Genomic DNA, 72,089 nt, shown 5'->3' on the forward strand with positions numbered 1-72,089 from the left:
CTTTGAATTCTACTAATGACCAAAGGAACTGCTGGGAGGTCCTTTGGAGCCTTGAGCTTCGACCTAAGATAAAAATGTTTTTCTGGAGGGCTTTACATAGTAGTCTTCCAGTGTCGGAAAAACTAGTTAGCGAAGGGCTTATTGTTGACAGTATATGCCCTGGCTGTGGTAAGGAGGTAAAGTCTATATCCCATGCTCTTTTGTACTGTGAAGAAACTAGACCAATTTGGTTTTACATCATCCATGAGTATGAGGCCTGATTCAGGGTCCATTCAATCTCTTGGTGATTATTTTGGTGTTTGGACTATAGGTTTGCAAGAGAGAAAGCTGAAGAAAAAAAAAACTATTCATATTTTGTAACTGTTTGCTGGTGCATTTGGTTAAGCAGAAATGAAATCCTTTTTGAAAATAAAATCGGTAATGGTCAAGATGTTCTCTCTCATGTTCATAGGATCTTGATGAATTCAAGAAACTTGGATTTGAAGAGCTCTTTCAATCAAAAATCAACTATTCGGCCCCACCAAGGGAGGGAACCTCATCCAACTAATTTTAATTAGCTTTGGTTTGATGGCAGTTTTTTGAAGAACAACTATGCTGGTTATGGTGTCTTTATCTCAAATGGAAGAAGCAATTTTTTAGCAGCTCAAGCCAAACCTGATTTTCCAAGACCTGCAATTTTCTTAGAAGCTTTATGCGGTTCTATTAGGCCTAAGACTAGCAAACAGTTTGGGACTTTGGTCTTTTATTGTTAACAGTGATAGCTCAATCCTTTTTGACATCCCTTCATTCTAGTTTCGAACACATATCTTCTGAAGTGTGGTTATTGGTTGATGATGTTCTGCAAGAAGTGAAATCCGTTGATTCAGTTGTGTGGAATTTAATTAATAGATCGGAAAACTTGGTGGCCCTCTTGGCTAGCATCAAGACTCCAAAAGGGGTTTGGATTGGTGATCCCCCAGTTTGCCTTGCTAATTTCCTGACTTTGAACTGGACTAGTGACAATCAAACTTCTTGTATAAACTTTGTTTCAGCCTTTTGCTCTAATGAATGATTATCCTTTTTACCAAAAAAATAAAAAAAAAAATCAAGGTTGGTTCTATCAACTTACCAAGCCCAATTAGGGCTGGTTCTCTAAGTTAGTTTGGATAGGGTAAACCCTTAGACCCTAAAACTAAGCCCAAATAGGAATTAATATCGATAATTTGAAATTGAGGCTACTTGAAAACCTATTTGAACTAGTATTACCAAAGTTGTTTTGAGGTCAGTTCCAATTAGGGTTGTTCATGGGTTGGGTTGGGTCAGTTGAAAGCTTTTTGACCAATCAAATTGACCTGATTGGTTTGGCATATAAGGAATTGAAACTGACTGACCACGAGGGGGAGCCAACCCAAACGTGAAGGGTTGGTTTGGGTCAGTTCCTTGGTTTGGCTAAGTTGGTTTGGGGATGACCATCCAGCGTTCAGCTTGATAAGAAAACAAAAACAACAAAGAGAAGAAATTAGGGCAATTGGCGGGATGACTCAAATAAAAGAGAACTATAACCATTTCTAGCAACTTTACTCTATGAAATACCTACCAAAATAACTAAATCACCTTCACACCCGAAGAGAGGAAAATGTTAGCAGTGGTAACACGCCTTCACAATGATGAGTTTCAAATAAAATAAGAAGAAAACGTTGTTGCTTCATTGGTTATGGTGGGCGAGAGTTGCAGAGGAGAGCCTAGAGAGGACTAAGGGAGAGGAAAACCTGAAGAGGTCATGAGTCATGACATCTAAGAGGAACAAGAGGAACAAGAGGTCCAATGTCCAAGAAAAGAGGCTGTGACTCTGTGAGAATTGGGGGATTTACCTTGGCAACCTTGCCGAGGTATCCCAAAGAAGCAAAGATTGTCAATCCCTCTCCCTCATTGTGTGTTTTTAGGCTTTAAAGTGTAAATGTGGAATAGTTTATATTATACTAAGTTGAAATCCCAAACAGTAAACAACTCTTCCTTAATCCCACTTTTCCATCTTTCCTTTATGTGTATAGTTTTCCAACCCCAACAATGCCAAGAGGTGGTTATGTAATAAGTATAGAGTTAGAATGACCCAAGGGTTTGTTGGCTTTCAAAAAGATGAAAACAAGTTGATCAAAGCTACTAAGTTTAATAACCTATATTAAACCAAAACCAATAAGTAATAACCTATATTAAACTAAAGATAATAATTATATAAGCATACATGTTTGGGTCGAGTAGATTTCGGTATTCAAATGTGAAAACCGCAATGGAACCAAACTCTCGGGTTGTTTTAGTTTAAGAACTGAAACCAATAGACACCTTTAAAAGAACGATCAAATCAGGTTGGGTTGGGCTGGTTTGATTGGTTTGGTTCTCCTTGTGAGCAACCTTAGGTCTACTTAATTTTGAGTAGAATTGACCCATTTTCTCACCCCTAATTAAAACTAAATGCAATGTCACAATTAGGGGTAGCAAAGTTGAGCTTTTCATGAGCTATTCGAGCTTGATTTGGTTTAAACTGAGCTTCGAGCCGAGCTCGATCCCAATTTATAGGCTTGTCTACTAATCGAGCTGAAGTCGAGCCTAATAAAGCTTAGCTCATGAGGCTCACAAGCTCAATCGAGCTTTTACATATATCTATACATACATACATATTTATAATATTTTTATATATAATAACTAATTATTATAATTATTAATTTTTAAATATGAAATAAAAAAATTATGTACAATTTTTTACCTTTATAAATCATTTGACTCATAATCGAACTCGAGCTTATGAGCTTTTGACTCGAACCGAACTCGAGCTCAAGTCTTTAATTTGAACCGAGCTCGAGCCTCATATTGTCTTGGCAAGTCGAGCTTAGCTCGGTTCAAATCCACCCCTAACCACAATTATGAACACCACCGAAATAAGCCGAATTGTACCTCTGTTGCACTTGCAAAGATACCAATGATATGTTTTTTTTTTCCTCTTTGCATCAAATCATCTCATGGCAATTACTACTAATATATAAGAACTAAGGGTCTATTTGGTTCATAGAAATAGACACTTGGAATCCGAATGACCCATTCCATTTCCAACTATTTGGTTGATCTGAACGGGATTCCCATTCCCATTCTAGGCAGAATGGGATTCCCCTAATGGGAGAATGGTCATTCCTCTCCCTAGGAATGTGATTCCCATTCCGCCTCTCTACTTTTTATTTATTTTTGACAAAAAAAAAAAAAAAACCCATTTCGATCCAAAGTCCCACTCGACCTCAAGTCTTCATCTCATAGGCCTTCCTCCATCTAAGTTAGCCGCTGCCAACCGCCATTTCCAATGAGATAAGACCAGCAGCTGCTTGGTCATCCTTCCCCCGCATCCCCTCTCTTCTTCCTTTCCCTCTTCTCCTCCCCTCTGTTGCCGGCCACCACTACTACTAAAGTACTAATACCGTTGATGGTAGGTATTAGCATATCCCTCTTCTTCTTCCCATCTCCTTTCTTTTTCCCTTCTTCTTTCTCCCCATCTTCTTCCAAATCTCTATCCAACCGAATAAACCTGGAATCCACCCTCTTTCTTTCCTTTTTCTTCTTCTTCTTCTAAATCTTTGTCGTCGTCACTACGAATAGGAGCAGAACTGGAAAATTTGGTTGATTCCAATTGAATCAAATAGCAATAATCAAAATTTAATTCAATTTCTATTTGATCCAAATAGGTAGGGGTGAGCAAAAAAAATCAGAAAATCAAACCAAAAAATTGGTTAATCGAACCGATCAATTCGGTTTTGATTAACCTTGTACAAAAAACAACAGTTAACCGAACCGACCGATATATATTATATATATTATATTTATATTTATATTTATATATATTTTTTAAACTGAATAACCCGGGTCTGTCCGCCTAGCTCTTGTGCCCCAGGTTAGCCTACTGGCGCCTTTTCAATTTTCATACAAATAGTAATATATATATTATTTTTAAATCGAATAAAAGAGTTGGCAAAGACTTTAGCCTTTCTTTTAAAATTTGAACCTTTCATTGAATGTTCAGCTGAGACTTTCATTGAAAATCGAACTTTTCATTGAAAACACAGCAACACCGATGGTCGCCACCTCACTGGCAAGCAAGGACTGATCTCTGTATTTCTCTTTTCTCTCTCACCTCTTCTCTCTGCGTCTCTGACAAACTCTCAAGCTCTCACTTTAGGCTCTCTGCGTCTCTGATAAGCGGTAACACTGGCACCAACCAGTCCGGCATCGACAACAACCACTGATGGTTTTAGTTTTTATTTTTTATTTTTTTTGAAGACATAAAAAAACCGAAAAACTGAATTCAGCCGATTGCATTGGTTTGGCTTCGGTTTACATATTTAAAAAACCCAACATATTGGTTTGGTTTGAAAAAATATCCCATGATTCGATTAACTGAACCGTGAGCACCCGAATCCAATTCCAATACCAAACAGACCCTTTTTGGTAGTATTTTGGAAAATTTTAATACCGATAGATAATAACTAAAATACTACCAATGACTGAGTTGTAGTTTGTTTTTCTTGTTTTTTTTTTAGTTTTTTCTTTTTAATTTTATTTTACTTTTGAGTTTGGTTAGTGTGTTTGGAGTTTTTGGTCTTTGTCCGTGTTGTCTGCCTGTACTGGTTGGTTTTCTTAGCCTTTTATAATATTATCATCTTTTCTACCAAAAAAAACCAAAATGTACCAAGGGCATCGAATCATTTCTATTATTTTAACTTTAAGGTGAACAAGTATTTTGGAAATTTTGTAGTGAATCTGAGTTCTAAAGATGTATAATTTATTCATGTCATACCAATGTCATGTGTCATATTTTGGTTTTGGTGGCTGGACATATGGTTTTACCTAATTGGAGAAGCTTTATTGGGGATAAATACACTAAACTGGCATTTCCGCACTTGATGACACTGAAACGAGATCTAGTAATCTACTTGCTTAACAAACTTTTCAGAGGTTGAAATTCATTTGTGTGTTAGAATATAAATTATACCATTAAAATGTGATAATAAGTTTGATTTGGTAAGAGTTCATACGTCAAATGTGTTTTTTAAATATGTTTAAGATGGTTCATAATAACTACAATGCCATTTTTTTTTTAAATCGCAAAGGCTTTCAAAAACATAAAAGCATATCTGTTGTTCTCATATGTCGGATCAATAATTAAGAAGAGTTTTTTTTTTTTGGCTTTTCAGATATCCAACTTCAGTTTTATCAAATGCTACCTACGAAGCACATGCTGATTTGATTGCATTTTACACACCAGTGATGTATCACACGCTTGATGTATCCAACTTTGTTGGAGACTTAAGCTGCATTTGGCATTCTTATTTTAAGACTTACCTCTTTTGCAGTTAAAATGCTCCTATGAAGACTGAGTTTTTAACTACAAAAAGGAGATAAATCCTTAAAATGTCTCTATACAGGATGCAACCTTAGATCCTTGTTAGAAAGGCATAAACCTTAGACCCTTTTTAGAACAACATAAACCTAAGAATCAATGACCATTGAATGGGAGAATTGTATCTAGATTGTTTTTTTTTAATGGATATATAAATATACAATTTAATACATTATGCGCCTGTTTTACGAAATGCATACCTTAACAAGGAATGTTATCGCACTTTTTTATGTTTCTCAAAATTAATTGAATACTGAATCTGCATTATTTAGCTATTTTATGAGATTTATTTCCTAAGTGCCCATACACATCTTAATTCTTCCACTTTTTCCTTAACGTTCTTCAAGCACATCCTAGTTGTTGACACTTCACATAAGCCATTAAATTACGTTTTGTTGCGTCTTCATACCTTTTTTAGTCATTTTTGAGCCTTACACTTAGTAATATTGATTTTGGTGGAATTTGCATTTCTCTGCAATATCTATGCATATTCTAATCATTCCATCATACATATCCTAAAATTGCCATTCCATTATCTTAGCCATACTGGTAACTTGAACCTTACTCTTAATTGAGAACACACACAAAATGGGATACAACTCGCAAGAACTATCATGAAAGATCAAATTAAAAAGACAATGAAGAAACTCTCAACGATCATACCTACAGATTTCTAAATATATTCTGATGACTTGATAAAGAATTGCCATATGCTCCTTTCATGTCTCCTCGTTTTGTATTTGTGTCAATATCCTGTTGAATAGCCACTTTTTCCTATTTGGATATACATCATAAAAAATTGTTTCTATGCGCATATGATTTTGGGATAGATTCCCTACAGACGCCTCAACATATCGTGGTGATTTCTACTGTTCTCCTAGCAATCAAACCTCCACTTCTTGACATACTGTGATAGTTCAATTAAAAGCTACCATCTGCTCCTTTACTTGTCATCTTTTGTGTTTGTGTTAATATTGTGCCGAACAGCTACCGGTCAAAAACTGTTCTTTGTACGTAGAATTTTTGTGTTAATTCCTCTTGGGTGCCTCCTCATGTCACCCTGCAAAATATCCTCTCCCTGAACTAATTAACATGGTCAGGTGTGCTGTTAGAAGATGAGAACTGGTATAACTAAGGCAATTATGAGTGGTTGTCTAACAAGGCAGTGGCATCAAAGGAACCTACTATCCCCTCACTCAGAAGGCGCATGGCTGCAGCCTCTGAGAACTTCCTTGCAAAGAGGAAGCAGGAGACATATGCAGAATTGGTACGGCACCACTCTGTCCGGTACTCAGTTTCATAGTACACATGGTTGATATCCTGCACACATGAATGAATTGTTAGTAATGAGTATCTCCAGATTAATAAATCTATAAATAAAAAAAAGGAACACAGTGATAGTCAAAGTCAAGTCAAAAAGCCTTATGCTAACTATATGGGGTCGTCTGAAAGAAAACAGTGACACACAATGAGAGAAAGAATTATAACACACAAGGCCTGTGTAATAAACATTAAGAAAAAATATATAGCAGAGGAACACTGTGAGACAAGGATGGATCCTATAGTTCTCTGAAGAAAGAGCAACGCATTTCCATCAAGGTTGTTCCAAGTTTAAGGAACTGTTTTTGGACCCTTGCAAAAGGGGGTTGAAATAGGGAAGTGGCATTTCTTGACAAGTCATGCAGAGTGATTAGACAGCATCTAAATTGCAATCTACCATGCTACTAATTATCTTCTTTTTTTATGCTAGAGGATCAAGTAGTTTTTCATGTGCCGAAATGATCAAATAAGAAAAAAAAAAGGAAAAAGAAAGGAAAATAAGAAAGAAGAGCCTAACAAGTCTGTATTGGGAATTAAGGAAAGAAAGCATGCCAGAAATTTCTGATTCATTCATTCACATACATGATGTGGTTTCAATGGACCATTCAATAAGATCTCATCTCTATATGTCTAAATGAAAAATGATGCATATGGGAGTGATCACATATCATGACAAATGTGCCTAGTGATGCATCATATGGCCCATATGTCAAGGTATAGAGTCAATTAGCTGGAATGATGCAAGATCATTACCTTGATTATTTTGATTTGTTCACGACCTGCATTTGCATAATTGAATGTGATAGGATGCCAACCCTTCCTTTCCATTTTTGATGTAGATTGGTTCCACAAGGTGTAGGTCAAGGTTCTTTGTTCAACTTCACCTTCAAGGTTGCTCATCTGAAAGGACCATATAAATCAATACAATTATGAATCTCTGTTGGAATAAGTAAACTACAATTCATGGACAGTAATGATGATGATATGGGCTGTTGCTTGGTATAGTGGTAAAATCTTAACAATGGCAAGTGGGAGAAGATGGGTCCAAAGCAGATAGCAGACATGCAAGAAAATGCATAAGATTTGGTCCATATCCAGTTCACCCCTCCTAAAATTCTATATACCCAGGACCAACATTGGGTAATGGCCTTTTTTAATGATAACATAATGAGTAATGACAACAAGAAGAGCAACAACAATAACAATACAGAATGAGAACAACATGATAAACAAAAACAATAGTAGTAACATATTTACTTACTGCAAGTAATGTCTGCACATAGTGTTCGTCAGGGATACAGTTGTGCTGTTTCTGAAGCTTCTGCATTTGATATTGAGATGGAAATCAGAACAAAGGGGAAGAATTGACATCAAGGACGATAAATCTAGATTGCTAGAAAACAGAATATATCTCCAGAAGTACTGTGCATTTTTTTTTAACTCGAACTGTGCAAAATCTGAATCTACTCCATTAGCCATGACATTAAAGAGTGCTCACATCACAAAAAAAAAAAAGAAAAAAAAAAAGAAAAAGAAAAGAAAAAACAGAACAGGAGGCCCTCCTCTGCTTGTTAGAAACACTGAAACATCTAAGGAGGTAGGACCTTCCATTTAATAAGGTGCCACAGGTGATTTTGGATAAAAGATGTTCACAGGATGGTCACAAACACCATATTTCCATCTTTTTCTGCCAATTACCCTATTCTCTGTGACAGTTAAAAGAAAAATGAAGTACTTTCTTTAACTAGGATCATCCAACATGTCAAATTTTTAGTTTTCTTTTAGCTATTGAATAGAAGGATTCAATTACATATACACCTTTTGGCATCATTTCCAAAGTCAACTAGGCCTCCATTGTAGAGACATTATAAAGTTTTTTAAACCAAGATCGGCAATACAGACAGGATTTGAGCAACAGATACTAGATAATAAAAAATATACAGACCCATGATGAAATTTCTTGTTTTTGACTTCATAAGAAATGACAAAATTTCAATGTCATAGTTATCCTATGGTTTTTGTTACTAACTGTCCTATGAGTTTCAATAGGTTTACAAGTCCTTTATTCAAAATGTTAGACTAAAACAAGAGATAAAAAAATATTGCAGCAACACTGATCACCAAAGATCAAATCAGATGTGCAGATTTTTAGTTTCTCCCTCCAAAACTATTCAACTAGGCCTCTATTTCAGCACCCATTCTCCACTCACATTTACATGAAAGAATTTATCTTTATCATCAGTTTTTTCCCCCTCCAAGTATCTCTACAAAATTCGTAACAATCCCATGCTTTACCAACTCTTTAGTCTCCCTAAAACCCTTAGCCCTACAAACTCTAGAGAGCAGTTGGCCGCACTTACCATTATCTTAATTTCAACCTAAAACTTTCTCAACTTTAGCCAGGGTATTGCAACTTTAGGCCCTAAAACCTAAAGAAAGGAAAAACCGTTTGAATTTGTTGAGAATGTTTAGGCAAGGGTGTTTTTAGTCTTTTGCTCATCTTTTTGTATTCTCTTTGTATTTGGGTGCCCAAGTAGGGTTTCCTTGTAATTTCTTGTATTAAAATATAAAGAGTTTTTGAGGGTGAACACTAGAACACACACACACACACACCTCTCAACACATTCTTCTTCTTCTTCTACTCTCTTCTCTTTTCTTTTCTTTATTCTACAAATCCTAGTTTTACAACTTGGTATCAGAGCAGGTAAAGGCACTTGGTAATACCTTTCTTGCTGATCCTCTCCCATGAGGTGATCTGTTGACATCAGACTGCCATCGGATGACATCAGCAGTCCGTACAGGTGTCGGCAGCAGTTAATGAATCCTACATGGTTTGATTCGCCCTGATTTTAGAAGACTTTTGGTATGAATCTTGTTCCTATTCGAAGCCTCTGTGATTTTTAGTGGTTTTTTCAAGGAAAAAAATGCAGAAATTCCAGATCTGATGTTGAACCTTATACACCATGTTTAATTATTTCTTCTGCTAATACCTAAACCATTTAAGTTGTTTTACACTTTGGGAGTGACGGGAAGTGGTCCTGTAATTTTCTAAGCCCTGTACAACTTTTGGGAGATTTTATTCTCCCTCTATTTTGCCGTCAACCTAATTTTTTGGCCTCTTTTTGTCTCTTAACCGCGTGGTGACCTAGTCTCTTGGGTCTTTAGCTTTGGTTAAGTATAGGGGGTCTTTTTGGTTGACATGAAAGTATTTTGATAGAATATGGAATCATCTAAGGATGTACAGATAGTTTCCAGTGTGCTCTCGGGAAATGTAGACATTTCTAGTTGTATGATAACTACTATTAAACTTGATGGAACCAACTTTTTAGAGTGGTCCCAATTTGCTAAACTTACCATCACTGAGAGAGGTAAACTGGGATTCATCACAGAAAAGGAGGTGAAGCCAAACCTTGAATATCCGAAATTTGCATAGTGGGAACAGGATAACTATGTCACGGTTGATTTGCTCAATGCAACCTCATATTGCTCGGAACTACATGTTTCTTCCAATGACCAGGATATTTGGGATAGAGTTGTTGCCACCTAGTCCAAGTTAACAGTACTGCTAGAGTATACCAACTTTGGAGGGAAGCTTGCAATATGCGTCATGGGGAGAAATCTGTTGTTAATGTACTTTTCTTCTCTACAGTCTATCTAGGAAGAAATGGATCACTTGAAAGTTTTCGTGTGGAAGGACCCTGAAGATGGTGAACAATATTGAAAGTACATTGAGGAGAATGGAGTCTTTGAATTCTTGGCTGGCTTGAATCCAAAGTTTGATTTTACTTGCTTCTGCTTACTCCCTTGTACAAGGGGAAGAGAGTAGGACTTCCATGATGCAACCTCCTGTGATTGATCACTCTGCCTTCATGTCATCACAGTCCAAGCAAAATACTAGTAAGCACCCTGTTACTAAGAAGGTTGAGGATGTTGTTTGTGGTTATTGCAAAAAGCCAAGGCATACTAAGGAAAGGTGTTGGAAGTTCAATCCTCATTTAAAATCGGAAAAATATAAAATCGGGAAGAAGGGCAATGCTCACTTAGCTACAATTGGTAATGATGCTCAACCTTTTGATGTTCTTAACTCCTTTGATGTAATGGACAGACTCAGGAATATACTGTTGCAGTTGGAAAATGGTGGAAAATCCTCCTCATCTGGTTCTGGACCTAGTAATCCATCTAGTTCATATGTTAAGACAAGTACTGCACTTGCTTGTTTCACATCTTTTAGCCCATGGATTGTAGATTCTGGGGCCAGTGCCCATATGATTGGTAAGCCTTCACATTTTACCTCATATAAGTTAACCTTAGGGAAGGGCAAGGTTATTGTTGTTGATGGATCTTAGACCCCTATTTTGGGTTAGGATGAAGCCAAACTCACTCAACCTTTTTTCTTGGGTTTGTTCTTCAAGTGCCCTAATTACATAAAAATTTGTTGTCTGTTAGTTCTCTTACAAAATCCCATAATTGCTCAGTAGCCTTTTTTCCTACCCATTGTGTTTTTCAGGACCTGAGCATGGGGAAGATGATTGGAAGTGGGCATGAAGTTGATGGAGTCTACCTCTTTGATGGACTTTCAGAGCATGGATTATCAAGCCAGACTGAGTTTTGTTCAAATGAGAAAATGAGTCTTGTGAAATTATGGCATTGTCACTTTGGTCATATGTCTTTTAACTCTGTAAAACTTTTGCTTCCAAACTTATTTGACTTAGTGCCAAAGTTGAACCTTGAATGTAAAGTTTGTCATCTACCCAAACAATGTAAAACCACAAATTTTGCGAGTAGTAAAAGAAGTAATGGTGTTTTCCATTTGATCCATATTGATGTTTGGGGCCCATATGCTATCCCTTGCATGGGTGGGTATAACACTTCATCCTCTTCATTGATGACTACAGTTGGTATACATGGCTCTACTTAATGAAAAGTTGAGATGAAGTTTCTATGATTGTTAAAAACTTTATAAATATGGTAGAGACTTTAAACATCAATTACTAGATTTCTTGAAGATCGGGGCATTATTCACCAAAGTTCATGTAGTCATACTCCATAACAAAATGGGGTGGCTAAAAGGAAGAACAGGCATGTGGTTGTAGTTGCTCGAGGTTTACTGTTTCAAACTCATGTTCCCACCCATTTCTGGGGTGATGCTGTTTAGATAGCCGTGTATCTCATTAATGGACTTCCATCAAGGGTCCTTAACCTTTAGTCTCATCATCAACTTCTCTTCCCTGATGAACCTCCTTTTAATTTACCCCTTAAGATCTTTTGTTGTGTTTGTTTTGTTCATGACACAAGTCCTTCCCGACATAAGTTTGATCCTAAATCAGTTAAATGTGTATTCCTTGATTACTCTCCAGTCTAGAAAGGCTATAGATGCTTTGGTGCTCTCTCTGGCAAGAGATATGTCTCTAAGGATGTTACCTTTTTGGAGTCCTCTTTTTTCCAATCATCTCGTCCTTTTCTTCAAGGGGAGAATGCAAGTGAAGATCAAACTCCCTTTTGCTTTCCTGTCTCTATCTCTGTTCCTCCTCCTTCCTCTCTTTGTAATGATGGTATTCCTTCCCCCCCTCCTCCTGTGTATCGGCCTCGGTCCTGGCAACAGATTTTCACCAAGTGCAGTAAAAAGGGTGGCTCTTGAAGCAGAATGCCCATCACAATCTAATCTCCTGGGCTCAAGTAATCTTGAACCTCCTGATAATTCTACTACTGATCCTGACCTTGATCTTCCTATTGCCATTCAAAAAGGGAGGAGGACATGTAGCAAGTATCCTATTACTAACAATGTGTCTTATGATGCTCTTTCACCTTCCTATTGTGCCTATATTTCTGCCATCTCTTTTGTTTCCATCCCTCACAGTGCTACGGAGGCAATGCAGTCCCCTCACTAGAAGGAAGCTATGAACCAAGAAATGGAGGCCCTAATAAAGAATCAGACTTGGGAGGTTGCTCCTTGTCCTAAGGATAAGATTCCTGTTGGGTGTAAGTAGATTTACATTGTTAAGCACAAGGCAGATAGCTCAATTGAGAGGTACAAAGCTCGGCTTGTAGCCAAAGGATACACTCAAACTTATGGCATTGATTATTTGGAAACCTTTGCTCCAATTGCCAAAATGAACTCTATTTGTGTGATAATGTTTCTTGCTGTCCATTACTCTTGGCCTTTATATCAAATGAATGTAAAGAATGCCTTCCTTAATGGGGGCTTACAAGAAGCAATGTATATGGACTTACCACTTGGGGTTAGCTTTCCTAATAGTGAACGAAAAGTTTACTGCTTGAAGAAGTCCTTGTATGGGCTCAAGCAGTCCCCTAAAGCCTAGTTTGACAATTTCAGAAATGTTATCTTAAAGATCAGGTTTTTTTCAATCGCATGTTGACCACACCTTATTCATTAGGAGAGTTGATGGTAGAGTAACAATATTGATAGTATATGTTGATGACATTGTCGTGACAAGCGACGATATCACAAGTATCTCTCCAATACTTTCTTGGCATTGAAGTGAAAAGATCCAAGAAGGGAATTTTTCTATCACAAAGGAAGTATGTACTTGACTTGCTTCATGAAGTTGGAAAATTAGGGTGTAGGCATGTGGAAACTACAATTAATCCCAACCACAAGTTGAGTTCTATTGAAGGAGAAGTTCTTTTAGACAGAAGGATATATCAGAGATTGGTGGACTGCCTTTTGTATCTCTATTTGACTAGACCTGACATATCCTATGTTGTTGGAATGGTTAGCCAATATATGCATGAACTTAGGACATCTCATATGTAAGCAATTAATAGAATTTTAGCCTATCTGAAAGGATGTCCTGGTAAAGGGATGTTGTATTCCAATCATGATCATCTAAAGATTGAGGCTTACACAGATGCTAATTGGGCAGGGTCCATTGATGATAAAAGATCTAATTTGGTTATTGTGCCTTAGTCGGAGGCAATGTGGTTTCATGGAGAAGTAAGATATAATTTGTAGTTGCTCATTCTAGTGCTAAGGCAAAATACAGGGCAATGACTCAATGGATTGTTTGAACTACTCTAGTTGAAGACCTTATTGACTGAGATGGGCATCCAAAAGGATATCTCAATGAGACTACTATATTATGACAATCAAGCAACCATAAATATTACCCACAATCCTGTTCAATATGATTGTACAAAGCATACACTTTATTAGAGAAAAGGTTGCTAGTGGAGAGATTTGTCTTCCTTTTGTAAGGTTGGAAGACCAACTAACTGATTGCCTCACTAAAGGTGTTTACCATCCAAAGTTTGCCAAGAACCTTGCCAAGCTAAGCATGATTAACATATATGCTTAGCTTGAGGGGGAGTGTTGAGAATATTTAGGCAAGGGTGTTTTTAGTCTTTTCCTCGTCTCTTTGTATTCTCTTTGTATTTGGGCGCCCAAGTAGGGGCTTCCTTATAAATTCTTGTTTCAAAATATAAAGAGTTTTTGAGGGTGTGAATAGTAGAGCACACACACACACACACCTCTCGACACATTCTTCTTCTTCTTCTTCTCTTCTCTTTTCTTTCTTCTACAAACCCTAGTTTTACAACTGAATTAATAGAGATACTAATATGGAAGGTGGACTATTAGCTAGTTCAATTGCAACAATAATTCCAACATATGGAATTTCTAAAACCAGTAGCACATTCTTCCGTCTCTTTGGATTTGAGGTTGCAATGTATTTCCAAAGGAATTTCTTCCTGCTGATTCTTTAAGGGAAGATGCCATGAGGAAGTGAGAGGAGAAATTGAATTCTTCTCTGGGGGAAAAGTAAAAGTAAAAATAATCATATTGGTTAGAGATCATGGGAGCCCTTTGTTGTTGGGTTCCCTTCTTGTTTCCTTGGGCATTGTGTGCCTCTTTTCTTCCATAGGTATAGGATGTGGAGAACATGGAGACTCCTTATGAGCTTCAAACTAACTTGCCAAATTCAACATCTCTGAATTGTTTAAGGAAGCTCACTAAACGACCCTACAAGCAAACCTGTTATATGATGCTCCACATGTATTGGAATAATGTAATAAAGATAATAAGACTAAATGCTTTGAAAGAAAAGGTAGGGAAACCTGTACAAGGTTTGTATAGGTTTCCCTACATTTCCCTATTCTTTCAAACCAAACACAGCCTAATTAACTGCAAATTTTACATGACTCACTGTTCATGCACATTCACTATACTTCTAGAATGTGAACTAAATGGTGAAATCAGCCAGATATGATGTATAAAAATGTACTTCAGAAATCAGTAAATGTTAAAAAAACAAATTTATATTGGCAATAGCAGAAGCCATTTCAATGATTATTGTAATGTTAGAATATATATAAAAAGGAACAGACACTTCCTTTTCTTGGAATAAATAAGGAATGTCACTCACAATATTCTGCTTCCCCTTGTTGGGATCGATGGGTGGTCGGCGCTGCAGGTGAAAAGCACCAATACAAATTACTAAATATTTTCAAGAGAATGAACATGAAAGCAACTTAAAGTTATTGTGAATAAAACTTGAATATAAAAAATTGCATTTTCTTTGTTAAGATGCAGCCATACAGTAACTGTGGAAAATAATGATCCACATTTTACATACAACTATATTTGTATGGTAGTAGATAGAAAACGAAATTGCAGCCTTCAATAAATTGAAACTAGTTGAAAATATAGATGAAATTCCTCAGTGCATACCTTGCAAAATTTCTTGAAAACTGAGAAGATATTTTTGTCATCTGCAACCACCTCTGCATGCCCCCGAATTAATGTAATCCACTAAAATAGCCAGACCAGTTCAAGTTGGTGTTTAGATTTCAAAATAACTAATTGAAAAGAAAAAAAGCACAATTATATCTTGATCCAAGAAAGATATTTTTATGCATGTTAAAAAGCTAAGTGGGAGTTCTGTTACAAGACAGGAAGGATTTCAAAGCAGTTTTCTCTATGCAGTAGAAAATAACTTTTCTGCCTGTCTCACTATAAAGCCTTTATAATACTAAGGCATCTTAAAGAATCTTTATACATGGATGTTTTGTTTCTCCCAACACAACAAAAGAAGACAATACCAGTGGTCCTCATCCTTTCCTTGATGTGGATAGTTTGTCATTGCAATTGAGCATGGCACTAAAGTCGTTTATTAGTTTTACCAACCCAAAAAGCTGGAGGATGTCATTGTTTGGCAGGTGAGGTTCCATAAAAATTTGAATGACTGGGAGCTAGATGATTTATTTCTCTGCTACACATGGTTCATAACACTCAGGTGGAACCTACTTCTCTTGACAGAAGAATTTGAGTAGGTGACAAATCTGGAATTTTCACCCTGAAGTCCTTCCTCTATATGATCCAAAATTCCCTCCCTAATGACTTCCACTACAAGGCTATGTGGAAATCAGTGACCCCTTCTATGGTTTCCTTCTTTGCTTGGACTGCTACTTGGAAGAAATGCTTACTTTGGACAACCTAGCTAGAAGAGGCATGCTGCTGGGCTCCACTTGCATCTTTTGCAGCAATTAAGATGTAGATATATTTCTGTTGAGTCTTAGAGAAAGTCAGATTTATATATGGTATTCAGATGACGCCATCATGCCATTGTAACTTAATAAGTTGCAACTCTAATTGAACTACCCTTCAGAATAGCTTATCATATCATATATAAGTACAAAATATATATGCATATTATATACCATAGACTGAAGACCAAGCAGGGATTGAGTTGGATTGGATCAGTCCTAGCTCAGATTACCCAAAACCTTATGCCCAAATCTGACCTGACCTTGGGCAAAAACCCAAGGTTCCAGACCCTCTGAGGCCTAAAGAGACAAACCTGGCCTGTTTAATACTTGGGTTGGGCCTGCCCAAGTTGCATTCCAAGCAATAATGACCCATCAATGCATTTCTAATATAAAAACCACAATGATAAATTTACTCTATATATTTTCAAAGCCATTTTGCATTTATTACATATCTTAAATATGGAACTCATGACTCATGGAATGGCCAAGCAGACTAGATCAAGTTCAGTTCTATGGTCAATTCCAAGTCATGAGATTTCTAGCATCAAAATGATGATAAATTGGAAAATAAAGGAAGTAATATAAAAACCTGTGATCCTTTTCTCCATTTATCCTTTGGTATGGTAGGTGACATCTTTGGATTATACCGACTTTCTTTCTTATCAAGAAAGCTGCATACGGAAAGAACACAAGTTGTCATAGATAGGCTATACAAAACTCAGCCCTCTTTACAGTAAAACGAAGTAATCAAAAAAGGAAATTTTATTAACCAAATATGATCCTGCAATTCTGACTACCTGTCAACAAAACTCCTTGGAGAAGACATCACGTAGTGATATATGTAGCTAAAGTTGTACAAAGGAACACAGCTGCAGACAAAATTGAAAAATTAAATATACATACATGCAATTAAATAATGATGTCAAAACACAAAAATAGACAAAGATAACAGGTCGTTTAAAAAACAGACGTTAAAACAGGACATGCTTGGGTTAGTTAGTTGGGCATACAACCACTTACCACAGCTATGAATGAGTTCCACTATTAGGCCATGCTTGGCTTAAACTAAAATTTCAGAAGTTTTCAAGGCATTAGGCTTGAATCATGCCTTAAGGTGAGGAGAAATAAACAAATCACTGATTACATGGACACAGACATGAGAATTGGAATCCAATGCTTGTCTTGGAGTCCTACTTAGTAAGATGAAAACATGGACTTGGGGATACAACCAAAAAAAAGCATATGATATTAAAATAGTCCATATATTTGAATTCTAACATTTTATACATATAGAAAAAGGTTTAAAAGTAATTTTTTCACTTGGCAAAATTCTCTAGAAAAATGGAATTTATTATGTACATTAGCTGTTCATTTATGTCACAAATAAGAAAGGCGAAAAAAGAAATTGTTATGTATACCTCAAATGAGGCATAAGCTTCATGAAGAGGTGCATTTCATTTTCATACCTCATGTCTAAAGTATATATCTCATAAACATTTCATGTGGATTTAAGAAAAAAATGCTAAATTAATAGGATTTTAGGAAAAATGGGAGCAGATATTACTGAAACAAAGGTTTCTGAATGAGCTTTTTTTATGGGAAATGGTAAGGTTTCTGAATGAGCTTGTCTTTGCCATTTAATATTGTTCCATCTTAACATGCAAAGTGATTCAATATTACTTGAACCAAAGGCATCTTATATGTAATTTTTTTGCTTTTTGGGGAGTTAAGGGAGTTTATCTTCCCCCTCCCATTGTACCTCTCTCTCATTTTTCTTTAACGAAATGTTTCTGTTACTGATAAAAAAAAGGTGGAACCAGTTTAACATGACAGAAAGGTAAATCAAGATGGTATCAAGGGAACATAGTTGTCAAGGTAATTGCCAAGACATTTTTAAACAGTGCTCTTGGATACTTTTATATTCATAACTTTTTGAGATTATAATAATAAAATAGACATTGTTAAACTAAACTATTCAGTTTAGTTAAAATACTAGCTTCTTTTTATTATTTCTCATTTGTTAGAGTTCAATCAACATGTATACTGATTTGAACCCTCGAAGACTTCAAAACTTGAACTGATAAGCATGGAAGAACTCAAAATTTTATCCAATCAACACATATTGATTATTGTCATCATCATCATCATCACCTTCTTCTTCTTCCTCTTCCACCCTTTCATTTCTTTTCTTCTTTTCCTACAACAAAAATAGAGGCTCAGCCCTCTATTTTTTGAAATTTCTTTTTTTTTTCAGCTTTTTCATGAATATATTGATTTTCTATGTTTCAAATGAAGCTTATACATTTTTTTATGAAGATTATAAACAATTAATAGCGAAAGATGGTTGCTACTTGCTATGGAACCTAAGGAATTACCCTAAGATTCATGGTTTTTATTCAAAAAACTCATCACCTATGACATTATCCAACTAGACATAAATAATGGTGAAAGACAGGTTTCGTTCAAAAAATAATAAATAAATAAATAAACCATCACTGAGCCTCGCCTTGTCACCTTGAAAACTATACTTCTAGGCAATGTTTAAAACACAGAGGCATGACAGGAGGCATCTTCCTGGAGGCATGAGGTGTAGTTCAAAACATAAGAGGAGCAGGAGACATAAACCCCCTTATGGGGGAAGAAGAAGAAAGAGGATCTTTTTTTTTTTTTTTTTATGAAAGATGTCTTGTCTTAAGAATAATGAAAATGCCTAACACTAGATGAAAGGGAGAGTCTTGTCAAAGCGGAGGCAATCAAGCGAAGTGAGCCATTCCCGACCCAAACCTTCTTTCATTTATCTTTCCTCTCCTCCCCTCCCCTCCCCTTCCATTCCCTTTTCTCTTTTTTCTCCTCTTTCTTTCTTTTCCCTTTTTATGATCAGCAAGGAGGAACCAATTTATTAATGAGTGAGAAACAAGTTACATAAGTTACAAATTACAACAAACAGCTGGAAACAAGCCCAAAAAGATTACAGAACAGCCCAAAACAGCTGCTGCCTATGGACCCTGTAGAGATGTAGAGCAGTAATTATTAATGTGGTCCCCACTGCATGTTTGTTTTGTTTTATGTTATTTGTATTACTGTGTTTATGTTAGTTGTGTTGTTTATGTAAGCAGCAAGGGCATTAGTGGAACTACACTATGTTTTAAATTGCAAACATATAAATAGTTGAGTCATGAGTGGGGCGGCAACTCTAGCCTAACTACATTCTCTTCTCTTCTTCTATTCTCTGTTTTCTTTTTTTTCTTATTGAATTCACCTTAACAATCTCCTCCTCCCTGGTTAACACTTGTCCATTCACTTCTAACTTGGCAATTTGTTTTTTTTCACCTTCTACCACTGGCTGAAGAATGAAAGAACTTTGCATTACCATCCTCTTTCAGAAGCCATTTACACCTAGATTTTTGTCTCTAAGAAATTTCGTCCTTCCTTAGAACTTCCAGCTCACACTTCAACGTCCACCTTTCCTCCCTTTCCTCCCCCACTAAGAATCCCAAGTGTTTCCTTCTTATCAAACTCCTCTAACCTTGAGGTAATTCTTTCCTTAGACTCCTCCACTTTTCCAAATAGATCTTTCTTCCAAGCTTTTATCTTCCTCTTTAACCTCTTTATTTCTTTCTTTCCCTTCCCTTTCTTTGTTTTCCTTTCCTTTTCTTTTCTGCTCACGCCTTTTAAAACACTGCCTCTAAGGTTGACTGCCTTACTTTGACAATCAAGAAATACAAAGATAGCTTAACATGTGGAACAAAGAGTTCGCATGGTCACAACACTTTATTTTGACCCTCCAATAAAACACAACATGCTATCAACCAAATTATCCAATGAGTGCACCCTCTTGTTGCTACTCCAAATGACACACTGACAACCTGCTAACATATGGAAAAATGGAGATTGCTTCTAGGTTCTACTACCTTATTATAACAATTTAGAAATATCAAGGTAGGTTAACATGTTGAGTGATTAGTTCAAATGACCATGATACTTTCATGAAACTCTCCAATAAAACACAAACATGATATCAATCAAATGAAAAACCAGATCAACTAAACTTTCTTGCAACACTTCATAATCTTTTTTTATGAAGATTATAGATAATTAATAATGAAAGATGGTTACTCCTTGCTATAGAACCTAGGGAATTGCCCTAGGATTCATAGTTTTTATTCAAAAAAATCCCACTGCTTTACGCAATGCCAAGGTGCCTACTGACTAGGTGACAAGATGCCTCCCATCGCCTAGCCTTGCTCAGCACCTTGAAACTATGCAAAGGAAATTCTTTGGGAAGACTTGTAACCACTAAGATATCCTAGCGGGCTGTCATTCAGGAAAGTATCTTCAATATCAGCTCCTGGACTAACTAAAGGAATAGTTTCACAAGAAACCTCCTAATAAGGAAGGCGAGCAGAAGTGTTGAGTAAAATGGAGTTGTTTGGTTTCCGTACTGGAATCAAATCAACAAACTCAATTTTGACTATCAAGGTCCTCTGAGTTGATTTAATAGAAGCCACATTTAACCGCTGCCTAGCTCTGCTTAAAACCTCAAGCTTTCTTTGAAAGCCTCCATGTGGTAGCTACAAGAATAAATGACTATCCCAAACATCTTTCCCAGGTTCAGCAAATTTTTTTCAAGAAAAATCTTGTAGTCGCAGTGGAAAGCAAACTATATTAGAAATAAGTAACCAACCTATCTGAGAGGAGAACAAATCTCTGATTTGCTGGATCCTCAAGAGCTGCTCCAAGTAATAACTTCTCAGCTTCAATCATACTCGATTCTCCCCACATAACCTGCATGCAAATGAGTCAATTCAATCATAACAAAATAATGGCAAACAATTCAAAGGAAGGAAAAACTAAAAAGAAACGAAATGATATGAAACTAGGAACTAGCTGAAGGAATAAACCAAGTCAAATCCTTCCAAAATGCATTACCTTAATGCTCTTGCTCAACTGCCGACCGTAAAAGAAAGACGACTTCGTTGTTGATTCGTCAAACACAAAACCAGGCTCTGAATGAATATAAATTGAGAAATTTGCGGCATCTGCATTCTGTAAACTCCCAAACTCAATGAACATAATTCCTACATCGTTTTTCCTTTTTCCTAAAGAAGAAGAAAGCAATAAGAATTGAAAGAAAAGATACGGACCTCGAAGAAGCTCTCCCATAGAAAATCGAGGGGAAGATTTCTTCGTGCGAGAAACAAAAAAGCAACCTTGGAAGGGCCATCGAAGTGCTCATCCAAGCTACGAGATCTGCGAGAGGAAGCGATGGAAGATTGGAGCTTGGACTGAGAGTGGAGTCTGAGAAGAGCGAAAACGCAGAGCACGATGGATATTGAGATTACGAGCTTCGTCCCGAACCAGAAGACGTGGCGTAGAGTAGACGGAGGTCTCTTCTTCGTCATGGCTTCTTCTAGTTCCAGATCTCCCTCATGTGAAAGTAGTAAGGGAGAGGCGAAGAAGCCAACGAAGCATTTAAATGGCTGTTGCGTAAGGCTTTTGCATTCAGTGAAAGCGTAAAAACAGAGGCTTGAGAAGGGCCCTTTCGGAGAATTTAAAACATAAATAAACAAAAATAGAGCTTAATTAACATTATTCATTTAATTAATATTTTTTTATCACTAAACTGCAACTCATCGATGATCTATGATTGATGGATGGATGGTTAAGATTATCCAATGGATAGGGGAAGATCTGAAAGTGGTCCGCACCCCCACAGCATAACCGTTAAAACCGTTAGTGCTTTTGTTGTGTATTCAGTAGACGTTACGAAATTCCGTCCAGCATGGATAGATCGGTTGGAAGTTGGAACTTCGGGGTCGTTATGACGACGACAACGCTTAGCGTGTTTCCAACCTACCCCAATCACCTTCCCTTGCGGCCAGCGGCAGCGGGGCAGGCCAGTCTACCCCCCGCCGCCCCGCGTTTCCAAGTTCGAAATATTTTGGCTTTTGGGCTGTTGATTTGGTTGAGACCAGAGGATGGCGGTGTCTACCACCTTGGACCCATTCGTCCATTGGCCCCACTGAAGAAATTAAAAGGAAGGACTAAGGAGAGAGAGAGAGTTGGTAAGCAAGTGTTCGTTTGGAAGGGCTTTCTTGCGGCGGCCTCGGGCGTTACATGCTAGCAAGCTGTTAAGCCATGTTTCGTAAAAAAACTGAAAAAACCAAAAATAGGTTTATACAAGCCAAACAATTGACTTTCCTTGAAGCTACATTAGGTAACTTCTCCGAACTCCGAAGCCGCTCCAGTCAACGCAGTTCAATCAACACAGAAGCCCTCCAAATGGGAGCCCCAAATCTTCAATCCAGCTATTCTGTACAAAGTTAAAAAGATAGAGAAGCGTAAGTTACATTGACGTTTAGACTGTTGGCTGTGAAATAATCTATGCATAGGGGATAGCAGTGTGGGGCTGACCGGGCTGCACCCATTTGGTCCAATGTCAAAAAGGAAGAAGCCAGTATTGGTCCCCGAAACCATGATCTTGTATCGTTTTATAACCTTTCAATAAATGGGAAAGTGAGAGCTCTTTGTTCTCTTCCCAAAGGTTTACGATGTTGGCTTGGCAATGTCATTAACTGGAGTTCTTCATCAGATACGCTATAATAAATACCAGGAAGGCACCAGCAACAACCTGCAATCCAACAAACAGAACAAGGCCTTGTCAACTAATAAAAAACAAATTTGCCTGGTTCTCAACTTGCATTACTATTTTATGGGCCTTCAATTGGAATTCCATCTGCTGCATATAGGAACCCATATCCTCATGTAATGTACAAGCAATCGAGTGGAGCTACCCTGATATCAAACTAACATGGATCCCCACAGTGTACGGCAAAGAGGGACACTTCCCCTGCTTGGTGTCGATGTTATAACATCTTTATGTGCTAATTTCAGTAATTGAAAAACAAGCAACACCAGAAAACAGTTAGTGGTGGGGTCCAATTTGTGTATGTGTTGTTTGGGGATTGGGAAGCAGACATCATGGACAGTGCCAGTATGAAAATATACTTCTCTTCAGCCTAAATTTCACAATAATGACATTTATCCAAACCATCTTATGCAAATTTCCATGTTTAACAATGTCCTACTTGGAATGGATTAAGATTTGTGCCATCCATGCTTACAATAAACAACCCTGTCCAATCATGTCCACTCATGCTAAATGAGCCTAAAAATGTGAAGGTAACGTGAATTAATCATCAAACATAACCGTTGAGTTTGCTTTCAGAAAAAAAAAATAGAAAGAAAGAAAAACTCTAACCATTGAGTTAGCAACGTTCTGATCCAGTTAAAAAAAATCTATTCAAAATTAAATAAAAAAATTCATACAAATAGACATTCATTTACTTGAAAATAGAATTCATCTTCACTCAAATATGAATCTTTGTCACTGACCTGAAGTGGAGTATGACCAAGAGAATCATGTAGAGGCCTAGCATTATATAAAGGGTGTCCTGGAGGGAATTCACAAACCATTTGGTTCAGCAACTGCAAAGATCACCAAATACAATAAATTCAACAACAGAAAATACAAGTATCCCAAGCCATTCAAGGTCAATCAACATGATCACAGAGAAATTCATTGCACAGGATTTCTTTCAATGCCACATAATTATTTATTTATTTGATCACTAACATTCTAATGCTACTTATCTTTAAAAAAACAACAATTTGTAAATCTGATCTATGAAATAGACAACCACAACCAATGCTTGGTCAGGATAAAATCTAGAAAGATTTGGAAAAACTAAGGAGACTTGATTTCAGTTCCTCAATTGAAATGCTACTCAAAACTTTTGTACAAAACATGGTCTGCATCACAAAATCCTTTCCTAAAATGAAACAAGCAAAGGTTGAAATTTAATGTGTGAAATGCATGAAACAAAGTGCCAACTCCATATGGACAATAGTTGGGTTGAGTTGAATCGCATGAAACAAGTCCTTGTCTATAAACTGTAGCATTAATTACTGAGATTGTACTCCCAAACAATTCAATGCAAATTACCTGGACAAATAGTTTTAGCTTTAATGGTCCAATCCAATGACTGCACGTTAGATTCATGTACCTTGTGAAAATAGCAATAGTTTTGGAAACTTTTAATGCTACTAGTTCCAGAAAAAGTTCCAGCTCTAATAATGCCATTAACAACTTCTTACCTTATTCAGACACATTTAGCTAATACTTGAAATGGACAAACATGAAGAAGAAACTTGAAAGAATATGCTCATAAGTCATAAATTTTGAAATAAAGATATGTCTAGCTTACCTTTCACAATTTTCTAAAATATCCAATTTTCAAGAAGGTTGATAAGGCCATTAAGAGAAGAAAAGTAAATCCTTTGGGTTTTATTTGTACATTTTGCACTTGATATCACTCTTTAATGTCCCCTCTTCTGTGAGTCAGCCATCAAATTAGTAGATATTTGGACCCAGACAAACAAGGGAATCAACCTTGAGCTCAAAGATCCCCAGGATCTTTCTTTCGTCAATGATTCAACCTATATGACTTCTAAGAATCTCCCCTCAATGACTCTCTCAAAGCCCATAGGCCCCATACAAACAGAAAGTTGAGTCCTTAAAGCAGGGATAACAACACAACCTCACCAAATACTGATTAGGAGGAAATAATCTCCTTAATAGTTCCTTTCAAGTTTCAAGTTCACTTCATCTATTGAGCAGAATCCATTGATTTTCCTCAATATAAATATTATTGATCACTTTTCCAAATTTTCAGTGCATTTTGTTTGTGGGAACTAATGCTGAGATTTATCTTTTAAACTATGTAACCACTTTTCCTATTTGTTACATTCTTCAAATGTTCAGCACCAGTGGAACCATACCATCTCTCTTTGCTCTGGCTACTAATGTGAAGCAACAGTGCAGAGAAGTACCTCCTTTTAACATGTCTAGGCATTTTTCAACAATTTTTCTGATCATTAATGGTAATTTTTTTGAAAGCGAGGAGAATATATAGAGAAGCCCTACTCTCTAAGATACTTAGAGAGGTAGTCAAAACAATATCAATAGCCATTGTTGGCAGCATCAGCTAATCTAAGAATAAAGCAGATTACAAATGTTATCCTGGATCTGGCACTCCCCCCATTATAGACCCAGAAATTATATGAAAGCCACAATGAGAAGAGGGGGCTCCCAGAGTATGCTATTCACAACATATACAAAAAAAAGAGAGTAAATAAAAATGCCAGCCAGGGTTGTGACCAATAATTTGACCCCACTTATTACAAAAATGCTGAAAAGATAGCATGCTGAATTCCTTCTTAAGGGATGCCCATGAGATAAGTAGCCTTTCTGCTTTCCTTATCACTATCTCCACCTGTGAAGCTTTACAATTGAAGATTTGGTTGCTCCTTCCCCCATAAAACCCAGCAGATTACAAGAGGAGAGGAAGACAAAGAAGCTTCCCTTTCTTGCTGAAATTCCCTTCAGGCCAAGCTGAGAATAAAGCACAAATCCTTAAGAGACACCCAAGATTTGCCAAAGAGCTTGACAAAATGAGCCCGAGCTCTGAAAGAAAAAAGGGCAGTGAAGAAGTAAGTGCTATACTGATTGCTAGTCCTCCTCACAAGGTGGACATTGGTTCACCAGTATAATACCCCTTGCCCTTAAATTTTCAATGGTTTGGATTTTATTTAAGATTGCAGCCCAAGTTAAACACCACTTTGGTTGGCACCCCTAATTCTTTCTTGTTAAAGCCCAACCTGGCTAGTATATCTGTTCGTCATTAGCAGGACCTTAGTATCCAACTCAATGAGCAGTACAGACGGGAAAGAAAGTCAATAATATCCTGGTTTCACATCTTAAACACCATGTCCCTTCAACCAATAGAAACCAAATAATCATAACTTGATAATCTCCTTCAACAAAGCAAGCCAGTCCAGTCTCTCTTCTATGCAAATCTCAGTCCATAAATAAGAGCTGACAGTTCTGCCCTTAGGGACTGTTTGATAACAGCTGAAGTGGCTGAACTGAATCATTTATTGCTTTGTCATTTAGTAATTAAGTTTTTAAGTTGTGAGCTTCTTAATGGCTGAAGTGAAGTCGAGTTGATTACTGTACCCTCAAACATTTTATTATTTAAATATTTTTTTTTGAAAGGGATAAAGAATAAGAATGAAGTAGTTCCAAACATCCCTACAGATTAGGCTGGGAGATGTTTTGTTTCCCTTTTGTTTCACAAATTAGTCTTTTAATTATCCCCAAAATAACTATATCCTATTTATCCCTTTTTTTCCATGGAATAAACTCTGATACCTGGATACTTATACATGCCTGCTGTAGGCATAACGGTTTCAGATACAATACTGGATACTGCATGGATACTTCCAGACGTACTCTATAGCATTAACACTTTTGAAGTATGTTTTAACAAGTTATAGCATAAAAATTCTGTACATGTTAGAAATTTAATTAAGTCTGGCAAGAGTCAAGTCCTAGAAATGACATTTGGCTTCATAAATTAGATATAAAAGCATGATTTAAGCATATTAGATCGTGAATCCCTACCTATAACAGTATCCACAATCTAGGAAAGGAAGTATCATGTCACATTTTACGTATCTGTTTATCTTAGTATCCATATCTAGGCATCAGCCATACAATTAGCTGATGTATGAACTCAACTGAAAATGCTAATTACTTCCCTTTCCAAAATTCTTATTTCCCTCATGATGTTTTGATCAATGTTTTAAAACGCAGAGGCGTGACGCGAGGCGTTCCGCTACTTAAGAGGCGTGAGGTGTAGTTCAGAATGCACAAGGGGGGTTAGGAGGAGGATGAAGAGGAAGGGGGGATCTCATTTTTTCTTTATTTTTAATAAAAATCTTTTATATTAAGAAGAATAAAGATGCATAACATTAGTTCAAAGGGGGGGTCTTGTCGAAGCAGAGGCAAGCGAGCGAAGCGAGCTCGTTTCTTTTTCTTTCCCTTCCCTTTCTTTTCCTTTTCTTTCTTTTCCTTTTTTTGTCTTTTTATATCAGATGTGCATGAGGCACATGAGGCGTATGCCTCTAGCATGCCTCATGAAAAAAGCGCAAGAGGCGTACGCCTCAGAGGTGTCAGTGCCTCTGGCATACGCCTCAGGGCGTTTTGGGAGTGCCTCACCTGGAGGCGCGCCTCCAGGCGTACGCCTCCCACGCCTTTTAAAACACTGGTTTTGATATTGCCATGATACTAGGCTGTTTTTCATTAACCAGCTCACAACCACTCTTGAATGTCCATCAACCATCAAGTTTATGTAACTCACTTCTACAATTGGCTCCTATCAAATTTTCTTTTTTATTGGTTATAGTGAAAAAAATTTATTGATTGTGAGGAAAGAACTGTATTTATGAGTGGTTAAAGATCTGACTTGTTAGGCTAGAAGATGCTACCTAATTCTTATCTGTTTTAACAAATCACAGCTAAGTTGTAACCCCCAAATAAAATTGTTCTTTACTAACCCCTTGCCTAGACAGTGAATTGGCCACACCATTTGCTGCTCTGTGAGTCTATAGCCGTATCACTCCTATCTTCCTTGTGAGTTGTCTAGCTTGTCTCAAAGTGTGTCAATGCTGCCAGGTTCCTTGAGTCCCACTCTTATACTGTAATACTAAGGTCAATTTATGAAGGAAAAAAGACATACACGTTGTGTAGCCTAGCATTGTGGGCTTGGGCCTATTTATGTTATGTCATAACATTTACTTGTGTAACTTCCTTCTTCGGCTAAATGGTCCTGGGCCTACTTTGTTTTTATGTTTTCTTACTACCTACTAATCAGGGGCAGATTTGTCATTGTATCTCTTTCTTATTGCCCTAGTATAAAAGTTGTCTTGGAGGGCTGGAGAGAGGGGCTGCCCATTTCTTCTAAACCTCTTTGTCTTCTATTCTCTTCTTCTTCTTCTATAGAACTGAATATAGACAAGTACATACATGGTATCAGAGCATCGATACTATCATTGATTCAAAATCTTATATACTGTTCTTCTATTCTTTTTCGTTTTAGTTGTAGAAACTAGGGTTTCAAGAGAGAGGAGGAAGGGAAGAGAAGAGAAGAAGAAGAAGAAGGGGAAGAAGAGAGCAAGTGTCGAGAGGTGTGTGTTTTTTCACTGTTCACACCCTCAAAAGAATACACTATAATCTAAGAAAATAATAATTACAAGAAGGCCCCTATATGGGTGCCCAAATAATGAGAGAGTATAAGAAAGGAGAAAAAAACCAAAAACACCCCTATCTAGCCATTCTCAACACTCCCCCTCAACCTGAGCATATATGCCAATCATGCCCAGCTTGGCAAGGTTCTTAGCAAACTTTGGATGGTGAACACCTTTAGTGAGGCAATCAGCTAGTTGGTCTTCTGACCTTACAAAAGGAAGGCAAATCTCTCCGCTAGCAATTCTTTCTCTAATAAAGTGTCTATCCACCTCAATATGCTTTGTACGATCATGTTGGACAGGATTGTGAGCAATATTTATGGCTGCTTGATTGTCACAATATAGTCTCATTGGAAAATCTGCTTGGATGCTCATCTCAGTCAATAAGGTCTTCAACTAGAGTAGTTCAAACACTCCATTAGCCATTGCCCTGTACTCTGCCTCAGCACTAGAATGAGCAACCATAGATTGTTTCTTACTTCTCCAGGAAACCACATTACCTCCAACTAAGGCACAATAACCGGATGTAGATCTTCTATCATCGGTGGTGGACCCTGCCCAATCAACATCTGTGTAAGCTTCAATATTTAGATGGTCATGGTTGGAATACAACATCCCTTTGCCAGGGCATCATTTCAGGTAGGCTAAAATTCTGTTAACTGCCTGCATATGAGATGTCTTGGGTTCATGCATATATTGGCTAACCACTCCAACAACATAGGAAATGTCAGGTCTAGTCAAACAAAGATACAAAAGGCGTCCCACCAATCTCTGATATACCCCCTGTCTGGAAGAACTTCTCCTTCAGTAGAGTTCAACAGCATTGGAGTTTTTACAAGCTTATACCCTAATTTCCCAACCCCATGAAGCAAATCAAGTACATATTTCCTTTGTGACAGAAAAATCCCCTTCTTGGATCTTGCAACTTCAATGCTAAGAAAGTATCGGAGATCACCAAGGTCCTTAATCTCAAATTCAGAAGCAAGGAATGACTTTAACTGAGAGATACCTGTGATATCATCACCTGTCACAACAATGTCATCAACATATACTATCAGCATTGTTACTCTACCATCAACTCTTCTAATAAATAAGGTGTGGTCAGCCTGAGATTGAGAAAAACCAATCTTTAAGATGGCATTCCTGAACCTATCAAACCATGCCCTTGGAGATTGTTTTAGCCCATACAAAGACTTCTTCAAGTGACACACTTTTCCATCACTGTTAGGAAAACTTACCCCAGGTGGTAAGTCCATATACACTTCCTCTTGTAAGTCCCTATTAAGGAAGACATTTTTTACATCCATTTGATATAAAGGCCACAAGTAATGGGCGGCAAGAGACATGATCACACGAATAGAGTTCATTTTAGCAACTAGAGCAAAGGTTTCCAGATAATCAATGCCATAAGTTTGAGTGTATCCTTTGGCTACAAGTCAAGCTTTGTATCTTTCAATTGAGCCATCTACCTTGTGCTTAATAGTATAAAACCACTTACACCCAACAGGAATCTTATCTTTGGGGCAAGGAACAACCTTCCAAGTCTGGTTCTTTATTAGGGCCTCCATTTCTTAGTTCATATCTTCCTTCCAGTGGGGGCACTGCATTGTCTCTGTAACACTGCGAGGGATGGAAACAGAAGAGATAGCAGAAATATAGGCACAATAGGAAGGTGAAAGAGCATCATAAGACACATAGTTAGTGATAGGATACTTTCTACATGTCCTCTTCCCTTTTCGAATGGCAATAGGAAGATCAAGGTTAGAATAAATAATAGGATTGTTAGGAGGTTCAAGATTACCTGAGTCCGGGGAATCAGATTGTGATGGGCATTCTGCTTCAGGAGCCACCCTCTTACTGCGCCTGATGAAAAATTGCTGCCAGGACCAAGGTCGATACACAGGAGGAGGAGGAGGAGGAAAAGGAATAGAGGTACGAAGAGAGGAAGGAATAGAGGTAGGAACAAGGAGGCAGAAGGGAGTCGAATCTTCACTTGCATTCTCCCCCTGAAGAGAAGGACGAGGTAACTAGAAAAATGACGATGATTCCAAAAAGGTAGCATCCTTAGAGACATATCTCTTGCCAGAGAGAGCATCAAAGCATCTATAGCCTTTCTGGTGGAGAGTAACCAAAGAATACACACTTAATTGATTTAGAATCAAACTTGCGCCAGAAAGGACTCGTATCATGAACAAAACAAACACAACCAAAGACCTTAAGGGGTATATTAAATGGAGGTTCATCAGGGAAGAGTAGTTGATGAGGAGAATGAAGGTTAAGGACCCTTGATGGGAGTCTGTTAATGAGATATACAACTGTCTCAACAGCATCACCCCGGAAACGAGTTGGAACATGAGTTTGGAACAATAAACCTCGAGCAACTTCAACCACATGCCTATTTTTTCTTTCAGCCACCCCATTTTGTTGTGGAGTATGACTACATGAACTTTGGTGAATAGTGATCCAGTCTTCAAGAAATCTATGCAAGTGATGTTCAAAGTATTCCTTGGCATTGTCAGATCTTATTATCTTAACTCTTTTCTCAAATTGTGTCTCGACCATATTCATGAAGTTTTGAACAACCATAGGAACTTCATCTCTACTTTTCATCAAATAAAGCCATGTATACCGACTGTAGTTATAAATGAAGAAAATGAAATATCTGTACCGCCCCATACAAGAGACAGCATATGGGCCCCAAACATCAGTATGGATCAAGTGGAAAGTAACATTACTTCTTTTACTGGTTGCAAAATATGTATTTCTACATTGTTTGGATAAATGACAAACTCCACATTCAAAATTCAATTTGGATACAGAATCAAACAAGTTTGGAAACAAAAACTTGATAGAATTGATAGACATATGACCAAGGCGACAATGCCATAATTTAAAAAGACTCATTTTCTCATTGGAACAAGACTCAGTCTGGCTTACAATCCATGCTCTGAAGGTCCATCCAAGAAGTAAACTCCATCCACTTCATGCCCACTTCCAATCGTCTTCCTCATGCTCAGGTCCTGAAAAACACAATGGTTGGAAAAAAAGGTCATTGAGCAATTGTGGGATTTTGTTAAAGAACTAACATATAATAAATTTTTTTGTAGTCGAGACACATGTAGAACAAAGTCAAGAGAAAGGTTATTAGTGATTATGACTTCACCCTGACCCGAGATTGGGGTCTGAGATCCATTAGCAACAGTAATCTTGCCCTTCCTCGGGGTTAACTTATATGAGGTAAAATGTGAAGGCATACCAGTCATATGGGCACTGGCCCCAGAGTCTACAATCCATGGGCTAAAGGAGGTGGACCAAGCAAGTGCAGTACCTGTCTTGGCATATGAACTAGATAGATTACTAAGTCCAGAACCAGATGAAGAGGATGTACCACCCTTCTCTAGCTACAACAATATATTAATGAGTTTGTCCATCACATCAGAGGAGTTAAGCACATCCGAGGGTTGAGCATCATTACCAACTGTAGCTAAGTGAGCATTGCCCTTCTTCCTAGTTTTGTACTTCTCCGACTTTAGATGAGGACTGAGCTTCCAGCACCTTTCTTTAGTGTGTCTTGGCTTCTTGCAATACTCACAAATAACATCCTCGACCTTCTCTGCAATGGGATGTTTGTTAGTATTTTGCTTGGGTCGTGATGACATAAAGGCAAAATGATCACTCACAGAGGATTGCATCATGGCGGTTCTTCGACTTTCTTCCCCTTGTAGAAGAGAGTAAGCAGTAGCAAGAGAGACAACGCTTGCACTAAGAATGTTTTGCCTGGTGAAATCAAACTCTGGGTTTAAGCCTGCCAAATAATCAAAGACTCTATTCTCCTCTATGTTTGTCCAATACTGCTCACCATCTTCAGGGTCCTTCCAAACTAGAGACTTCAAGTGATCCATTTCTTTCCCAGATAGACTGTAGAGAAGAGAAATACATAGCAACAAATCTCTCCCCTTGACGCATACGGCAAGCTTCCCTCTGAAGTTGATACACTCTAGCAGTATTGTTAACTTGGGAATAAGTAGCAACCACCCTATCCCAGATAACCTTGGCAGATGGAAGAAACATGTAATTTCGGGCAATATGAGGTTGCATTGAGCAAATCAGTCATGACATAACAAGGGAGTTGTCTTGTTCCCACCTTGCAAATTTCGGGTCTTCAGGACTTGACTTCACTTCCCTTCCTGTGATGAACGATGAATCCTAGTTTACCCCTACCAGTAATGGTAAGTTTAGCAGACTGAGACCACTCTAAGAAATTAGTTACATCTAGTTTAACAGTAGTTATCATACCATTGGAAATATCTACAGTTCCCGGGAGCACGCCGGGAACCATCTAAAAATCCTTAGAAGATTCCATATTCTAGCAAGACACCTTTTCACCAACCAAAAAGGACCCCCAACACTTTAACCAAGGTTCCAGACCCAAAAACCAGGTTACCACATGGTTAAGAACCAAAGGAAGCCCGAAAAAACTAGGTTGGCGGCAAAATAGAAGGAGAAAAAAAAAACTCCCAAAAATCACACAGTGCTCAGAAAATTACGGGACCACTTCCCGTCAATCCCAAATTGAAAAACGACCTGAATGGTCTAGGTTTTACAGCAGAAAAATATCATTAAACCTGCTGTACATGGCTCGACATCAGATCTGGAATTTCTGCAAATTTTCCTTAGAAAATCCACCAAAAATCATAAAAGCTTCATATGATGACAAGAGTCGTACCAAAATTTTTCTAAAATCAAGGCAGATCAAACTGTGTTGGTTTCATAGACTGCCGCCGGCACCTGTACGGACTGCTGACGTCATCCGGCAATGGTCTAATGTCAGCAGTTCGCCTCTGGGTAGGAGATCAGCAGAGAACAACTCCCAGATGTTTCTACCCGCTCTGATACCAAGTTGTAGAAACTAGGGTTTCAAGAGAGAGGAAGAAGAGAAGAAAAGAGAAGAAGAAGGGGAAGAAGAGAGCGAGTGTCAAGAGGTGTGTGTTTTTTCACTGTTCACACTCTCAAAAGAATACACTATAGTTTGAGAAAATAATAATTACAAGAAGGCCCCTATATGGGTGCCCAAATACTGAGAGAGTATAAGAAAGGAGAAAAAAACCAAAAACACCCCTGTCTAGCCATTCTCAACAGTTTTCTTTACTTAGGGTGTTAATGAAACCCTAGTTCTGCTCGTGGTGCTCTAAACCCAATTGCTTTCTTGGGTTTTCCCTTGGGAGAAGATCCAAGGAACCTAGAAGAGGTTCGGTAATGCTCCAATAGGGCAAGACAAGCTGTGAGTAGTCTCTGGACTAGTAGAGTAACTTGCAGTAAGCAGGTTAAGATTTTTAACTGCAGGAAGGTGCAGCCCAAGAAGGTTTTTAGATATCTTTGTGGAAGACTTTTTGTGTTCGGTTAGAGGCTTCCATCGGACTGGGAGTGGAGTACAGGTTATTGCCCTCTACTTGTTTTTAGAAGCTGAACAGTGTCTGGTTGCAGACCAGGTGTTTGTTTTGTGTTGCAGCCCAAGTTCCTCTATTTTTGTCCTGCTGTTTTGTGTTGGAGTATTCTTTAGTCTACAGGCTGGTAGTACTGATTGTTCTCTTCTGTTTTTTGGGTGAAATTTCACATCAGAAACAGTTCATTGTCCTCAAACTCTAGTGAGGTAACCTCCAAGGAAAGTCAGCCAAGTGAAAGCTTATTCAACATGGAGAACACTAGCTTCCCAAATCTTCAGATCACTAATGTGAAACTAGATGAATACAACTTCAAGGAGTGGTTCATTGCAAAACTTCGCATCACAAGTCGTGGTTTACTAGGGTATATAGATGTGTCAACACTCTTGACTGAATAGAGAAAAGAACAAGAATAATCTTAGAGGTGTCAAGAATAATCGACCCCCACCTCAAAGAGTCTCTTATATATTAAAAGATATGTACAATTACAAGAATGCCCATATAGGGCTGGAAGAGAAAAGAAGAATAAGATGTATAAGTAATATACAACAAGGATTATACTAATAAGATACATCAAGTTACAGAGTCTCCACAAGATGGACAAGTCAAAGAACTTAAGAAGGAAGAACCTATATATGGAACTTGGACAGAAAAAAAAATGCACTTGTTATGGCACGGCTGTTATCTTCCATGACACCAAAAATTGCTAGGACAGTCCAACACTATCCTACAGCTCATAAGATTTGGAAGAAATTGTCTACCACCTATGAACAAAGGAAAAATAATGCAAGAATTTTTAGACTGACACAAGACATTGCAGCCTTGACTCAAGGAAGTTTATCAGTTGCAACTTACTTTGCTACTCTTGAGGGGCTTTGGGAAGGACTTAATCATCATCTTGTTCTTGATTGGAAGAATTCTGAGGACCAAGAAATGCACCAAAAGCAAACTGAGGAAATGAGAGTGTTCAAATTTCTTGTTGGACTCAACTCTTTTTATGAAAGCATCAATTCTCAGGTCTTGGGGAGAGATGAACTTCCCTCTTAGTAGCATGTTTACTACTTAATTAGAAATGAGGAGATCCGGAGAAAAGAAATGAAGGTAGAAGCCCCTCCACAGCTGGGTGAACATTTAGCACTTGTTCCAGCCACACAAAAAGGAGAGAAAGGGGGAGGTAAAAGAAATTTGAAATGCTCTCACTGTGGGGGAGAGAGACATACCAAAGATACCTGTTGGATCTTGCATCCTCACCTTAAACCAGCAGCTCTTAGGAGGGAGAAAAAGCTGAATAAAGGTCCAGGACCTTATGGACATGTGGCAAGTCCAAATCTGGTGGATGGAGTGCAAAAGCCTATCACCTCGAGTGCTTCTTCGTGTGTGAGACAGACCACTACTTCCCCAAGTAGCTTCCCTAAATTTACAGCAGCAGAGGTAGACATTCTAAACCGGGCTATGGCTCGATTGAAACAATCCACTATTCCTTCCTCATCTTTTGCCAAGACAGGTATTTTTTCTTCCCTTAGTGCTATTCAGCCTTGTTATTAGACCTGTATTTAATTAAATAAATAAAAAGAAGCTTCTGATACGAGCCTAGAAGAGGAAGAGATGGAGAAGTCAAACAGAATAGGGCTTCACAGTCTCAAACAAAAGAGAGAACTGCCGCCCTATATGTTTAATTCGCAATGAAAAGTAAAATTACAATACTACCCCTATATACAAATGCTTGAGAATAGAGACAAAAAACACTGATTTAAAGAAGAGAAAAGACTAAAATAACCCTAGAAGAAAGCTGTATTTTAACACTCCCCCTCAAGTTGGAGCTTATATATCATACGACTCCAACTTGTTACAAATGTATTTCATCCAAGCACCACTCAAGCCTTTGGTAATCAAATCAGCTAGTTGATCTTCAAACTTCACGTATGGGGTAATGATTTCTCTACTGACCCCCTTTTCTCTAACAAAGTGACAATCCACATCTATGTGTTTAGTCCTCTCATGATACACTGGATTGGAAGAGATATGAATGGCTGCCTAGTTGTCACAAAATAGCTTCATGGGGGTTGTGATTGATATTCCCATCTCTTGTAACAATTGTCTCAACCACACCAACTCACATGTAGTGTGGGCCATGGCTTTGTACTCGGCCTCAGCATTACTCTTGGCCACCACATTTTGCTTCTTGCTCTTCCAAGTAATCAAATTCCCTGTCAAAAATGTGCAGTAACCAGTTGTTGATTTCCTGTCAGTAACCGACCCTGCCCAATTAGCTTCTATGTATCATTCCAAGGAAAGTTCTCTCTCTTTCTTATACAACAACCCTTTACCTGGAGCACCCTTCAAATAGCGTAGAACTCTAACAATACCTTCCCAATGGATTGTCCTTGGGTTCTGCATGAATTGGCTCAATAATCCAACACTGAAGGAAATGTCTGGTCTTGTAATGGTTAAATAAATCAGTTTTCCAACTACTCTCCTATACCGTCTAGGATCAGCTAGGGGCTCCCCCTCGCTATCAGACATCTTCACATTCGGATCTATAGGGGTATCCACTGGCTTTGCCCCTAAATGACCAGTTTCTTCCAACAAGTCAAGCACATACTTCCTTTGTGAGAAAGAGATTCCCCACTTTGACCTTACTACTTCTATGCCCAAAAAATATTTGAAGTGCCCCAAGTCCTTAGTCTAGAACTGGTTTTATAAGTATCGTTTGAGCTTTTCAATGTCATGCTCATCACTTCCTGTTATAATGATGTTATCAACATAGACTGACAACATAATCTTCCCAAAGGTAGTATCTCTACTGAACACTAAACGATCAACCCTACATTGTGTCACCCCAAACTATTGTACTACACTACTGAATCTCCCAAACCAGGCCCTCGAGATTACTTCAACCCATAAATTGGTTTCTTCAACTGGCACACCTTACCTTCCTCCCCCTAAGCAATGTACCCTGGAGGTTGCTCCATATACACCTCCTCTAGGTCACCGTGAAGAAATGCATTTTTAATATTCAACTGGAACAACGACCAATCAAAATGTGCAGCCAGTGAAATACGCACCCGGACCAAACCCATTTTAGCTATAGGTAAAATGGTATCAGTATAATCAACACCATAGGTTTGTGTATACCCTTTGGCTACTAAGCGTGCTTTATATCTCTCCACACTACCATCGGCATGATTCTTAACAGTGTCAACCCACCGACAACCAACTGCATTCTTTCCTGGAGGCAGAGAAGTGAGGTCCCAAGTATGATTAGATTGAAGAGCATGAAATTCCTCATCCATTGACCTTTTCCATTCTAGAGAGAGGAGCATCTTGAAGAGATCTAGGAACAAACATAGACGATAGAAGGGATACAAAATTCCAATAGGATGGAGATAAATGGGCAAATGAAATACAACGAGATATAGGATGTTCAGTACAAGCACGCTTGCAAAGCGCAATGAGAAGATCGAAATGAGATGGATCCGTCGACTGAGGAGTCGTTGATGGCTGAGATGGATCCGTCGACTGAGGGCCATGAGCATACACTCGATGTATCAGTGGTCGCATTGACTCTTTAACAATAGGAGCAGGCATAGACACCTCCTCCATTGGTAAGGGAAGAGGAGGTGGGGATAGAGTATCAAGAGAAGTAGGCTCAGTTGAGGAAAAAAAGGAACGCTTTCAAAGAAGGTCACATCAGGAATAATAAAGGAGTGCCAAAAGGAAGGGCTATAGCACTTATATCCTTTCTGGGTCCAAGAGTACCCTAAAAAGACAGATTTAAGAGCACGAGCATCCAACTTATCCAATGCCTATCCCAAGCGATGAACAAAACAAACCCAACCAAAGACACACGGAGGCAAAGGGAATGGAGATTGAAAAGGAAAGACAAAAAAGGAGAGGAGCCACTTAGCATGGAAGATGGCACACGATTAATGAGAAAGCAAGAAGTAAGAACATCACTCCAATATTTTTTTGGAACTGACATTTGAATCAAAAGTGCCCAAGCAATGTGAAGTAAATGTCTATTCTTTCGCTCGACTACTCCATTTTGTTGTGGAGTGGAGGAACAGAATGATTGATGTATTATGCCATGAGATTCAAAGAACATACGAAATGGGCATTGGAAATATTCTTTTGCATTGTCAGATCGAAAGTATTTAATGGAGATACCAAATTGATTCTTAATTTCAGCATAAAAGGAGAGAAATACATCAAACACCTATGTACGAGATTCCATTAAATAAATCCAAGTCATTCTTGAAAAATCATCAACAAAGGAAATAAAATATTTAAAACCATTGTAAGATTTAACTGGACAAGGACCCCAAACATTTGAATGAACAAGTTCAAAAAGACTCGAGACTCTAGTAGGTTCCCTTGGAACAAAAGAGACACGATGATGTTTACTAAGCTGACAAACTTCACACTATAACTCACGAATAGACACAACCTCTGGAACAAGACTCTTGAGAGCTGGAAGAGAAGGGTGACCCATCCGATAGTGCCACTGTAACAGTGTAATCGAGGAATGAAGAGTTGTTTGTGATCCACCACCATCAAGATAACACAATCCTCCAGCTTCATGCCCGCCACCAATTGTCTTCCCCGTCTCGAGATCCTAAAAGATGCAATAGAATGGAAAGAATGAGAGGGAGCAATTCAAAGATTTTGTCAACTTACTAACAAACATAAGACTAAAAAGAAATTTAGGAACATATAGGACCGATGATAAAGTAAAATCAAAATGTAAATAAGCATCACTGGTACGAGAAACACAGGAGGTAGTACCATTGGTCAGAGTAACCGGTTGGGCGGTAGAGGGAGGGGATAAAGATGCAAATAGGTCTGAGGACCCAGTCATGTGATCTGAGGCCCCAGAATCAATAATCCATGGTTTAAAAGAAGAAACAAGACATGTTGTACCTGACTTTGCAAGAGTTGTAGTATTATCGAAAGAAGAAGAAGACAGACAAAGTTTTTCATACTCTTCTTGGGTGATGGAAACCATTTCCTTCTCCTTCCCAGTACCTAAAGCAGTGGAGTCATCTCCCGTAGTACCACTATCTCCTTCTACAGTAGCATGATTGGCCCAAGTAGAAGGTGGGCCATGCAGATCATAACAATAGTTCATAGTATGTCCTTCCCGTCCACAATAGTTGCATTTTTTGATCATTCCTGGACCAGCAACACTGACACCACGACCTCTAAAATTCCCATCTCTACCACCATTGCGACCTCCTTTCACACCACAATTACTCCCTCTGGGATAGCTACTTCTACCATGTGAGCCATCTCTACCACCTTTGCTTGTAGCTAGAGCCAACTTCTCTAATATTGGAGAGCTATTTGTATGTGGACTCATAACCCTTCTTACTCTGGAGAAGACTTTTGATAGTGTAGGTATGTCACTGCTACCTAAAATCTGGGCACGCACTACTTCAAATTCAGACCTCAATTCAGAAAGAAAATGTGCCACATCCAACTAATCTTTCTATTGTTTTTGCACTTTGAGATCAATTGAAAGAGGCTGATACGAATCCAACTCATTCTGCAAACTCTTCAAGCAAGCATAGTACTCTTCTACACTCCTATCACCTTGCTGTAGTTGAAAATACTCTTGATACAATTGATAGATTCTAGTTACATTGTATTGTTCAGAACACAACTGCTTAGCATGTTCCCAAATTTCTTTCGCAGTATCAAAGAACATCATGTTCACACTGATATGAGGTTCCATACTGTTCCAAAGACATGTCATAATTTGTGCATTCTCCTGGATCCAATCATTATACCCTGCAGCTCCTGGGTCTGGTTTGTTTTCTTTAATATATTTTAACTTTCCTCTCGCCATCAAATTTACCTCCACCGACTTTACCCATGATACGTAGTCGGTACCATTAAGTTTAACCGAAGTCATTTGTACAGCCACGAAATCAGGTTGTACCATCACACTTGTTTTGTATTCACTGCCAGAAGCTGCCATCAATTAGTTTTGCACCACTCTCCCAAGACGAAGACCTTCCTGACTCAACAACAGCACTCAACCGACTTATCTAATGGTTCTGAAACTTCAACAGCATAGTCGCAACTCCTAAACCTGGAACATCAGTAAAGGAACTCCTTCCACGAGTCAACTAACCTCACAGTTCACAGAGAACTACCCACCAAACACATCACCCACATACATCAATCAACCGAACTTCACATTCACAATTCCTCTTCGATCTGTGGAGTAGAGAGGATCTAAAACACCATCAAACAATCAACCAACAAAGCAACTTGAGGCATAGAAGCTCCTAACCTTTTGGGCAATTAGTCCTTTTTGGTTCTTCCCTTTCCTTTCTTCTTGTATTAGTAGAAAACTTCAGCCAAACCAGTTCCAGGCATCCTTCACTGATGCAGTCGAGAAAACCAATCAACCAGGCTCTAATACCATGTTATCAGGCTTGTATTTAATTAAATAAATAAAAAGAAGCTTCTGATATGAGCCTAGAAGAGGAAGAGATGGAGAAGAAGAAGTCGAACAAAATAGGGCTTCACAGTTTCATACGAAAGAGAGAACTACCACCCTGTATGTTTAATCCATAATGAAAAGTGAAATTACAATACTACCCCTATATACAAATGCTTGAGAATAAAGACAAAAAACACTGATTTAAAGAAGACAAAAGACTAAAATAACCCTAGAACAAAGTTGTATTTTAACAAGCCTCATCCGAATGACCCTTGGGTGATTGACTTGGGTGCCTTTGAACATATGACAAACAATTCCTCCTATCTCTCATCTTATCATCTTGGTTTTGGGCAAGATAAAGTTAGAGTGGCTGATGGTTCTCTTTCCCTTATTCATGAAAAAAGGGATATCCAACTTGGAAAGGATCTTCCTCTTAAATCTGTTTTGCATGTTCCAAACTTTACTGCAAATTTGCTTTCAATTTCTAAAATCACCAAAGACTTGGATTGTATTGTCACCTTTTTCCCCACACATTGTGTTTTCCAGGATCAGTTGACGAGGCAACCGATTGGGAGTGGTCATGAGGCTGGTGGTCTCTACTACCTCAATGAAGATATCAGTTCAGCTCATCAAGCTTCAACAAGTCACATTGGGGAATGCAAGGAGTCTAGTGCTACTATCTATCTTAAGCATGCTAGATTTGGTCATTTATCTTTTACTTTGTTAAGAGTCTTGTTTCCATAGTTGTTTCAAAATGTGTCAATTGAGAGTCTATTTTGTGAAGTGTGTCAGTTGTCTAAACATTGTAGAACAAGTTATCCCAGCTCTAGTAATGAAGTTAATGTTCCTTCTTATTTGGTTCATTCCGATGTGTGGGGTCCTTCACCCATTACTTCTATGGATGGTTATTGTTACTTTATCAGTTTTATTGACCACTTTACAAGATGTATTTGGATTTACTTGATGAAAGGAAGAGAGGAAGTACCTAGAATCACCACGGTTTTCTATAAAATGGATGAAACTCAGTTTGGGAAAAAGATTAAACAATTTCATTCTGATAATGCAAGAGAATACTTCAAGAATTCTCTAAATGTGTTTTTTGAAGATGAGGGAACATTACATCAGTCCTCTTGCAGCTTCACTCCACAACAGAATGGAGTTGTTGAGAGGAAAAATAGACATGTACTAGAAACTACTCGTGCTCTCTTGTTTCAAAACAAGGTGCCAAAGAAATTCTAGTCTCATACTGTTCTCACTGCATTTTATCTCATAAACAGGATGCCATCTAGAGTTTTGGGTATGAAGGCTCCTTTTTCTCTTTTGTGTCCAGATCAACCTGCCTTTTCCTTACCCCCAAAGGTCTTTGGTTGTGTGTGTTTCATTCATATCAAGGATCCTAAAAGGACAAAGCTGGATCCAAAGGCAATCTGGGGGGGGGTGTTTTTAGGCTATTCTCCTACACAAAAGGGATACAAGTGTCTAGATCCAATTACTGGGAGGAAGTTCATTACAAAAGACATCACCTTTCATGAGTCTCAGTCATTTTTTGACCCTCCTTAGAATCCTCTTCAGGGGGAGACTAATGGGGTGGAAGAGACTTCCTCGGGGGTTAATCCTCTTGTTCTTGCTCCTACTCCTCTTCCAATTGCTCTCTTTATCCAGTTCCTTTTGAACCTACTGAGTTTGCTTGCCCAGTTGATGAAGAAGTCACTGCTCCTAACCATTGTGATGAAGAAGCCAAAGAAGCAACTGGTCCTAACCATTGTGATGTGTTTATCAAAGGAAAAGAAAGAGAGACTTGCTAGTTCATGATTGCAACCAATTGGATGATCCTGAAGCCAGTCAAGGTATGGTTCCTCCCACTACATCCACTAGTCTTGATCCTGATCTTCCCGTAACTTTGCGGAAACCAGTTCAATCCTGCACTCTCCATCCTATAAATAGATTTGTCTCGTATTCTCATTTGTCCCTTACCTATCACTCTTTTGTTTGTGCATTGTCTTTTGTTTCTACTCCTAGGTTCTTAAAGGCTGTTGTTGACCCCAAATGGAAGGAAGCTATGGATGAAGAAATGAGAGCATTATTGAAAGCAAACACTTGGGAGCTAGTGGATCTACCAGATAGGAAGAACACTGTGGGTTTAAGAAATTGTGCAAGGTAATGAAGGAAATAGGGTACAAACAAAGTGGTGCATATCATATATTGTTCTATAAGAGGGATGGTGAGAAGTTGACAACTTTGATTGTCTATGTTGATGATATGGTGGTTACTGGAAATGATGCAAAGGAAATTATGGAATTAAAAGGTTTCTTAGCCTCAAAATTTGAAATCAATGATCTAGGGCATTTGAGATATTTCTTGGGAATAGAAGTGGCTAGATCCAATGAAGGGATTTACATCTGTCAGAGAAATATGCTCTTGACTTGTTGAAGGAGGCTAGAAAGTTAGGAATCAAACCTACCAACACTCCCATAGAGCAAAATCATGGATTGCAAGGAGGTAATGAGGAACCTTACCCTAACAAAGAAAGATATCAATGGTTGGTTGGAAAACTGTTGTATCTATCTCTCACTATACCAGATATTGCATATTCAGTCCATGTAGTTAGCCAATTCATGCATAATCCACAAGTCTCACATATGAAAGCAGTAGAGAGAATCTTGAGATATTCAAGTCATGTCCCGGGAAAGGATTACTATTTAAGAAGCATGACAAAATAGAAGTTGAAGCATTCACAGATGCTGATTCAACTGGATCCCGTGGAGACAGGAGATCTACATCAGGATATTGCACCTTTGTGGGTGGAATCTGGTCACGTGGAGAAGCAAGAAACAGGCTGTTGTGGCAAGATCAAGTGCTGAAGCTGAATACAGAGCCATGGCTCATGGTATTGCTGAACTTCTTTGGCTTCGAATCCTCCTAAAGGAAACGGGGATCGATATAACTGGACCACTCAAGCTCTGTTGTGACAATCAAGCTACAATTAACATTGCAAATGACCTAGTCTAGCATGATAGAACAAAGTATATCGAGATAGATAGACATTTTGTACGTGAAAGGATTGTCTCTGGAGAACCTTGTATTCCCTATATGCCATCAACAAAACTGCTAGCTGATGCTTTCACTAAAGGACTCACAAAATCCAGATTTATGGAGCTGTTATGCAAGCTGGGCATGATAGATATCTATGCTCAGCTTGAGGGGGAGTGTTGTGTAGCATAGCATTGTGGGCTTGGGCCTATTTATGTTATGTCATAACATTTACTTGTGTAACTTCCTTCCTGGGCTAAATGGGCCTGGGCCTACTTTGTTTTTATGCTTTCTTACTGCCTACTAATCAGGGGCATATTTGTCATTGTATCTCTTTCTTATTGCCCTAGTATAAAAGTTATCTTGGAGGGCTGGAGAGAGGGGTTGCCCATTTCTTCTAAACCTCTTTTTCTTTTATTCTCTTCTTCTTCTATAGAACTGAATACAGACAAATACATACAATACAAATTCACAATTCACAAATTATCAAGTGAAAACAAGAATAACAATGAATAAAATGGTATAAATAAAACCACCCAAAAAAATTCATCAGCAAATTACAAATTAAGTCGAAATCAAATGATTTACTTCTTCGATTACTATGACTTAAGGACCTTTTTAAGTTTAAGAGACTTAGAACACAACCAAAAGATCTGAGAATGTTAAGCTACAAAATCTTACTTCAACTTGCTGGCCAGCATGAAGTCTAATCCCACTAGCATCATACATTACCTGTTAAAATTCCACAACAATTAATCCTGACAGCATATCTAAGATAAATGCATGACAGAAAACTTACAAAACAATGGAATTAAGATGAGAGCTAGCAGCAAAAATATGGGGGACCATAAATGGTAGTAATAGTATCTAAAGATTACAATCACAGGATGATGTGAAGTAAGTGATAAAATACAAACCAAGTTCTCTAATTAACAAAAAGCAATGGCTTTATGAAGTGTCCAATCTCAGAAAATAAATCCAGTCCATAAGCACTTTCTGTTGGTGCTATGGATTGCTAGTATTAACTAGAAGGAGCAATTGATTTCATGAACACCAGTTCTATGATCAAACTTGTGAAGGCATAACTATTAAGAGCTTCACACTCTACACACTAGACCAAATGCAGATTGAACAAAAGAAAAATCACTGGGTAATAATGGATAGATTAGTTCGGAGCTTTAACAAGCTCCATGAAAAACAATGGTGAACGAAATCAATTAGATAAAAAATATCAACAAACAAGAATTTATTTGAAATTAGCTTTATGTCGTTTATTAAAACACTTGTTTCAGAGAAATGGGTAACAATTATATGAAATGACCATGTACACATAAAAGAATGAAACACTTGGTTAAAATACATGCAACAGAATGCTTTTTAATGATCAGAAAAAATAATGATCAAGAAACCGGAGATCAAACTAAAATAATACCAACCTAGCTAATTTACTTGACTAAAAGTTCCAAATTTTCAGTTATCTTTTCTTTTGAATTTTCTGTTTTCAACATTCTAATCCAAATCTCCTACAGTAAGAATGGACGGGTCTAGACAAACAGTTATAGCTCATTGAAATATCATGATTATATCTGCCTTCCCTTTGGACTAACCACAGATGCATAACATAACAAACCTAAAACAACCGTGAGCAGGGAATCTGATAAAAATATCTTGAAACAATTTTTGTACTACCAGCTAAGTCGCTACCAGGAAAAAAAATCTAGACACAATTTCCAAACCCCCATGATGAGGGGGAATTTGGCCCTCTAGTGACATCACACACATGGCACTTCCGAACCATTTCTTAACACCTTAGCGCCACATAGGCAATGACTTGCCTTCGCCTAGATGACACCTCGGGCACATCACGTGCTGACGCCACCCAGCTGGTGACCCGCCTGACATGGTGATCGGCTTTTTCAGCATGCGCTTAATCGTCTTCAAATCCTCTGGGATCACATTGCCCCATCGATGGAGCTGATTTCTGCACCACCGCTTTGGTGGCAATCGGATAAGTCCTATCGTTTTACGCATAAACCATCTCGAAGCGTGACAGGCAGGAAAGCCACGTCCTCCTACATCTCGGATGCGCTAAGTGAAGCACATGATTACCTATGCCTATATGGCGCCCCATTGATTAGAAAAGGTATGCGCAAGACCTCTCTTGCTTTCTGACATTTTAACTCTCACAGTACATAATCCATAATTTAAGCATTGCCCACCCCGAGTAAAGCACCCCGGGTACTCTTATGGTTTTCTTGCAGCTCGGCCATTCGACCTATCATCGGAACTGTCCTCCGGAGGCAGCACCAGATAGCCCCATCACCCCATAATCAATAAACTGAATTACTGATTTAAAAAAAAAACTTGAGTACAATTCATGGTTATCTCCAGTAATTCACTATTCTGAAAAGAAAACAAAAAAAACGCATCTCGTATTCTAAATCGATAAATCCATCCATCAAACAAAACATAATGTCCAACACCGGTTTAAGTAAATAATTGGCAATAAAGGTATAATGGCATTCTCATTCCAAGCATGTGACCCAATCTGAAATATTTCAAAAATGAAAAGAATAAGAAGGAAGCAGAGATGGATAATACGAACCGGGTGGCCAAGAGCTTCGGAAATTGGGCGAGAGCGAAGGCTAAGAATGCAGGGAGGAGAGGGAGGTTCACGGGGAGAAGAGAAGATGACGATGACGCCGACTGGGAGTAGGATGACGCATCGGCGGCAGTTGTCAACTTGTCACGGTATCACCTCATCCATGTTCCCCCGCGCAAATCAATCCTAAGGATCGAAATGACCAAACATATTCTCTAACAAGTTACAACAACAATTATCGGAGTCTCTGCGGGATAGAATGACGTCACCCCCTTGCGTGCATGTGCACTCCCCACTCCTCGTTCCTTCTTCTCCCCCTGCGGTGTCTTAACATACTTAATCCATCCAATTCATCTAATTTATATTTTATTTAGGGTTAAATACTTAAACTATCCATATATTTATTAAACATAGAGCTTATGTTTGTATAATCTATATTATTATATATAAAAATGTGAAACTTTTTTCTATTTCTTTGTTGTATAAAAGCTATTTTATACCAGTTTTAATAGCTATTAAAATGCTCATAATTGTATTTTTAGTACATTTCTAATGTTAATGTTGAAAATGTAGCTTCAATTATTAGTTCCCACCTAATTTAATCCCCTCTCATTAACCCTCTTTTTCTCTTATTAAATTAGATATGTATCAATATTTTTAACAATATAAACCTATATGTTTTAAAACTCACTCAAAAACAAAATCATTTTTAATCCAAGTGGTGGCTAAGCAATTCAACCATCCAAATCAAATTGATCAACCTACAGAGTCATAGTTAAGTAATAAAAATAAATATAGAAACTTACAAAAATGTAGAAAAATTTACACATTTATGATATTTTTATTAATCAAATTAAAAAATAAGTGTAATAAACAATAATTAGTTTTATTAGTAACGAAAATGAAATACATAATTTAGAACTTACCAAAATGAAATTATTTTATTGTTTGGTAAAGATCAATAGTTCAAATTTTGGGTCAAACATGTTAACCTTTAATGTCATAAATAAATAATAAAAGTTAATAAAATATAAAATAAAAAATTAAAGAAAAACATAATTTTTCCAAAAAAACATTTAGGCACATGCATAATATCATGTATTTATCATACTAAACAAAAAGTAAGTGTGACATATTAGAATTATTTTTACACACAAAAATACAAAAAAAATATATAAAAAAAATGAACACAACTATAATTCTATATTTTCACTACTATTAAAAATATGAATAAGATTGTGGAACTTTCTTTTGACTAAAATACTCATTTTTGAATTTAGTTCCTATTTAATTGTGAGGTTTAAAATTGTAATTTGAACTACTACTTTTCACCCCATTGCTCTATTTAAATCTTACATTTTTTATAAGTGAAGAAAAAAAGATACACAAAAAAGATTAAATATTACAAAAAGAAGAATCTAACCAAGCAAGTAGGCTTATCAATGATCTTTGAAACTTCACAACTCGATCCGATTATCACATATTTGGATGAGGTGTTTACATAATCGGATTTGGATTTTCAACCCGCATCCAATTAATAATAAAAAACAAAAAATAAAAAAAATACATAAAATTTATAGAAGAATTTGGATGCAGTATTACTATCATTATCATTATCTAGAATTACCACGTGCAATGCACATGCACACTTACTAGTCAGTTAAAGTATCCCCATAGTTTATGATGATGGACAAAACCCTTAAATATTGATAGGAAATATAAAATGACCATGTTTCCCTTCCTTTAAGTAAAGAGGTAAAAATTATGAAACACACCAAAAAAGGTGACCACTACAAATCACAATGAGATTTTCACTAAGATGGAATAGAAAAGAAGCTACAGGGCACACACCCTGCCAACAAAGTGAGGGTGGGCTTGTCTGAAGTAATGTTCATAAAATACTCTTTCATTAGAGAACCATTTCGTATTTGATAATTACTAAGTAGGACAAAATCTTAAGTTGAAATAGAGAAGCTTGTTGTGCTCATATTGTAGCTTTGGTTGAAAAATGGGAAGAAATATAGCCGAATCCAATGCATCCCTTGCTTTTGGATTGAAAAGTTGTGCTTATTAGAGGTCCCATCGAGGATTTGAATTGTTTGACACAGAGGTGAACTGGTGGTGGAAGAAGCGGTGGTGTTGGCAAAAATGTTCCTAGAGGTCGAAAGGAATAGGGAATTGGATATATTGAACACAAATACATGATTTCCCACCGATGTATTAGTGAGTGATCCATAATCTATGAGGTAATTGTCCATAGGAGTACATCCAACAGAAATACATGCCCAAGATATATAACAGGGATGAAACCTAGATAAACAATTTAACTTCGACAATATTCATCATGAAAATAGAGAGAGGAATAAAAAAGATATACAAAAATCGATTTCAAAAGAAAAAAAAAAACTAAATTCTAGGGTTCATAACCACAAACCGAACTAAAACTGAAAACCTTTTTATGACATACAAAATGATAAAGATGGCAACTTTGTAATCGTATGAACTCCCATAGAGAGAGTGCATGGCAAATTCTCCATCACCAACCCAAACAGGAAGATGGACCTGTTTCTTCCTTTTCTGAGGAGAAAAATTTTTGTAGTGATATATTGGCCAAAGCAGTTTGGGCTCGATGTTGAAACTGAGTCATATGTGTTGACTACCAAATTATGAAGCTATAATAGTAAAATAAAAAGCAATCTACAAAGTTGAGGAGATTGGAGTTTTTCGAAAATGTTGGAATGAGCAGTTGCATAATAGACTATCTTGTTGTAGCCTTCATACCAGTCTTCAAGCCATACCTTTTCTCCTCCAAAGCCTACTTTTTTTTTCTTTTTCTTCTTTCCTATTTGAAGAGAAACTGCCACCAAAGGTCCAATGGTATTTTTGACCATAAAGGGTAGTTTAGGCATTCTGAAAAAAATAAAAGTGCCACATTGTTACGGTCTGACACAGGCTTAGCCTTGCCTACGCTTGGCAGGCTTACGTTAGGGATATCACCATCATTTTTGCCCATAAGATTTTTGGGAGAATTGATGTTATCTTTAGGCAGACCACCAAAAGCTTAACGTACTCTTTGAGGAGGGGTGGTCGACCTCCTTGGGTGCCTAACCTTGGCACTCCTAGACCTTCATCCCTTGCGGGGGCGGCCCTGGTTAATAGCTAGCATGGCTACCAGGGTTCCTCATGGGTGCACACATGCTCATGGGGACAGTGTTGGACCGGCACTGCACTACCGACACTCAAGGGAGGCTTGGCATGCGGGCCTGGCTCAAACATGACCCTTCGCCACGCCATCCCCTTGCCCAAGCTGAGTGAGCTACCTCGTTGCCTCTAGCGCACGGGTGTGTTCCGGCCCAAGCAGTTGCCTATCATCATGGCACACAGGTGCCTGTCATCATCGACATACAGGAGACCCATCACATCGGTTCCCAGTCACCTCTCTGGCGCATGGTCGCTTTGCATTATGGTCGTCCCCCTTTAGCACGTAAGCGGCACCTCCCATGGACCGGTCTGAGCCAGCAGAGTGCCCCGACCATTGGACTTGAGGTCATGATCTAGTGCTACTGACTTTGGTGGAGCCATTCCATCGGGCAACTCCTAGCCTCTAAGCGCACAAAGGCTTGTCCTGGCCTACCTTGGCCTGGATGCCGCACGGGTTTCTTTCGCTGTAGAACTACCCCTGTGACAACATGACACCACATGGTAGCGGATATTAACGACGAGTTGATATTCAATGGGTGATTGTGGTCCATTGTCAGAAACCATAGGGGTACTTTTAGTGATCATACAGACAGTAGGGTAAGTTCTTGTCTATTTACTAAACCATAGGGGGAGTTTAAGTATTTAACCCTTTTATTTATATAAATGACAAAAGAGTTTCAAAGACATTTAATAGTAAATAAGTGATTTAGTGGAAGATAGATGTTACAACATTGACTATTGAAGATATGTGATTAAGAATATTTTTACTAAAGAAGAGTAATGATAGATTTTAATAGAGAAAATTAAGACGTGAAAGGGTTTTATGTGGAGAAATAAAAGGAATTTTAATATTTCATATGTGCGAAGGAGAAGGGGGGACTTCGTGTGAGGCTTATGGTGATAAACCTTGGCCTCCAAAACTCTTTATATTGTATATATAGATTGTAAGAACATAGTATGACAAAGCTACAAATGAAGAGTCAAAAATAAAAAACCTAGCCTCCAAATCACCCAAGCATCAAGAAAACCTATGTTGGGATAGTGTATTGGGACCAGATTTGAATGTGATCATGTTGGTAGGGTCTAGTTCCAATTTTTTAGAACCAACCCTCTAAAAGTGAAATTGCATTAAATGTAACAAATCGCAATTAACCTGAGATCTCTATGGAAATCTAACTATTTATATTTTCTTTAAATCATATTTGTAAGAAGTTGATCTTTACGCTTTTGGTTAAAGTTGAATATGAAATTCTCCTTTGTATGTAATGATCCAATTAACTGGAGAAGTCTTTTTAATATACATCACACTGGTCCCACTATTTGTATATAATCTATTAAGCACCAGAAGTTGTAGTTCAATTTCTACTCTATAGGTTTTTCCACTCTAGTGTTTTGAATAACTGTAATTCCAGAGCTCTCTATCCTATGTATAGAGGCAAGTGTATAGGAGGTGTGAAATCCAACAACTATATGGGATAGAGAGTAGAAATTGAAGTGTGTGGAGGCATGAAATCCTAATATGAATTACAGTTATTCAAGTGTGTGGAGGCATGAAATCCAAATCACCCTGTGGTCAAGATTAAAACATCTTTGATATTGTGTTTAGGTCCAACAACTATTCTATAATTGCTCTCAAGTCTCTAAAAATTATCACTTAAGCCCTCTCATGCAAAGATAATTCTAATTCTACCCCTCCACACAACCAAGAGTGTTGCTAAGATTGAAAATTTCTTGAATAAGTCAAACTTGCTCAAAAACACTTATGAAGCAACTATTAGCATATAGTAACTCGGGTATATCAAGGATTTTCTAACTAATTAGGATATTATAGGATAAGCCCAAAAAGTTATCTTATGAGTTCCCCTTGCTACAAGGGCTTTTTCTACACCTATCCAAGGGTGATCTAGGACCATATATAATATTGAAGTCTTAGTGCAACTAGTTTCCTCTACAAGAGTTCTAGTTCAATTAGGATTTCTCACATACTCATCTTGGTGTTACCTAGAGACTTGTATATAATCCATACTCTCATTGTGATTCTATTGCTATAGTCTTGATGCAAACTAGCTTCTTAGTTGTGACACTCTCCTCTTATCCGAGGGTGTAAATGACTTATTAACAATCATAGGAATTGCAATATCACTTTCAGCCTCACAACATACATAGTATGTCAATCACAATCCAATAGTGACCTCACTTATAGTACATCAAAGTGATTGATCATGGTAGAGCAACCCTAAGGATTCCCCAAGTTCAAGGGTAGAAAAGTCTTTACATCCAAGTGATCCTATTCACTAATAGTGACTAATAAATCATGTAATGGATCAAACTTAGTTGGATTAGTATCAATGTTATAAGATACACACCTACACCCTAGAGACTCACCCTAGGGGTTAAGACATCACCATTAATTATCCATGTGTTAATAAAGTGAACTGCCCAACTCCACCCTTAGTTGGGGTATTATAGGTATACAATGAATCAAGTCATCTAGATCTCCTATGATGAGTCTCACTCAACACCTAAATGCTGTAATGTAACCTTTGGGCTGGATATCAAAGAATTACAAACAAGCAATGTCAAGGTTGTCTCAAAAGGTGTCAATTTATTAATCAAGGATATTGTACAAAGATGCAAAATGAATTTAAATGAGCACATGGTAATGGTATTTCCAACACCCCATGTAGGCTAATTACAAGATCTAGAGGTATACCCTACTTGAACTGATTTGAAAAATTGACCTTGGTTGGCCTTGGTGGAACTTAAAACTAGCTTTGCAACCAAACTTGCCTTGGAATAAATGATAAAAAACATATAGGATGTAAAGATTTGAACCTAAGAACTCATGTTTACAAAAACCATGTCTCACTTACCATTAAGTCACTTAAGCAATTTTATACATTTTCTTCAATTTAATATTTGAATTTGTATAATAGGTAATATAAAAGGTAATATTAAATTACAATGATAAGTTCTGAACTATATGGTAATCTATAAATTAAATTACTCAATTTAATCAACAAAAGTAATATAAGTTCTGATAATAATAATAATAATTATTATTATTATTATTATTATTATTATTGAAAATCAAGTTTTCAAAGAGCATGTTCCATTTCCTTTTTTCTTTTTTTAGGGGGATGCTAAAGAAAGGATAGGCTACATAGGTAGATCATGGAATTGATGTTGACAAGGTGGGTTCTGGATTCAAAAACTAGAAGCGACCCCTATAGAATAGGTATTGGGTTCTACCTTGAAACTGAATTGAATCAATCCGTGCTCACCTCTAATGGACCACAATCTCATGATGAAATGTGCATACACAAATCATCTTGGAAGTGTGTTGGGAAGCAAATCCCAAATCTATTTGCACATCTCACCATTGGACTAGGACCCAATATGTATGGGATGTGTAGACACAGATCATGTTGAAATGTGTTGGGATGTTTTTTTGTGTGAGGAGATCCAAACTACTAGGGATTGGCCCACAATAGATATAATAAATCCACGTGTCATAAAGAGACGAGTTAAAATGAGGGAGCTCATCAAAACTACTATGTTCAGATGATTGAAAGGTCATTTGATCTTTATGGTTTAGGTCCTATTTGATGGTTGGACCAAATCTTCTATAAATGTGACCTATATAGATGGCGATATGAGTGTGTACCACATTGCAGTAACAAGGGTGCCATTGTTGTAGTCATTGTAAGTCATAACATGGCTTAAAGAAGAAAGGGAGGGATAAATAAGAAGGTGTGAAGGCAAGGATGATTTTAATTCAATCAAGAGATACACAAAGCACATCAAATCGGAACCCATGCTCCAACTTGTACTCATTTAAAACCAATCCTTCAAATTTGCATATTTAAGCAATGTATTCTAGGAATCTAGATTTCATCCTCACAAAATTGGTCCTCACATCAATCTCATAACACTTCACTATGCATTAGAAACATCTTCTCATGATTGGAAACATACAAGTATGGAGATGTAACGCATGCCTATAAAGGTTGTGAGAACCGTTTAAGGACTAATTTTGTGAGGAAATAATCTGATCTCATATTCTAGTAGCTTAACAATAGTGATTTAAACTTTAAAGCAATGTTTAAAGAATTCACCTCAAGGTTGAAACGTTTTTTATCCTTTTTTTAGTTTTGGGTCATTAATCAACCACTTAGGTCAAACTAATCAACTTGGCTGGTTGGTTTTTATTACAATTGTTTTTAGACCATGAGGTGTATGCCCTAAAACACCTATTGCATGAGGCGTAATAAAAGCAAGGTTCAAAGTATCAAAAATATTAAGTGTATCAAAAAGACAAATTTAAGAGACATATTAGGATACACCTTGGATACGCATGGATACAAACAAAAAATAACGATACACATGAAAACACTATAAATATTCCAATAAATCATAAGTATACATCAATAACATTAAATATAGGGCCTAAATGAGCTATATATACATAAAAATCACATCATATAAGTATTTTTTTATGAAAAAATATCATAATTAACATACGAAAGCATAAGGGTATTCTCTAATAAGGTTATAACTACAAAATATAAGCTTAATAATTATTTAATGAAACATTTTCTATATTTTTAAATAATTATTTATTTCTTATTCAAACAATTATTTTCTTTTTATTATAAAAATTGTAACAAAAATTAAAAAATAAAATGTAACAGATAAATAATTTTATGGATGTGATATATCATCCATAGATTTACAACATGGAAAATATTATGGTTAGATCACACCAAAAATTAGAAAAAAACAAATATTACAAAGAAAATTAATATTCTACAATAAATTTCATTAGATATATGAATTAAAAATTAGAAAAAATTATTTTATTCTAAAATTACAAAAAAAATATTTTTCATTTTACAAAGTATATATTTTTCATTTTTATAAATGAAAAAAATAAATATTTTTATTCCAAAAGTTACAAACATAAAAAATGAATATTTTAGAAGTTTCAATATATTTATGGATATGGTAGATCACCTGTAGATCTATGACACAATTAGTCTACTTGGCATATTACACCAAAAATATAAAATTTTATATTTTGTTGTTGTTTTATATTTTTCCTGAATTTTCTACAAAAAATTAAATAGGTTTATTTATAGCACAATAAGTATAGGATTTTCAACATAAGGAGAGTGTGTGTGTATATATATATATATATAAACATATCAAATAAATTGAAAAAAATATTAATTTTTGTAATTTATCTTGATTTTTGAAGGTTATTTTTGTTTTTTCTTTTAAGATTTTACAATCCAATAATGTGTAGGGATGATTTAGTGAGTTTGGAGAGAAATAAGGCTTCTGGAAAGAGTTAGAAGTGTTTTTTTTTCTCAAACATTTTTAGTTCACTTTTTGCTTACAGGAAATTGTACTATATCGGCCGATACACCCCAATATAGGTCTCATACGCCCCGATACGTACGGTCACGATACGTGGTCAGCACATTGAAAGGACATGAAACAAATGACTTTGTAGTATTTCCTGTGTTGACCCCTTAAAGATACGATACATATTGGTCAATATGTTGCAAAATTTTGAACTTTAAATAGAAGTGTACACCTTATCCACATCATGCATGATGCATGCCTCGCACAAAAAGAAAAAAGAAGGAATGAAAAATAAAAACAAAAGGATTAATTATGCACACACACAGAAATATATATATATATATATATATATATATATATATATATATATTATGTATTGTGTATTTAGGAAACTACTTAAATGTATATTGTAGTTTCAAAAAAACCACTTATATATGCCTTATAAGTTCCAAGGTGACTCCGCATGAAACAAATAGCCCATTTGTTTGGAAAATGTTTAGGCCCCTTAAACATGGATATTAAATTGTTGTATAACTCCATTTTTACCCCTCTTATTTTTATCATCGCCATTTCAATCTCATGGCTAAACAAACCAAGGAACAACAACTACCAAGCTCTCTCTCTCTCTCTCTCTCTTTATATATATATGTATGTGGGGAAATCTATGATGCGGAAAAGATATGGTATAGAAAGAGTTTCGACCAATAATTAAATACTCTGTAGAAAATAATAGAATAAATAATAGCAATAGAATGAAGATGAAGAAATGTTAATCTCACTAGTTCTTTTTCCTTCAAATGGGGCAATGAAGTTCTTTTCCTTTTTCTTATGGGAAGTATGTTATTTGTGTACTTAATAAATCTATGACATCTCTTAAAGTAGAAGAATGCCATTGGAAGGAGAATCAACAAGCATCAGGAGATATTGGGACTCTAGTCGCTTAGGCCCTCTTTCGATATCAATTCTGAAAATTCTCATTCTCACGATCCTTCTAGAAAATAATGGACTCTAAGATTTTTTCACATTCTGAGAAATATTAGGGGTGTTTGGCATATAATTTTGATTCTTATTTCTCAAACTCAGGATGATGTTTGGTTACTACAAGCAATTGCCTCAACAACGTCTAGATGAGATAAAAGGACTGCATCCACTTCAATGGGTGAAATCTTCTCCCTTGAAACAGTGAGAAGACAACAATGGAGAATGGTAGTGGGTTTTCATAAGCAACAATGGGAAATAAAGTGGAGAAAATGCCAACACCGTTCACCTTTTGGACAACACCAATCATCATATATGATGACTGTAAACGCAGAATATTCAAACCATAAAGAAAATGGAGCAATTGAAAATAATTAATGAATCGACACCATTTCAAAATAATAATAATAATAATAATAATAATAATAATAATAATAATAATAATAATGAATCGACCATTGACAGAATCAATGGTTCTTTTGATGAGCATCCCTCTCTCCCTCCCCTTCCATTCAAACACAGACCACTTTTTTTCGTTCAACGCAAACCATTAATCACAATACTCTGTTCGGACATAGATTGGACACCACTCCTTGGATTGAACATGGACCACCAATTGTAACTGATGACTGATGTATATCAAATGAAAAACTAACTAGAAAAAACACAAACAAATCATTCACAACAATAGTCACCATTAGAGTGGTTGCCGACAAAGTTCAAAATATTGATACAGGGCGATACATTGGTAGGGCATATCGACCTATATTGGTATTATTATTATTTTTTTTATTTTTTTCGAATTTGGTTCAGAGGGATCGGTCTACCCCCTGAACCACTCGCTGACCTAAAACACCTCCTGTAGAGGCGTATCAGGAAGGGTCCAATATAATATGTATTGGCTGATATATGACGAAATTTTGAACCTTGATTGTCAGTCTCGACGATCAAACACTAGAAAAGCTTGTCTAATGAACTACGATCGTGAAACACCGGGAAGGCTATGAGAAGAAGAAAGGGGTTTTAGTGTTATTGTTCGTTCGATAGGTGTTATCAATGACAAGGCATCTTACAACTTTGCCCCCACTTTGATGTGTAATATGAACAGACGTGTTTTTTAATTAAAAAAAAAACATATCGAGAATTGAGAGAATGACATTCTCAATTTGAGATTATTTTTTTCACTTTTGAGAAATGGCTATTTGGATGAGATTTTCCATCTAGAAATGAATTTCAATTTTGAAAATCTCACTCCCAAACGGCATTCTCATCCAGAGAATCAAGAGAATCACTAGAGTTGATTCTTTGAAGTGATACCAAATAGGGCCTTGCTGTCAAAAGGAAGTCGTAGCAGCAACTCTCTTGCCTGCTTGAGCCATTGTCGGGCTTTGATGAGGCTAATTCACCCCTAATGCCTCCTAACTTGGTGTGTTCCTCTTATGGATGAAACTTGGGCTGGGTTGGCCCGAAGGCAACCTGAAAAAGTAGGGTTGGGTTGGGTCAGGTTGATGCTCGGATTAGGGTTAGGGTTGACCCCTTGGGCAACTCAACCCAACCCAAACCCGACTTTATAATATATGTCATATATAAATATATGTTTTATATATTATATCATACATTGATTTTTGGGATAAGTGGACTGCAATCCACCTCAGAAATCTGAATTGCAATCCTGGCCTAGTCTACTAGTAGCTCCCCCCCCTATAAACTGCATCTTGCCCGTGAATTTGGCATCAATCCACAGGCAGGATTCAGTCCACCCCTAGAAATCTTAGCTCCACCCTAGGGGTGGACTGAACTATAAAAATCCCTTGAATTTTTTAGATGTACAATAGTTGTATAGCCCTCATTACATACTATCATGTCTTTCTTTTAAAACAATCACTTCACTTAATCCCAAATGAAAAGATTAAAACCTCAATAACATATTTTTATGTTTTTTGAATATTTTATTCTACATCTCCTCTCTAATGTTTGGCACCCATAAAAGATCTATCATAAGTCATAACTCATAATAAACTATAGTCATTTCAAACACTTATTTTTCTGATTTTGTACTAAAAGAATTAATAAAAACATCAACAAACAAATACTAATAAAACACAAGATTAATACATATAGTGAAAAGTGAGTTAAATTTTGAGATTAAATAATTTTATGAGATTTTAAGGGATGGGAAGAAGGTTGGGTTGGGCCCAATCCGAAGTCAACTTCAGGTTGGGTAGATCGGGTTAAAGGTCGGGTTGGGTTAGGGTTAGGATTGGGGGTTTAGAACTTAGGGTTGGGCTAGGGTTTGACCTTTTACTCATACTCCATAGATTTTCTCTTAAACATATCTAAACAACTCAAAAATTTTATCAATGAACCAATAAACCCTAAAGGCAAAATCTGCAAGGTTTTTTACCAAATTTCATTAGAAAATAAGCAATAAATAGCTATTAGACATGGCAATTGGGTTGGGTTCAGGTTGGGTCAAGATACTTCGGGTTGATTTTGGGTCGAGTTGAATTTCGGGTTGGGTTGTCAAATGCTAGACCATAACCCTAAATGCTCGGGTTAGGGTTGACCATGGATCAATTCGAGCCATCCCAAAAAATAATTGAAATTTTAAAAAACAAAGGAAAAAATACATGAAAGTGTCAAAATTAAAGGAATTTACCTTAAAATTCTAGAAATAAAATAAAAAAACTTGAACATTTAACTATTTAAAGAGTAAACGGTAAAGAGTAAAGACTAAATAGTAAAAATTAAAGAGTGGAAACTTTTAGCAATGCATAAATAGTCCCAATTAGACCTAACAATCGGGTCAATGGGTTGATCTGTGACCCAACCCGACCCCAATCCAGTTTTTTCCAAGTTGGGTTGGGTCAAGTTCACGGGTTGGGTCAACTTTTTGCCAAGTCTAATTGCTATGGATTCTGTCTCCTTATTCTAAATCAAATAAAACACATAGACATAGTACCATTTGATGTTTCACCTTTTATTCCTGCAAAATCTTCCTTAGTTCATAACTATTCTTTAAATTTTCAAAAGGGAAATGTCTAATATTTATTGATATTTAATTTGATCATAGGAAAGAGAAAAAAGGGAAAGGCGAAAATTTTCTAGTCCAACCACCACCTCATATTTGTAGGAAAAACCTTGTCTATTGTATACTCACGTTAGTCTTTACTTCCATAATCACGAGTGGATTGTAGGAAAAACCTTGTCTAAAGAAAACACATTGCGGCAGGGTGATTAAAATAATCACGAGTGGGCCCATTGTGGCGGGGTGCACTACAGCACCAGGGAAGACCTCAGTCAGAGAGCTAAGTTACAAATTAGAAAACCCACCGGAACGACCTTAGATAGAAGAGCCTATCTATTTCACTAGGGACGATGCACGTAGGATACAGTACCCTCATGATGTTGCTCTTGTGGTGAAGCTCGTCATCAATGACTTCGAAGTGAAGCGGATTCTGGTGGACTCAGGTGGTTCAGACTCCACCATGGAAACTTAACTAGCCAAGGTTAGAGAAATCCTACCAGGCTTTCATTCATGCTTCATCAGGCAGATTTTGAGGTCCGAGAACGCTGAGGCCAACACCCTGTCACGATTGGCAAATACCAGCCACAACACAATGCGAACTGTATATATAGAAGACCTACCTCAGCCCAACATTCTCGGGGGAGGCAGAAGAGGTCACTCCCGTGTTGCAAGCGGAACCGAGCTGGATTGACTCGCTCATTGATTATTTGCTCCACATGACTCTACCAGTAGAACGTAATGCAGCTCAGAGGGTAGAGCGTCAATCAACTTGGTACATCCTCGTCGATGGACATCTGTACAGGAGGTCCTCCATGCTCCCTTACCTACGTTGCTTGCGACCTCCAGAAGCTGAACTAGTACTTCGCGACATCCACGAAGGACTATGTAGAGGACACTTGGGGGGTTGAGTGCTCACCCCAAAAGCATCGAAGCAGGGCTACTACTGGCCTTCCATAATGGTAGACGCACTCGAGCTCGTCAAGAAATGCGACAAATGTCAGAGGCACGCCAACATCCTCCATCAACCTCCTGTCGATTTGAAGTACTTAACCAACCCGTGGCCCTTCGTGGAATGGGGTATCAACATCCTTGGTCCATTTCTGTCGGCAACTAGGCAGAGGAAATTCTTGATTGCTGCAGTGAATTACTTTACAAAGTGGGTGGAGGCTGAACCGTTGGTAAGCATTACAACTCGAAACGTGCAGAACTTCTTCTAGAAGAACATTGTGTGCCATTTCGGAATACCCAAGGTGCTGATATTGGACAATGGGAAGCAGTTCGAAGACATCAAATTCCAGAATTGGTGTGTCGAGTTGGAGATTCGGCAAAACTTCACTTCGGTGGCACACCCCCAAGCGAATGGACAGGTCGAAGTGGCAAACAGGGCTATCCTTCGCGGGCTGAAAGCTCGCCTAGCGTGAGTTAAAGAGTTGTGGGTGGACGAGCTGCCCAGTGTCCTTTGGGCCTATAGGACGACCATCAAGACTACGACTGGTGAAACGCCCTTCAACCTGACGTATGGAACGGAGGCCATGATTTCGACAAAGATCGAAGTGCCAACATTGCGGCTTGAAGCATACAACGAAGGGGAAAACGATGATGAGCTCCGGACTAACTTGGATCTAATCGAAGAAGTACACGACCTGGCCTATATCTGGACTACAGCTTACTAGCAACGAGTAGCTCGGTACTAAAATGCTCAAATCAGGAAGCAACAGTTTCGAGTCGGTGACCTAGTGCTCCACAAGGTAATGGTACTTAAGCCCGATGTGGGTAAGCTCAGACCGAACTGGGAGAGTCCATACCGAGTGAGACGAGTGTTTGGCGAAGGCACATATGAGCTCGAGACTATGGGAAGGAAAACAAGTACCTCGAGCTTGGAACGTTGACAACTTGAGGAGATATTATCTATGAGCTCGTGACTCCAACTCTAACGCAACCAAAAAAATTACCAAGTCCATAAGACTACCGAGCTGGTAAAAAAGGACGTCTAACTGGAGAGAGAACCGCAGTCCCTCCTAGAAATTAAGGGCTATGGTGTTGAGCTGACAAATGACCTCGACACAATATAAGACCCAGTTGCCTCTTCGGCATGGGCAGATAAGTCCTATTCGCCTCTTCAACATAGGTGTACTAAGACCCAGTCGCCTCTTCGGCATGGGCAACCAAAAACCCAGTTGCTTCGGCATGGGTAAATAAAGTAGCTTGTAGATAGACATGTCGGGCATATACCCTACAGTGTCTGTTCACTTCAGCATACAATGAAATTGGGTTATTCCTACTTGGGCCTAGCTCATCAGAATGGCACTTTGGGAGTAATCTATACTTAGAAAATTTTGCACAACAAGGACTTTTGAAACTATTGCATTACATTAATAAAGTGAAGTTCGAAGTACATGACAAAAAAAAATCTACAAGTACTCAACTGAGCTCGGTGGCTCGGGACATCATGTATGTACAAGGGGTCCAAGAAAAGAGGCAGATAGACATCAATTGACATGGGGCTCCTCGTCCCCAATAGTAACTCCGACAGGTGGGCCAGTCTCCATGTGGTCCTCGGCGGCAGCATCTCCATCTCCCTCCTCCGCCGTCTCTTCGTCGAGGAGGTCATCACCACTCTCCTCCTTGGAGTCCAGGTCATTAGAAGCCTCCCTAGCCATCTCCTTGGTGACCTGGGATGTGGTGATAGCGCTGAGGGTCGAGCCCAGGTAACTCGCACCTCATTAGCTACCTGCTGAGCTTGAAGCCTTTGCGATAGGTAGTCGTTCCGGTCTCCATCAATAGATCGCGCTACTCCACTGAAGACTTGTACTCCTCGACGGCCTGAACCCTAGCGTCCTTGATCGTGTCTTCGAAGATCTATGTGCGCTCCTTCACGAGCTCCTCGAGGTTCTCTTTTTCCCTCTAGAGGGCCTCCCTTTCCTCCTTGAGCCTTTTCTTCTCCTCCCTCAATATCACGATCATCTCCTTTTGGGCTCGCGCATCCTTCTCCAACTTATGAATCTCGCCGCGAGCTAAGTCCAGTTCGCGCTGAACACTTTGGGAGCTTTCTTCAGCCTGGAGGGCTCGCTTCAGCTACACCTCGGATTGATAGGCAAGAGCATGGATCGCGGAGTTCACCTGCCAAGGAAGAAACAAAATCTAAGTACCAAGAAAAAGCAATAGAGAGTACAGTCCAAAGAATAGGTACGTACCACCATGTAGTGAGTTGTCGTTTTGGCCCCAAGTTGAGCCATCGGCAGATCAACCCAATGCACGACCTCCTCGGCGAAAACCGTGTCCTTACTCTTGAGGAGACCAAACTTTGGAGTCAAAATGCTTCGAGCTTCCTAGGATGTGTCATCTCTTGAAGGAGTGGCCGCCTATGTGGGTTGGGACTCGGACACCGAGGCTTCCTCGGGTAGGTGAGACGGAGAATCCCTACCTTGGTCTTCCTCGACCAAGTCAATAACCGAAGGGTGCTCGGGGACGGCGGTATCGACACTCGAAGTGGTGGCGACTTCATGGAGACGGGCCTTCTTGGAGGCCCTCCTCTTCTTCCCCTTCTTCATACTTCCAAAGAGCTTGGAAACAGGGATATCAACCATGGCTCCTTCAAAAAGTAACGATCAGGTTAATTTGCAAGATCCAGATAAACCATGAATAAGAAAGCAAGTACGACAATCATGATGGTGACCTACCAAGAGGACTCAGCCCAGTTTGTATGAGCTTCTCTTCGGTCACAAAATTTTCGAACTTCAACTCGAGCTTCACCCAAGATTGGACTTCCTCCTATGTCTCTTTGTCCAACCTGATGCCGGGGTCCTAAATGGAAGGTCTCCAATGAGTTGGAAACAGCCACCTCGCAGTGTTATGAACTACGAAGTATCGCCTCTTCCAGGCCGGGACTTTGTTTGGGAGGTCATTCAAGATTTTGTAGCCAGGACAGGGAGACATGTAATAACTTCGCCTGTGCTCGGGGAGAACACAAGCGGAATTCATTTTAATGGAGCAGATTGAAGAAAAGATGTGGAGGTTCAAAGGTTAGTTATAGTCGTGGTAAAGGGAGATTGTACCTACAATGTTACGAATCGAGTTGGGATGGAGATGATCTATGGCGATGTCAAAAAATTTGACGACCTCAATGATGAAAGGGTGAACTGGGAATTGCAGCCCGGCTACAAACTGCTCCTTGAACACCATGATCTCGTCATGACCATGATCTCAAGGAAAACTACCGTAATGCTATATACAAGGCTACCGGGCAGCCTGTACCAAGCTACCAGGGGTAGAAGCCTATCAACCATCATTGTAGAAGGGCCAAAGTGTTCGGTCCCCGAGCCCGATGCGAAGTGGAGGCCCCTTGCCAGAGACCTTGTGCTCTTGCTGAGGTTAATCCGCCTCGGACAGGTTGGAGTCTGCACCCCGCACTGAGGTATCCACCTCGGCAGGGTGGGACTCTACGGCCTGTGCTGAGGCGCCCACCTCGGCCCCGGCGGACTCTCTGCTCTCATAAAAAAGGCTACCCAAACTAATACGAGACATATTGAATAGAGAGGAAGAAGACATCAGGAATTGGAAACGAGGAGAGACGAACTCACCAAGAAGACCGAAGGAAGTGAAAAGACCTCGAGTGTAAAGGCAACTAACACCGAACTGGAAGAACTGAAGCGTGACCTCAACAAACTCGACCACGGAATATGTGGTGAAAAAAATGGGTCCCTCTAGCCCTTATTTATAGCCACCCCAATCGGAGCAAAACGGTCAAGATCTATACGATCTAACGACTCCCATGAAAATCGGCTACACACCATCCGAGGTCAAAATCGGTTAAGCGCGTGTTTGACGTCCGCAAAGTTTAAAAATGGCGTGACGTCTACGTGTACCCGGTATGTGATCTGGGTATTCCCTGGTCGAGCCAAACAGGTCAGACAGGTCCGACCTAAGATTCCCCTTCTGAACCACTTGAAAGTCGTGCCAAATCCACCTGGGCTCACCATGAACTCCCCATATCGGGTCAGGACCCGTGGCATGGGGAGTGGGGGGCAATTGATGATGGGTGATCTGGCCCGACCTAATGAGTAAGGGACACGTGGATGCGGCCTGCTAGCCAAACGATAGATCAGTGTGTGGTGCCACGATAGCATATTGTAAGACCTCGAAACCAGAGCACCTCGGTACCCACATACACTGAGGTGTCACGTAACCAAACCTAGAAGGTCGCTAGTTATCTCCGAACCTCTCAGGATCACATCGCGTAACCGTAGGCCTTATCTTCTCCTCGCCCGAATTGGAGGAAACGATAAACCTCATTAATTGATGTGTTACTCTCCTACCAAAGCAGAAAGGGTTCCAATGTCATGGGCCGAAGATTCTAGGAACGTTTTGAGAGACCTACAATATCCCAATTATATAAGGGCATCAACCCCTAAGACTCAGGTTCGCACAATTACTTGCTCACTAGCATTCTAGAATTCAAGGTTTCAGCTCGCAACCATAATATAGTATTGACTTAAGCACCGGAGTGACCTCGTCAGGTTAGCCACCTCGGGTCTCTGATCCTCTATCTTGTATCTTGGTCCAGCTCGCCACGCGACTAAGGTCCAAGCCATCTTCCAGCTAGGAGCTTCCAAATCACACACAATCAAAAACAAATTTTTTCTTTGGATTGGTTTTAAATTTATATTTCATTCAAACATCAATAAAAATAATAATTATTTATTGCACTTATTTTTCTTTTAGATGATTAATATGAAACATAAGATGTGCTAAATTTTTGTATTATTTATTTATATTTTAAAAGTTTTTATTTAATTATGACATCATAGATTGACCCATTTTGACTCAAATGGTTGAATTGCTTACTCACCCCCAAGATGTAAGAACTGAAGAATGGTTTCACTTTTGGTTCCACTTTTATTTAAAAGTATTGGATATAGATCTACTTGATAGAATTTATTATTGAAAAGAATAACTTAAATATAGGATTTATTGGTGAAAAGCATGGCTTTTAGAACCGGACCAGACTGGACAGTCGGACTAGAAAGACTGGGAACCAATCAAATGACCAGTTTCATTTTTCACCAAAACTAGATTTTTGCCAAAAACATTGATATGGTTAGCAAACCGCTGACCCGGGCGGTTGAATCATTTGAACCGTTCAACGGTTTTGACCGGTTTTTAATTTTTTAATTTTTTTTGTCAGAACGGGTTGGTCGTTCGACCTGGGAACCGGACCCTTAACCGGTTCGTTATCCGGGTTGGTTTTAAAAACCTTGGTGAAAAGAATAGCTTAGATATAGGATTCAATGAGAGAATTTGAGTTAATACCTTAAATATGAGACTTAATGAGATGGGATTTAAATGAATAGAAATGTAGTATTTCAAATTACATCTTTTGCCCTCAAAAACAAAGAAGGGCTAAATTCAATAATAGGAGTATTCTAGTAAAAATGGTTTAATGAATGTTAATGAGAGTTTATACTTTAAATATAAGACTTAATAAGAGAGATTTGAATGAGGAGAAAAGTGGTTATTCAAATTAAATTTTTGTCATTACAATTAGAGATGGACCAAATTCAAAAAATTAGGGTATTTTAGTCAAATAAAAAATCCATTGATCAACCAATTTAACATAAATGATTGAATTAATTACCCACCACCATTGGACAACTAATCTAAAGCATTGAAAGTAAAAATGCAATGATACCAAATACAACCATAGTGTGGTTTGGTTGTAGAAATTTTACAACCCAATGCCATTAAGTTGCCAACACCGATGAATTTCGGCCTCATTCGTTTTTCAGTAAATTACTCACTTGCGTAAATATTGCAATTACCTGGGTAAATTTTTCTTGGGAAACACTTACCCAAGTAAGTGTATTTACCTATGTTATTTTATTTCTCAAATAAAAAAAGAAATGACCATTTTAACCATAAAAATCCATTATTAAAAGGATCATTTTTGTCCCATGTTGAAAACTTTTCCCTTAGTGGGAAAGTTATTTATCTACCTATGAGGTGAGTAAGTGATACCCATGAAAAAAAACTATACCTGATTCCCATAACTAAAATTGTATGAACCAACTTTTCCCTCTCAAAATCCGAAAAAATCGTGAAATGAATATGGCCTCTTCTTCGCTCGTTTGTAGGCCTATAAACGGTATTCAAAAATCCGAATTCGAATTCGAGATTCAGCATAATTGAATCGAATTTGGATATGCATTGATCCGATCCATTAAATATCCGAACCGATTATATATATATATATAATATAAAGATTATATATATTATATTATTATATAATATAAAGTATAAAAAGAAAATAAAAAATAACAAATAATGACTAATGAGTTCAAAAATCTCATCAAACTCTTTCATTTCATTCGAACCTGAACCTCCTTACCCCCTCTCTCTCATCTTCTCAAAACCCTAAAAGTGTAAAACCATAACCCTACGACCTCCGTCACTCCCTTCGCCGTCGCCGAACACCACCCGAGCAACCATCGCCGGTCCGTCATCGCCATCGTCACTCATCTCGTCACCTCTCTCTCTCTCTCTCTCTCTTCTCAGTCTTTGTCTCAGTGATAGTGAGATGTTGAATCGCTGTTGGGAAGTCAGGAACCCATCACTATTCACCTTCTTTTCTCAGTCTCACTGACAATGAGACTGAGAATCATCATCTTCTTTTCTCAGTCATCGCCCTGCAACCCTCGATTGCTATCGGGACCCATCATCTTCTTTTCTCAATCTCAATGTGAATCGCCAGCATCACCTTCTTGTGCTGCAACTCACGACTGCCGTCGGGAACCCACGTTTACCACCACCCCTTGCCTCTTTTCCCAAGGTAATTTGATTATAGTATTAGAGAATGGTTTCTATGCTAAAAATTTCAGATTTTTTAGTTGAATTCGAATCGAATCGGATATTCGATTTGATAATCGAAATCGAATTTGAACTCAAAGATTTGATATCCGTCGGATATCGAATCGAATTCGAATATTAGTGTTCATAATCAGTTTCAAAATCAAATCTAGCCTGATTCAATTCGAATTCGATCCATTTATAGGCCTACTTGTTTGGAGGATCATTGCAAGAAGAAGATAAAAGGGGTAATAGCATATAAGGGCAACTTTTGGGGTTTAATATCAATAAAAGTAATATTTAAAAAAAATCAAAAATAGGTTAACTTTTTAAACATAATATCAACAAAGGGCAAAACACTATTCATCATCTTGTTCTTGCCATTTGTTCACCAGCACTGCCGTTCGCCGCCGCCACCACCTCCGCCTCTTCCTTTGGCAACATTGTTGGAGGTGGGTGGAGATAGAGGTGGCAGTGGCGGCGCTGGGCAGAGGAATGACCACCAGCACCACCACCGCCGCTGCCACCTTTGCCTCTGGCCACCTCCAGCAACATTGCCGGAAGCAGAGGTGGAGATGGGCGGAGGAGGCGGTGGGCGACAGTGGACAATGGTGGTGGGCGATGGTGCTGATGAACAAATGGCAAGAAGAAGATGATGAACAATGTTTTGCCCTTTATTGATATTATTTTTAAAAAATTAACCTATTTTTTATTATTTTTTTAAATATTACTTTTATTGATATTAAACCTCAAAAGTTGTCGTTATATATGCTATTAACAGAGAAGAGGACTAACGCGTCAGGAGATCCGGAGTCGGTTGAAACAACCACATCTTTTGCCCAATGAAGATCTCTTTATTAGATGGGGTCCATACAATAATGACAAAAATAAGATCACAAAAGGTGATTCCCTCCGTATAAATGAGACGTACTGTTTTGAATTTGGTGGTGACTGAAACCAACACGTCTTTGGGCACTTGCTACTAAAGTATAAAATAGGGTTTTGGAAAATGGCTTTGGGTAGGAAAAGAAGGCAGCAAACATCTATTGTTGTTTCAAGATTGTTATTATTAGGGGAAGAAGGCAATACAAGTGAGGTAAAGAATAACAAATCTTTTCAAAAGATTTTAGTTTTTACCATCTTCATTCTTGGTGAGATTCATCTTAGTGAGGTTTTTCTTATTAATTACCCATTTGTTGGGAAAGAAGGCAGGCAATACAAGGGTTGTAACTAAGAAAATGGAAACACAGTATGGGATCTATTCTTGTTTCTTTATTATGTCTATTTTTGGTGAAATTCTTTTTATTTGTTATTTATCTATGTTGATGATGTTTGTTGCCAACCAAGTATTTTTTTTCTTGATATTTATCATCTAACCTACCATTTGGTTGATGGTACAAGTTATTCAAACTTCAGTTTCATGGTTTTTAACTTTTTATGCACACATTGTAAGGTTTTATAGGTAATTCTTGATGCCCTTATTATTGCTTTCTTTGTGTTTGATTATGTGTCTCTATTACCTTGTGCTTGCTATTTGTTTAATAATGAATCTCTTTGATTTGTACAAAGAAGATATAGGTAGCAACATTTGCTTTTGAAGTGGAGTAAGGTGGATGATTGGAGAAGAATTGAAAAGCATAGTTGCAGTGAACAGGAATGGAATAGGATATTCCTCAATGCGCTAAAAATGAGTCTCTTTTGGGACCTTTGGATTAGCTACGATTTGGGGTGGGCTTGACCCAAACTAACTTGAGCTTTTTGTCAAGTGTCTCATGCAGCACTTACATGGCAATTTATTACTTCACAAGTCAGCCTTCCTATGTAGAGCGCACACTTGGCTCTTTAAGAAGAAATCAGGCTCCACGCTCAACTCACAATTAGGGGCACATATAGACAACTTAGGGACAAAGCACACACTTTGTATTGGTCAAGAAGTTAGGAGAGAGATTACAGCTCTTAGATGCCCCACAAAATGGGAGGCTCATCCTTGTATAGCCTTTTGGCAATAAAATGAACGGTTTAGGTTTTACAAGTGCCATACATCCAATGGTTAGAATCATTTTAGTATTCTTCTAGATTTTTCTACAAGAATAAAATAATGTATAAGTATGTACAATGTTGGTCAGACTTCATCAGTCTTTTGAAATGCTCATGGGGCTCGTAAAATTTTCTAGACTTTTCATCATTAAATCTCTTTTATCTTCTTCATTCCATCGTTCCGTGCAGGGTTGTGAGTCTTGTGACAAAGTCATGTAAGAAACTTGTGATCTATCACATTTTGGATGGGTTGGATTTGAGTTTATAGGATGTGATTTAGGAATAGGCTTGAAAAATTGGGCCTTAACCTAAATTCAGGTCAAATTTTAAAGTGAAGAAAGCGTATACAAAGCATTCCACTATTTAGAGGCATGGCACATAGTTTTAGAGCACAAGAGGTGTAATGCCTCATCAGCGCAAGGAGGCACAAGAGATGTCTAGATGTTTTACATGTTTGTTATGGTTTTATGTGGTTCGGTTCATATATAGTCATAGTTGTCAAGGTGATACATAGGTGATTTTTAGAGGTCTCCTCCAATGTTTTAAAATGTGGAGGCATGATGCGGGGCATTCCACTACCTAGAGGCGTAAGGTGTATTTCAGAATGTAAGAGGTGTAAGTCTTCCAAACATAAGCCTCCTTGAGAGGAAGGGGATGGGGACGAAGGAGGAGGAAGAAGAGGGAGAAAGATCTCATTTCTCTTTATTTTTAATAAAAATCTTTTATATTAAGAAAAATCTCACCCGACCCACTTTATTTTCCCTTATCTTCCCCTTTCCTTCCCTTTCTTTTCCTTTTTTTTTCTTTCTTTTCTTTTTCTTTTTCTTTGCCTTTTTGCATGAGGTGTGCATGAAGCATACACCTCCCATGCCTTTTAAAACACTAGTCTCTTCACCTAATCTAAGATGATTTTCCTATTAGGTGCTCATCCTATTGGTTGGTTTTATTTATTAGAAAACACCCTATTAGTTGGTTTTCCTTTTTTCAATAAGGGCTACATCCTGACTTTCTAAATTTTCCTTGTATTTGGTGAACTATTTTTAATAATGTTTTTTTTTGAAAGGGAACAATTGGCTTGAAAGAGGGTCTCCACCCGCTTACACACTGTCCAAGTCAATCTTGCACTCTTGTATTTTTATTTTCTTACTTTTTTTTAAGAAATATCTTTTGGAACGAAATAGGGGCTCCACTCCTTTATTTTTTATCTTTTTCTTGCTACATTCCCTATTTTTTGTTGGCCTAAAATAAGTTATTAAATATTGAAATTAACATATAAGTGGTGTATACATGATGGCATTTTTATGTTTTTATATGCAATTTATACTTAGTTGCTTATTTGAATGATTTTATTGCGAATAGGTAGTATAGCATTTTATCCCACTTTTCTAAATAACACTTTATTATACAAAAATGGCTTAAAAACAAAAGCATAAGAGGCTTATGCCTCTTGTATAAAGAGTAATGGAGGTGTACACCTCATACGTCTCTACCAGTGCATTTTGTAGTCCGCTAACCTTATTAGAGAGCATGTTGTTGTGTAGGTTTGATCCCATGCATCCATTTTTGGAAGAGATCACATCTCCTCCCCACTAGGGGCCACCCCACAATGTCCCACAGCACATCCCCGCCGTGTATTGTGAACATCTCCCAATGATATTACAAAAACCGATGATGTTATTATCGGGAGATATTCCCGATACACAGCAGGGATGTGCTGTGGGACGTGGAGCGGCCCCTAGTGGGGAGGAGATGTGAGCTCTTTTTGGAGGCGTGCCCAATGACCATCTCAACTATTAAGTCATCATCAATGATTGGACTTGTACTTATAAATTATAATCTATGTCTTTCCTCTAACCAACAAACCCAATATTGGTGGGAACCTTGTGCTCTAGGTTGCCCTTTATTAACCGTTACGGTAGTTACGGTTCTGGGTGATTCTAATTTCTTGGTGGTCATTGCTTTTCATCTCTCATGCCTTTTCAGACTCTGTCTTTACTTTTGCGAGGCACTACCATCTTTATCCCTTACTTTCAGTGATTGGAGATGCGTTCACTTGTTTCTTCTGTGGGTGATTCTGCCTCACGTTATGATTCTGTCTCACTTTATGTTGGTTGCAAAAGTTCTTTTTTTTTATCCTTTATCCACTGTGTCTATTTCGTTCTTTCTAAGGAATTGTATTAGCAGTTTTTTCTTTGGTATTGTTTTTACTTCTCTATATTCATACAAGTATCTTAGATTGAATGAAATATGACTTTTGACATAAAAAAAAAACATTTTGGAGTATATTTATTTATTTATGATATGTATATGACTAAACCGAACTCACATCTATGCATAAATATGTACAAAACAACTATAATATGCATGTTATTATGTGTATTATCTATATTTTGTTACTGAATTGGATTATGTGGTCTAGAAGAAATTAAAATACATAAATTATATGGTACAAACCTTTAAAACCAGACTAACCCAACCAAGTCAGATCAAACAAAATATTATCTATTTTTTATTTTGCGTTCTGCTTTTCCTATTGGAATTACCAAAAAAGAAAAATCAAACAAAGCCATGGGGTAGACAGAAAATTGCAAAATTAGATTGCAAGAGAGTGAGTTCGCATCAGCTGAATTTGTAACCAAATGGAATGTAATGCCATGAAGAATATCCTAAAAGTCTATGAAGAAGTATCGGGGCAAGCAATCAATTTTTAGAAGTTGGGTGTGTTTTTCAGCTCAATTGTGCCTTAGGATGTGAAGGCTAGAGTGACTATCGTGTTGGGGGTTGTTAGTCCTATTAAGACAGGGAGGTACTTAAGCTTGCCTTCTCTGATAGGTAGGAAGAAGAAGGAAGTCTTCAGATTTATCAGGGATCGTCTATGGCAGAGATTGCAGGGTTGGAAGAATAAGCTTTTGTCTCATGCAGGTAAGGAGATTTTAATTAAATTTATGGCTCAAGTTGTCCCCTCCTATTGCATGAGTACCTTTATGATTCCTGTCTCTCTTAGCAAAGAGTTTGAGAGAATGATGAACTCATTTTGGTGGGGTAATTCCAACTCTAATGGCAGGGGCATTAAATGGCTTAGATGGGAGAAGCTTTGTGTAAGGAAGGAAGAAGGTGGTATGGTGTTTAGAGATATGCAAGATTTCAACTTAGTAATGCTTGCGAAGCAAGGTTGGAATATCCTTTCCAACCTAGATGCTCTTGTTTGTTGTGTTTTCAAGGCTAAATACTTCCCCAGGGGGGATTTTCTAGCAGCCCAATGTGGGCATAATCCAAGTTATACTTGGAAAAGCATCTGACATTCTCGCATTATTTTGGAGAAGGGTTATAGGTGGAGAATTGGGAATGGGCAGCATATCCGTGTGTGGGATGATCCGTGGCTTAAGGAGATGGGCAATTTTAAGGTTGATTCGCCTAGAGTTGAGGGGCTTGAAGATATTGTGGTTTCAGACCTATGGATTCCAGGCCACAAGGAATGGGATGTCGAAATGATTCATGAGCTTTTCGGCCCAAGGGATGCTAGTGCAATTTTGAATATACCCTTGTCTTTATGCTAGTCAAGAGGACCGACTAATTTGGCATTTCTCACCAAATGGGGCATATTCAGTAAAGTCAGGATATAGGGTTGCAAGGGATCTTAATACCACTATCTCTCAAGCTGTTATTTCGAGTGGATGGGATAAGCTGTGGAAACTTCCTATTCCGCCTAAGGTGAAGAG

The 72,089-nt window shown here is 38.0% G+C and overlaps 2 protein-coding genes across 8 annotated transcripts; both read right to left on the reverse strand.

Moving 5' to 3' along the window:
• Positions 1 to 5,953: 5,953 nt before the first annotated feature.
• Positions 5,954 to 46,241, reverse strand: LOC104588028 (glycosyltransferase BC10-like). Of its 7 annotated transcripts, XM_088894618.1 has the most exons (16): positions 45,918 to 46,241; positions 43,994 to 44,044; positions 31,328 to 31,410; positions 24,246 to 24,306; positions 23,636 to 23,728; positions 22,655 to 22,871; positions 21,385 to 22,553; positions 21,170 to 21,286; positions 20,925 to 21,025; positions 17,038 to 17,109; positions 16,830 to 16,911; positions 15,423 to 15,503; positions 15,118 to 15,159; positions 7,998 to 8,057; positions 7,490 to 7,636; positions 5,954 to 6,736 (listed from the first exon to the last, which is right to left on the reverse strand). In XM_088894618.1, the coding sequence occupies exons 7-16, from the start codon at positions 21,640 to 21,642 to the stop codon at positions 6,557 to 6,559; spliced, it is 1,140 nt and encodes a 379-aa protein (XP_088750744.1). In that variant the 5' UTR covers positions 21,643 to 22,553; positions 22,655 to 22,871; positions 23,636 to 23,728; positions 24,246 to 24,306; positions 31,328 to 31,410; positions 43,994 to 44,044; positions 45,918 to 46,241; the 3' UTR covers positions 5,954 to 6,556. The 7 variants fall into 7 exon arrangements, with proteins under 7 accessions (XP_088750744.1, XP_088750747.1, XP_088750743.1 ...); XM_088894621.1 differs by lacking the exon at positions 31,328 to 31,410 and having other exon boundaries at positions 23,636 to 23,694; XM_088894617.1 differs by lacking the exon at positions 31,328 to 31,410.
• Positions 39,320 to 39,811, reverse strand: LOC148803963 (uncharacterized). The gene has a single exon (XM_088898738.1). The coding sequence runs from the start codon at positions 39,809 to 39,811 to the stop codon at positions 39,320 to 39,322; it is 492 nt and encodes a 163-aa protein (XP_088754864.1).
• Positions 46,242 to 72,089: the final 25,848 nt, after the last annotated feature.

Source organism: Nelumbo nucifera, chromosome 1, assembly GCF_055504915.1.
Source record: "Nelumbo nucifera cultivar China Antique chromosome 1, China Antique-T2T, whole genome shotgun sequence".
In the NCBI taxonomy this organism is placed as follows: Eukaryota; Viridiplantae; Streptophyta; class Magnoliopsida; order Proteales; family Nelumbonaceae; genus Nelumbo; species Nelumbo nucifera.

Coding starts and splice junctions, on each gene's coding strand:
- LOC104588028 (XM_088894620.1), bottom strand. CDS start 21,642: ATGACGAAGAAGAGACCTCCGTCTACTCTACGCCACGTCTTCTGGTTC. Junction 21,026..21,169: donor AGTTGAGCAAGAGCATTAAG/GTAATGCATTTT, acceptor ATTTGCATGCAG/GTTATGTGGGGAGAATCGAG. Junction 7,637..7,997: donor ATGTGCAGACATTACTTGCA/GTAAGTAAATAT, acceptor TGGTCCTTTCAG/ATGAGCAACCTTGAAGGTGA.
- LOC148803963 (XM_088898738.1), bottom strand. CDS start 39,811: ATGGCAGCTTCTGGCAGTGAATACAAAACAAGTGTGATGGTACAACCT.